We start from the raw sequence: 65013 nt of genomic DNA, 5'->3' as shown, positions 1-65013 counted from the left end.
GATCAGATATTAATTCATGTGCTTTGCAAATGTAGTTTGTAAACTAAACTAATATCAGCATTAAAGTAGTACATACATTTTTAGTCAAAATGTATAAAATTATATTTCATAATGTAGTAGTAATATAAAGAATTAGGTTTTATACACAACAATTCCCATTATAAAAATACCATACAAAAAAACCCCTAATAAAACTACCAATAAATATTACATAAAATATTATTTTAAAAAAATACTATAATTTGTGCTTTATCATGTCAATTTAATGCCAGCACACACACAAAAACATCACAACACAAAGATTCACTTCACCAAAACATTTTTAAGACACAAAATGAGGAAACATACAATGAAAAATAATACCTCAAAATTCACAGTGTTCATCACAAATATATGCAGTGCACAACAAGCTCTTTGCCTTTCATTATCATTTTCCATCTGAGGAGAGCCTATTTCAAGATTCAGCAACTGCTGGGTTGAAATAGAGGGCTCTTAACTAGCTTAACCACCAATGCTCTTAAATCAATCATCTTCAGCAGATATGGTTTACCAGCTTTATCAGAAAAACCAGCCTGGAACATCATGGAAACTGGTCTCTTGAGCATAATCTCCCAAAACTGACCTATAGTGTAATTCAGAATTCACAGCTTCAATATCCCCAAGTCAATCATAATCATTATGATCATTGCACACACTCATGATTTTTATCATTATTTTGCCATTAGCTCTAACGCTAGAACTCAAATCCCCAGGAAATCAGCTTCCTGTGGAGTCGGCTCAAATCAAACAGCTAATCAAGACCGTTCATCACTTGAAAATGACAGGCAGGTGAAGGTGGATGTTGAAAATACGGAATGAGCCCTCCGTTCATCAAGCTAATCACTCGAGTCATTATGCAGTCTGGGAAAGCCTGAGCGTTCCGGTACATCATGTTTGTACGGGTTACAGGGTTTGCATGGGCGTTTAGTCTCATGATTGCTCAGGCAACGAGAGGTCAAAGGTCAACCTACATGCAAACTGGGGAACAATAGGCCAGTTCAGTGGGAACCGAGAGCGCGGCTCGGCACGTACCCTTTCATTACTCTAATCGGTCCAACAGCACAATAGTAAATACAGGGTGGGGACATCATAACTACCCATCTCAGGCCGCCACATATCCACGCTGAACCAGAACGTCCTCGTTCCCTCGGGCAGGAGCTGCGTTTTCCCACCACATCTGCTTGGCACTGCGCAGAGAGATGTCACATGCCGGCGGACAGCAAAGGAAGGCCACCCTGGCATTGTATGATGGTTCCTGCTTCACAAAGCACCGGGTTTGATGTCGACTGAGGGGTTATACAAATGCGGTGAATTACATACTGTATGAAAACGACATATTTTTACTCTCCTCTCGTGTCATCATAGGTCTTTTCAGGTCCTGTTGGATTAGAATGTGGTTGAAGAAGAACAGACCTCAAATAGACAGAGTTCCTTGAACATTTTTGATCTAAATATTGCATGCAACCAGATGGTTTCTTAGCGACTAGGTCCATGAGTCAAAGACAGAAACGTGAATGATGGAAAAACGGATTGACTGCAAGTGTAATTTGCTTAGGTTTCATCAGATGTTGAGAGGTTATACTTTGGAGATGTTTTCTTCTTTCTCAGCCAGCTTGCACCCATTGGTTTTCTCTTTTTGTTCTTCGGTGTTAGATCTAGTGAACAGAATAGAAGACGAGCAGTTTAATGTGGAACAATAAAATAATTGTATTATTAATTTTTAACAATTAAGCGGTAATTTTATAATTCATTTATTATTATTTTGTGGAACAATAAAATTGGTAAACTTCCAATAAGGTGTGGCCATATCAACAAAATTTCACAGACAAAAATATTGTCAATAGTGTAGGAATTGACACTTAAAGGGATAGTTCACCCAAAAATGAAAATTTCCCCGTGATTTACTCACCCTCAAGCCATCCTAGGTGTATATGACTTCCTTTTTTCAGATGAATACAATCTGAGTTATATAAAAAAATATTATATTAAAAAAATAAAGAATTTGAAGTCCAAAAAACTGCATCCATCCATCATAAAAAGTGCTCCACACGGATCCAGGGGGTTAATAAAGGCATTCTGAAGTGAATCGATGCGTTTGTGTAAGAAAAATCGTCATCCGCTGGATCGCCACTCTCTCGTGAACGTGCATACGACAGTAAGTGGAAGCTAGAGATTAGGGCTATAAGGTGTTAAATATGGATATTTTTCTTACAAAAGTGCATCAATTCGTTTTAGAAGGCCTTTATTAACCCCTCGGAGCCGTGTGAAGCACTTTTATGATGGATGGATGGATGCACTTTTATAGGACTTCAACCCCTTTCACTGCCATTATAAAGCTTGGTAGAGCCGGAACATTTTTTAATATAACTCTGATTGCATTCGTTTGAAAGAAGAAAGTCATATACACCTAGGATGGCTTGAGGGTGAGTAAACCATGGGGTAATTTTCATTTTTGGGTGAACTATCCTTTTAACACAAGTCATTGTCGAACCAAGCAGCTTTCTCTTAGTCAGTGTGACCGACTTCAACACAAGCAAATTTTTGCTAGCAACTTTTTTGCCCTCACCTCAAAATCCTGATCATGCAGATTCTTCGCAGAGCAATGGTAAATGTGACCGCACCTTTAGCTTAATGAAGGATACTGTCAGTGAGTCCCAGTCACCTCAGTCACCGCAGTCATCAGCCACCACTTACCCACGATCACAATCACCTGTGTTCTGATCCCCTGCACCTGTCGATCCCCAATCAAGCCACCCATAAAGCCACGCTCCACTCACTCACTGATCGTCCGGTCTACCATTCACTACAGGAACAAAGCCAGACCCTCAAAACTTACCTGTGTGACTCTGTTACCTCAGATATCCCGAAGATTCTCCACCGCTCTCGATCTCCACCGCTCCCTGGATTCCTCCTCGTGCCCACCATTCCTTCCTGGGCACCGGCTAGCCTGCCTACCTGCACTCAGTTCCACGGATCAGCCTTCACGTAACTCCTTGCACATCTGACACTCAATAAAGTTCCCTGTTTGATTCACCTCTGTGTCTCCTAGTCTGTGTCCTGACAGAAGACCGGACCAGGACAGCAGCGTGTCATGGAACCCCGGCCTTAGGAGCTGGTCAACACCATTCGCGCCTCCCTCCTGCCTCTGCGAGTGCCTCTCTCCCTTCACTGTAATAACTGACCACAAGAACCTTCAATACTTACGAGATGCTAAACGCCTTAACCCCCGTCAAGCCCGCTGGGCTCTGTTCTTCACCCGTTTCTCCTTCACCATCACCTACCGCCCCGGAAGCCAGAATCCCTAGGCTGACGCACTCTCCCGCTTACATGCCCCTGACACACCTGTAGAACCCGAGCCCATTCTCCCTCCAGCCCTAGTCGTCAGTCCCATACAGTGGGACCTCACAGAACACCTTCATGACGCCACCCTCACCGAACCCGCTCCACAAGGAGGCCCAGAAGGGAAGACCTATGTCCCTCCTTCCCAACGTTTAACCCTTCTGGGCTCAGTTCATGAAGTGCCGGGCTCTGGACACCCAGGCAGCCAGCGAACCCTCTCGCTCCTGCAGACTCGGTACTGGTGGCCCAGTATGACCGAGGATGTCAGCAGGTATGTCCGAGGTTGCTCAGTCTGTGCCATGTCAAAGTCTCCTCATCATCTCCCCGCAGGCAAGCTAGTACCCCTACCAGTTCCCCAGAGACCCTGGTCACATATAGGAGTGGATTTTGTCACTGACCTCCCGGATTCCGAAGGGCACACATGTGTGCTTGTGGTTGTGGACCGGTGCTCCAAGGCCTGCAAATTCATCCCCCTCAAGGGTCTGCCCACGGCACTCGAGACTGCAGAAAGTCTCTTCCACCACGTGTTCCGAAATTACGGCCTACCTGAGGACATAGTGTCAGACCGGGGTCCTCAGTTCATCTCGCGGGTCTGAAAGGCCTTTTTCCGTCTACTTGGGGTAACTGTCAGCTTGTCCTCGGGGTACCATCCCCAGACCAACGGCCAGACTGAGCGAAAGATCCAGGAGCTCGGACGGTACCTCCGGTCATACTGCTCTTCCGATCAGCACAGCTGGAGCCGATTCCTCCCCTGGGCAGAGTATGCCCAGAATTCCCTCCGTCAATCCACCACCGCACTAACACCATTCCAGTGCATACTCGGCTTCCAGCCCCCGCTCTTCCCCTGGCCGGAAGAGCCCTCTGAGGTTCCAGCTGTGGACTACTGGTTCCGAGAGAGCGAGAGGGTGTGGGACTCGGCGCACATCCATCTCCAACGGGCAGTGCGGAGGCACAAACACTTCGCAGACGCTCGACGGTCAGACACCCCACTATATCGGCCAGGCGATCGGCTCTGGCTGTCCACCCGCAACCTCAGCCTCCGTCTGCCCTGCAAAAAGCTGAGTCCCCGCTACATAGGTCCCTTCGAAGTGCAGAGGCAGGTTAATGACGTTACCTACCAACTCCAGCTCCCCCCAAGGTACCGCATTCATCCCACTTTCCACGTCTCACTCCTCAAACCCTTCTCTCCTTCCACCACAGGACCCACCGCACCGGACGCGCCTCCCCCTCCGGAGATGATAGACGGGGCCAAAGTCTATCTGGTCCGTGAGATCCTGGACTCGCGGCGACAGGGCGCCCGGCCCGAGTACCTGGTGGATTGGGAAGGTTACGGACCAGAGGAAAGATCCTGGGTGGCCCGGGATGATATCCTGGATCCCTTACTTCTGGAGGAGTTCCATCGGAGTCACCCCAATCGTCCCGCACCCAGAGGCCGTGGCCGTCGTGTAAGGGCGTCAGGAGCTGCCCCTGGGGGGGGGGGTAATGTCAGTGAGTCCCAGTCACCTCAGTCACCGCAGTTATCAGCCACCACTTACCCACGATCACAATCACCTGTGTTTGGATCACCTGCACCTGCCAATCCCCAATCAAGCCACCCATAAAGCCACGCTCCACTCACTCACTGATCGTCCGGTCTACCGTTCACTACAGGAACAAAGCCAGACCCTCTAAACTTACCTGTGTGACTCTGTTACCTCAGATATCCTGATGATTCTCCACCGCTCCCGATCTCCACCGCTCCTGTGCTCCACCGCTCCCTGGATTCCTCCTCGTGCCCACCATTCCTTCCCTGGCACCGGCTAGCCTGCCTACCTGCACTCAATTCCACGGATCAGCCTTCACGTAACTCCTTGCACATCTGACACTCAATAAAGTTCCCTGTTTGATTCACCTCTGTGTCTCCTAGTCTGTGTCCTGACAAATACTAATAAATCAATGTGGGAATAAAACTGTCAGATTATGTACAGATCATGTTAAAACAATCACTGTGTAGTTGGATTTCAACCAACATTTTCAACCATCTTCCTATACTGAAGATGACTTATCCAACTGGTATGTTCCTGAAGCTCCCTAAATTAATGTTGGTTAATTCTGATGGGGTTTTTACAGTGCCGTTACATTACATTGTACTTTTTTATGGCATGCGATCTTCACAAATAGTGAATAAATTATTTACAATTCACTCAATTTGTATGGCTTCAAAAGAGATCGACATATAAATTCATAAAAGAGGCATGAATTTCATTAGACGTAGTTGACAATTTACTATAGTGGCAAGGAGTTCATGGCAATGGTTTCCAGAGTTCTTTGCTGAAATATTTAATAAAACTCCTTGTACTTTTGTTGTTACATCTGTGTTTTAAAATATCTAACAAGAGAAAGTTATGTGGTAGACAGACTTGTTTGCAAGGAAAATGAGTTCTTGGCTTTTGTGCAAAAGACAGTGTTTGGTCCAGTTGCATTATTACAAATGATTACAAATTTTTCAGGGGAAAAAGGTCTATTGTCAACAGTGCTGCAATGTATGAAGCACAGCTCACACAAAATTCACAGGAAATTTGCATGACTAAAATAAGGTGCTGTCATATATTTAAATTTTGTGGGCAAGAATGTCCATTGTCTATTGTCAACAGTGTAGCGATATATGAAGCACAGTCACTTTCAAACTAAGCAGTTTTTTGATGGTCAAAGCGGCAAAATCTAGTGACCAACTTTAACCTCTTATGAAATCTGCACGGGGACATCTTTTGCCCTCGAGTAAAAGTCCTCATTGCACTGATTCCTATTAAAATGAGTTTGATTTTTCTAATAAATTTGACCATTTTGATACGTGACCACATTTCTTTTTAATTTTGGGGTGAATTTAACACTTACCTTTTTCTCAAAAGACACCAAACCAGTGTAATGACCAGTAGCAGTCCTAGCATAGAGGCCACTATTATTGTTGCTAGAATACCTGAAAGGAGAATTAACCTCATAATTATCAGCATGTTTAAATAGTCTCAACTGTGTTTTTAATGCAGCATGCCTTGTATTTGTTTTGTATGACTTTGTACATTTAAGTTTACAAAGTGCCATTTTTCATGTAATATATAAAGAATATGATCACAACCTGGTTTAAAATATTTTTTTTGCATCAAATTAAAGTCAGTGACATTAAAGTCAACATGAAATGGCATTTGCAACCCATTTTTCCATAATGTGATGGATTTCAGAGTGAAACAAGATATTCAACAAGACAAAAATGCAAGACTTGATTGTATCAATTGGGAATGGCTGAATTATGAAAAGTGGATGAAAGTTTTTTTGCATTAATGTTCACTTATGAATCACGCATGTGAATGCATGAAGAAAGTTTTGGGGAAATTCTGATTTCATGTTGACTCAACAGAAGTTCAAAATAAATAGTAACTCCTCAAAAAAGCCCAGATTAGCTTCTTTGGTTAGCAGTTCTCAATATGATTAGCAGTAATCACACACTAATGTTGCATAAGTGACATAATGCACAAAAATACACAAATGTGGCAATGATTACACATGTTTTAACAAAAAAACAGTGGTGTCAAATGAGACACGCATGCACATGTATAGGGTATACTGCAACACTACAATTAGAACTAAACCATAGATACGTCAATGATAAGGTCCTAAAGTCATGCTAAGCGCACAAACATGCCCTCTCCATATGTTCAATCTTATGTCAACAGCAATTATGTTGTGGCCAAAGACAGTGGTGACGCAACACTGCAGCTGCACATCACCGCATGGCCACCAGCTCATCGCCTCGCATGAGTGTCATAACATAAGACGTCACGTCTGTTAGCCAGGGGTGAGAAAGTGCCTGACATCACAAACACACATGCACACACAACTGCTTGTTTTACTATAACATACCCCAGCTCATCCAAGTAAAGTCTCCTTGAAGGAAAGAGAAGAAAACTATGAATTGAGAGGAAAGTTTTGTGTATATATTGCACATACAAATGATGTGGGATTATTCAAGAAAAAAAAACACACACACACAAGATATATTAATAGATATATTAGTGTTTTAACAGTTTTTGTTCATATAATGAAAGTCAATGGGGTCCAAAACAAAATTGGACACCATTGACTTCCATTGTTGGGACAAAAAATATATATATTCTATGCTCGGCAGAAGAAAAAAGACAAACAGGTTTGGAATGACATGATGGTAAGTAAATGATGGCAGAATTTGTGGATAAAATCAGAAAATGTATTACTGCGGATCATACAAGCTCCAAAGATTCTGATATTCTTTTAACTCAATACAAATACAAATATAAACTTTCACCATTGCACTTTATAATATTCAGACATCACTTCTGTAAACAATTTAGAATATAAACAGGGACATGTTTGTCCTTTACAAGTGGAAAAAGTGATACATTTTTAATTAACGTTATGCTTTTATTTTACAATCCATGATCTAGACATTTCACAAAGAATTTTATAGACCAAAATCTGAGTCAGTGTCCAAAAAAAGGATCACGCTGTCTGCTGTCTCTCTGGGTTCAGATCATACCCAAAAAACAGTACCACACAGCATTCGAGAACTTGAGAATGTTAAAATACTTTAAGTGCTGATTTTGCCACTTTGTCCCTTTTAATTTGCGCTTGACTCTTTTCAACCACAGAATACAATTACTGCTCAACTTTTCCCAATAAAATGTAAAAATATGCCCTCACCATGATGGTCTTCTATCTTTTTGCGCATTGCATATCATAATTAAAAATTTTTGAGCAGTATTCGCCCACAAAAATGTCGTTAATGCTTAAAACAGACCAGTTTTTAGTCTAGACTAATCATTAGATAGTTAATCTGGATCTTGAAGGCTGGACATTTTGTGGTCCTGTCGACATCCATCTAGCAAAAGCCAGATGGAGAGTAACTACAAAGTTTTCATAACCAGCGGCGTAACATATCATGAACACTATTTGCTCAACAAGTCATTTCATCTACTGCAAAAGCAAAACTAGTTTGAGACTGTCTGAGTCTCAGAGACAGTGTTAGAGGGGTACCATCCAACTAAATAAATATTACTCAAATGACATGCTAGCCTTAGGAGCTGACTTGACTATATGAATATTGTGCGTGACAGCAAACTGCAGAAATTTAGGCCCTCGGGAGTTCCGTGGCCCTTGGTGGGTCTAATCTTCCCATTCAACACGTTGAGGTCTGTGGTGAGTCAAGGCTGAGTTGAAGTCCTTCGGGATTGTGGCTTGAGCATGCCCTATGGTGGTTTTCATGTTTAGGTTTCTATGCTGGTTGATTTGCCTCCTCATCTTCTTCAGCATGGCTTCAGCCAGTGATTGTTCGAGCTCGGCGGCTTCGTCCCGAGATCTTCCTTGTATGAGTTTTCTTATGGTCTGAAGGTCTAGATCAGACTGGCAGTGCAAGTAACTCCTGAGGTTCAACTCCGGGAAGACAACCTCCCTCAGAGCTTCAACCATCAGACCCTTTGCATGGTATCTCTCGAGTTTGTGCACAACATTCTCCTCCAGGGATACAAAGCAAATCCCTTTATCCGTATCAAATGCTCCCATATACCACGGTGTTGGTGTGTTCTTCCCAATGGAAGAGGAGTAGCCAGTATTGCTTTGCACCTTGTTCTTTGACCATTGCTCTTTCTGAGTTGCTTGGCTCCAGTGTCCCTGCTTCTTGGTCTTCTTCAACTTCTTATCCTTTCCCGGTTGGGAACTCAACTTTGGCAGAAGTTTGTATAGTCCCTCGTCAGCCAAATCCGCAAGGTCGCCCACCAGAAGCTTCTGGATGACTTGCTTCCTCTGAAAGGGAGACGCCGCTGAAAGAATACCATGCAGTCCTGCACCAGACACAATGTAGAGAGGTGTTCAAGCTTAGCATTGCAATGCAGGACTGCTAGGGTAAAACTTTACTAGTGCAGGGGCTGGAAGGAAAAATGAAAGACCGAGCTTTCTTCTCCATAATTTAGCTTCTTAAGAAACATTGCCATGCAGTAAAGAACGCAGCAAGTGGTATCGATGAATTTAGCCTTTATGCAAGGATGTTAGCAAACAGCAAGACTGAAGCAGATCACAAGCCTTCGGTAATGACAGCAAACCCAGACTTCTCTCATAGCAACAAAATGCCTGACATTTAGAAGTAAACTCTGTGGTGCACCAACTCTAAAACCAGGTTCAGAGGGAAAGATTTATGCCAGTTGAAGCATCTAATTTAAAACCCAGCATTTGTTTCGAAGGAGCCTGCAGCAGCAAAGGTCTTTCATTCAGGAAAAAAGGTAACAGTGCATAAATGGAGGCCTTGGGCAGATGTCGAAAGAGAGACAAAGCCAACTTGAAAGTTCATATTCATATCAATTCTTTGATAGGAAACCATGGCACTCATTATATAAAGTTTCTATTCAAGCATTGCAGCAGATATTTGAACACTTAGGTTTCCTGGCCATATCATGCAAAATCAAATTGCAATCTAGACACTACTTACCATCCTTGAAGGAAACCAGTACCACTCTGTTGTCTGCGAGTTGTGGTTTCCTGAAATTTGCGTGAAGTGGCACAGTAGTAGACTCTTGGGCATAAGAAGCATACAGAGCTGTGGCCAATGACAAAAACTGTAAAGACACAACAGTAACATTACTACACACAATATAGACAGCTGAGACTATTGCCTCATAGTTGCAAGTCACACACAAAGAATCAAGGTTTGGCTAGTAAGGTGTTTACATTTATGCCATAACCACATGGACTACAGCTACTGACAACCGTTCAAAAGTAGCTGTGTATTCTGACGAAATAAACTTTTTTCCAAGCAACATGTGAATCATGTCTGCTGCTAATAGATAGCTTTGCCCCAGGTATTATAGACCTACTTGATCATACTAACAAGCTGATTAGCTTGCAGTGCAGATGAAGTGTATATTTAATAACAGTTGCCTGATTTGATTTCTACTAAACCACCTTTTCTCGAAAGCAAAGCATAACTGTTGACACATCAAGTACCTATTTTTGTGAAATACCTGTTTTCTTGAAATGGTAACCGGTCTCCTAAACATGGTCCATAGTACACTGGGATAGCAAGGCGGTGTGGTCAGAGAACCATCATAGCGGTAATACTCATCCAAATGGGCTGGTAGCAGCGCATGGATGTTAAATGCTGGGACCTGTATTTTCTGATCTGTCAGTTCACAGGTTAGCAATAGGAGAGTGTTAGCATACTTGTGTTGTGCACATACCAATTATAGATATTTGAAACTATATGAAAGTAACGTACCTCTGTACTTTATCCCATTCATGTATTTGAAGAATTTGTCGAAAGCAGGGTTGAACTCTCCAATCTAAATAATATAAAACACTGATTCATTAGAAAATAAGAGTTATGCTGGAAAATTTGTTGATGTGACTTTTAAGCACTTATTACAAGAACTTATTACAGGGAAAATCACCCTAAATTATCGAGAGTTAAATGCCTTGTGGTGATGGCTCATTGCTCAGTTCTTGCGAGAATAAAACCAGCAAACTTCCAAGCATCAACCCTGAGCCTTAACCACTGCACCACATCAGTCGCAGTGGTTTGAGGTCTGGACTCACCTCAATGAAAACTCCCAGCACAGCCAGTCCATCATGCTTGTCCACTGCCATTGAGATGTTGGGGTATTTGTCAGAATTGAAGTGCACTACATGCATCTGGATACAACAGAAAAAACTTGGCTTTAAAGAACAATCTTAAGTAAATCAATCAATCAATCAATCAACCAACCAATCAATCAATCAATCAATCTATATTGCAATAGCAATTGTCGACATGCATGCGCCCTCTGGCCTCTGGAAGGAGGGGAAACAGGCAAATATAAAAGGGCAGAGGTCTGAACTACAAAGCCACAATGACTATAAATCCTATCTTTGGGAGAACATTTATGCATGTTCTATGAACACAAACTGTGCAGGCATTTTCCTTGTCCTAAAGTGATAAACCAAGATAGAGTGATTATTATTTGGGACACCTCCATACATGTTACTGAACATTGCATCATGCACTGTTGAGTCCTGACTTCAGGTTTCTTTTCAAATCCTCTATAATGGGCTTATGCAATCGAAAGCAGTTTGATCCTGCACTAAAGGTGTTCACAGTAATGGACGAGGTATCCTCTTCGGGGTGTGCGTGTACATATTTACTTCACCTCTCCAGCAAACCGTCTGCCATTAACAGTGTGTTCTGATCCAGTCAGCAGATTGGAAGAGCCCCAGTGGAAGTGGAGCTGAGCTGCTGAATATCTGTGAGGGAGGCTGGAGATGTACATGTGAGATGGCAAAGACAACTGCACTGTGGGTACAAAGGAAAGAAATCATGCATTTCACTTTTAAGGTCACTTGCGAGACAAAAAAGGTCTATTGTGTGAATGCATCGATGCAACCTGATGCAAAATCTGCACGAGGAAATGTTTTGCTGAGTCAAAAGAGACAATGCCCCAAGTCAATGTAAAACTATGTTTTTTTTCCTGGGTTTAGTTTGTCAGGCATACAAATCTTAAATCTGGCTACTGCTACAAGTAATATCACAAGCTTCCTCAACAAGCCATATGATTTCCAGTGTCCGCAGCAGAAAGTTAAATATTTCAAGGATTAGTTCACCTGACATCGTTCTTTTACCTTTTTTGTACAGGGTGTTTGACTTTCTTTGCACGTTTGCTTGTAAACACCGGATCGGTACTTCTGCCTACATCACGTGTGACCTTTCCAACATAACTGTGTAATGCATGAATCGAGCTAGCACAAGATGAGCATTTGTGGTTAAAAAGTATATACATTTTTACTGATCCGTTTCGCTAGATAAGATTCCTCAGCTGGGATCGTGTAGAGCCTTTTGAAGCTGCATTGAAAATGCAATTTGGACTTTCAACCCACTGGATCCCATTGAAGTCCACTATTTGGAAAACAATCTTAAAATGTGTCCTCAAAAACATTCATTTCTTTCGACTGAAGAAAGGTAGACATGAACATCTTGGATGACTTAGGGGTGATTTTGAGAGGCATATCGAGATTTCCATTTGACAAATTCTGCAAGCTTTTCAACTAATAATCCTGTCTAACTTTTTCCAGACTAAGTCTGAAATGGCTCTGAAACCCCAAACACAGTGGTACACTATCAGGAAACCTCATCAGTATTCATCCTCGTGGCAGGACCTCTGTGGTAGCAATGCACACTTGCTGTAGTTAACTATACATTTCTCTCTCTTTCGGACCAGACATGGCTCTTTGGAGTGAGAGTGGATAAATTAAAAGAGTGTCTTAAGTAAACAATCACAGTCGCGAAATGGTAGATGGAACAACTTCAGTCAGTTTAATGGTCTTTTGACCAAAAATATAGCCGAAAATACCTATTACCTAGAAAAGTAGCACTTGTGATGTTGTTTAAGACGTTCCCTTGAATCACAACTTTGCCATATTTTCCAGACTAAAATACAAACAGGTTTGTTTTATCATAATAAGCTGGTGATTATGGGAAATTGCTATGGCAGACATGCAAAATAGATCCTTCTATCATTTTCTCCACATTGACCTAGAAATTAAGCTTGAGAAGAAAGACTATTTTACCTTTATGTGTGACGCACGGTCTCATTAGTTTAACAACCACAAATCCTTTAATCTATTGTAGTGAAAGAAAGGTCTATGTTTTCGCTCAGACATTACAATATGAAATGTAATATCTAAAAATGTACGTTTAAAAGGTACGTAATGTGACAATAGTTATTAGTCGTCTTTAAAAAACAAAGTGCTCTATAATCATACTGCACCAACCAGAGTGTCCGTTGTTGCTGAGCGTAAGCTGTTCATTGGTCGACAGGTTGTAGTTTTGGACCTGGATGGGCGGCAAGTTTGGATCATATCTCAGCAGCTGTGTTTGGAAGTCGATGGGTGACTGGAATGCTCCTCCACAAAATGGGTAGTTGCTGGACCAATTATGTTCTCCATCAGGTCCTGAAAGCAAAAGTAAAAAAAAAAGCTGTGGTTAACGAAGTGACCATTTCTTATCTGGCGGTGTACGTTTCAACATTTGATGTGGCCAGAATTGGACTACATTAAAGTTTTGCTAAGACACAGGCTAAGGTCAGCGGTCACAGAACACTGCCTTACAAAATGAATGCCCTTCATGAATACCACACCCAACAATAAAAGATAATGTTTTGCTTTGGGGGAGGCTTCGAAGTCATTCCAACAGAGTATAAATTTGTCTAAGAGACATTTCTAGTGCATTGTAGAGAAGAGGGTACGGAAAAGGGTCATTTTTGAATAATATGGAGAAGTTTTGAATTAAAATAATAATTACTAGGCTTTTTAAAAGCAATTGACATTGTTTTCTGCTACTGAAACAGTGGCAGTAAAAGTGGTTTCCTGTTGCTGTGGGCTTAAAGCATCACATTAAGGGCTTGTGTATTCTTTGTCAATGATGATCATGATTTTGTGAGCAGCTTTTGTTTTCTGGACTGCCGTAACGGCGAGACTTCAACACAGTGTTTCTTTTAGTAACTTAACATGTTCCTCCCTTGCGGTTGTAATTACTCACTGCTCAGTTCATTTCTAATCTGGACTAGCCTCTCCATCATAATCACATCAGATGCCTGTAGCCAGCCCTAAGAGGTTCATAACCCTAAATCATAATTGCTATGCAGTCATAATGAGCAGACCACTAGAGTAAAAGATCTGCAGCTCTCTGGTCTGGATGTGTTGGACATTAACACAATGAACTGTTTGAAGCTGAGGTCATGTGGCTATTTGCAACAAAGGCCTTAATTTAAAGGGGTAATTCACTCAAAAATTTAAATTCTGTCATTAATTACTCACCCTCATGTTGTTCCAAACCTGTAAGACCTTCGTTCATCTTCGGAACACAAATTAAGATATTTTTGATGAAATCCGAGAGCTTTCTGACCCTGCATAGACAGCAACAGAACTGACATGTTCAAGGCCCAAAAAGGAAGTAAGGACATCGTTAAAATGGTCCATGTGACATCAGTGGTTCAACCGTAATGTTAAAGTAACAAGAATAAGTTTTGTGTCCAAAGAAAACAAAAATAACAACTTTATTCAACAATTTATTCTCTTCTGTGTCAGTCTTCGATGTGCGTTCACAAGAGTTTCACGACATAACTGTTGAATCACTGAAGTCACATGGACTATTTTAAGTCCTAACTACCTTTCTGAGCCTTGAATATGTCAGTTGCATTGCTGTCTATGCAGGGTCAAAAAGCTCCCAAATGTCATAAAAAAATATCATATTTTGTGTTTCAAAGATGAACAAAGGTCTTATGGGTTTGGAACCATGATAAATTAATGACAGAATTTTCCTTTTTGGGTGAACTATCCCTTAGTGGTATTGCCCTTTTATTAAAATAAGTTATTCATTAACAGTTTTTATGAGTTGGGAACATTTGATTCAATTTGCTGATTTGATACTTATTTTTAGATCTTAAACGGTTTTGCTCCACCTGTTTTTAAGGATTACATACATCAGATAACAGGAAGATATACACATGCCGGTATTAGAGGTGATTGTAATGTGCCATTAAGAAGAACTACCTTTGGTCAATTATCTTTTGCTTTTAGAAGAACACATGAGTGGAATAGACTCCCTGTGGAGCTGAAAGAATTTAACAGGACACTGTGGTTTCTCGAAAAAGCTGAGAATATGGCTATTGACCCATCAAAATCGTGATCATTTACAGTGATTTATGGATATGGTATGGTAGTCTGTAATTTTGTTTTAATATTCTTGGTTTATTCTTTTTTCTTCTCTCAAATTTTCTTCTTGTTCTTAATTTGGTGTATTAATATTTTGCTTATATTTTCTTCCTGTCCTTAACATCAACCTGCCAAAAGGGACTACGGATGAAAATTAGCCAGTGTTGGCTAAATCTGGTGCATTTTACATATTGTATGTGTTATTAATGTACATTGTCCCTGATTAAATAAATGAAATTAAATTATTTCCCTGTACATGATTGAAAACGGCCTTGACTCAGCGGAATTAATTCAGGCTCAGAATGTCAAAAGCTCTCAGTGTTAGCCGGCACAAAGGACAACACTCATCTGAGCTCTGTCTGATGGGCATGATAACATCTACACAGCAGCACAAGCACTGCAGTGTTTCTCGTTGAGCTATTCATCATGGTATTTCAAACAGCAGCCAGTTGGACACTTCACTCAATTGTCACATTGTCCGCATCTCAAAATATATACATTAACATTTTAATGGGCAAAACTTACATTTTGGGCCACTCAGACCAGTATTCAACTTCTTAGAACACTCAAAACACTTTAGGAAAGGAAAAGGAAAGGGAAGTGGTGTGTGGCCAAGTATGGTGACCCATACTCGGAATTTGTGCTCTGCATTTAACCCATCCAAGTGTACACACAGTAGTGAACATACACCCAGAGCAGTGGGCAGCTAATGCTACGGCACCCGGGGAGCAGTTGGGGGTTCGGTGCCTTGCTCAAGGGTCTCACCTCAGTCGTGGTTTTGAGGGTGGAGAGAGTGTTGGTTATTCACTCCCCCCACCTACAATCCCTGCCGGACCCGAGACTCGAACCTTCGGGTTACAAGTCCAACTCTCTATGCATTAGGCCACAACTGCCCCATTAGTGTCTGACTTCTGCATGAGTACCACTCATGTTTTCTTCAGAAAATACAAAGATCTAGTTTTAGTAGCAACTAAACTTAGCAATTTGCTTAATGAGGGTAGTTGGTTTGATAATCACATTGTCTAAAATTTTTAGTCTACGAGCCTAAATACAGCACATTACAAGGTAGTCAGACTTTGTAGGCACTGTAAATTTGCACGCAGAAGTGAAAATTATTTCACAAGTTTAACTGAAGGGACAGAAGAGATTCAGCTTGTAAATTGCAATGTGCCACACACAAAGACAGAATAATATTATGCATTGTTCTTTCCTAAGTATAGGGAGCTATGAAATTTCACAGCCAAGCAATTAGACGAACAATCTCCTCCCAAAATAAAGCCATTATAACAGCTCTGTTTTGAAGTCGAGGTCCCTTAAGTCGCCTTATATCTTCAAAGCAGCCATAAAATACATCAAAACAAGACATGTAATGTAATTACATAAAAGTGTGTAATTCAATTCTGTGTTACTCAATGATTCAACAAGTCTCCTTGCAAAGTCAGTGAGAACACATGAGTGACAGCGGCATGAGGAGAGAGCTGGGTGGGATGACATGAGAGCCGTGAGAGCCAATAGGGGTCAAAACGGGGTCATCTTTGCACCACGAGATCCCATTTTCCAGGAGCAACATGTTCTTTGATACCTCATTCATGGCTGCCAGGGGGTCTCCATGTGCACACTGGTATGGCAAACTGGGATTGTTAGAGATGACGGTGAAAAAGCCTAGGAATAGTCTTGACTCATGCGGATGGTAACCAGAAGCCTGTTTGATTCCCTAGGTGCAGGCAATAGAGCAGAACACTGCCACAGGCTTTTCTACTGTGGTGAAAACGACTCCATATGGTCATTGTAAGAGAATGCATTACAACTCAATTACTTACAGTTAAGTGATAACCTAAGCTAAAAGTTTCATGATTCCTGCATCTTGCATTTGATGGGATGAAATAAACATGATCAATATTTCATATACATTTTTAGTCAACTTTTTGATTTAAAGGAGTCTTTGATACAATCTCTCAGTAGTGAAAATGGCGTAAGATTTGGTTCGATTAATTTCAGGGTGTCAGTTTGAGTTTGAATGAATATCAAATAAAAAAACGATTCAATGATTCCTTTGCTTCATTAAAACAGAACGGTTCACAGAAGTCTATTTGTGGCATTTTTTATGCATTAAAAAGTTTTAGTAAAACTATTCAGAAGTTCAGTGATATTAAAACTTCTATTAAGCAAGGACACGTTGAATTGATCAAAAATTACAGTACGCAATTCATCTAATTTGACTAATTTAAAATCGAATTCAAAATGCAGTTGTCAAAAAATAATAATAATAAAAATTACATTGTTATTAGAACTATACAACTAAATTACATTTTGTAAATATAATAAAAGAAAACTTATTTAAATTGTAATGTTTCACAATATTACTGTTTTTACTGTATTTTTAAACAAATAAATGCAGCCTTAGCAAGCATGAGACTTACAGTAATTTAGTTATATAGTTACTGCTGTTTATATCTATATATTGATACATTGGTGCATATATTTAACTACCTATATATACATCCATTGATCCATCGATCCATCCATCCATCTATCTATCTATCTATCTATCTATCTATCTATCTATCTATCTATCTATCTATCTATCTATCTATCTATCTATCTATCTATCTATCTATCTATCTATCTATCTGTATGGAAAGCCATTCTTATATTAAATATTTTGAATTGCAACAATGGTTATTTTATTTAAATAAATAAATAAATAAGTGAAGGGTCTACTTACCATTATAGGTCCATTTTGCCCCTGAAAAAGAGACCGAAACAAATATTAAATGCTTTTAAAGTTTCACTCAGTTCAGTCATAAATCAGTCAGATAATGCATTCCACTGCAGCTGGACTTTATTCTGGCTGCAACCTGCTGCTCTGGTCATTGCTGGCTACTCTCAGTCAATCTGACTGGCAGGCTGAGCCAGACTCTTGCTGGTCTTTCCCAGAGATTTCTGGTTAACAATGAGATTCCCCCGGAGCATGTATAATCCGTCACTGCTTAAAATTCTAAAGGGAAAGTCATTGGAAATCAAGGCATTCCTCTGATTAAAGTTCATAAGTTTAATTTAAACTGATGTTGACACAGAGTCTATAATGAAACGCAAAGCATTTTTGCACAACTATTTTTAATGCACTATGCATTAACTGTACAGTAATGGAATTTTTTTTCCCAAATGACAGGAAATCATTATATTTTCTCAATATGAGATTTAGAGTCCAAACAGGAAGCCGCAAAAATGTACTGAGCAATTTGGTCATTGCTTTTATTCACAAAAGTTAATCTACCTTGCTACTGTAGGACCACAGTTTTTTCCTGAACTGACCTTTTGTGGAAGATCTACAGAAAAGATATTAACAGCGCGTTAAGTCAGCACCTAAGTGCTAATTTGGCGTGACAAATGTTTCACCTGTGGTTTTCAATACACCGAGGTCATCTGTCCGATCTGCACAGTCTTACTATTTCAAAGCATTTTGGGGTTCTGTAAATTTATAATTACACATTATGATTGTACATGTTCTTACTTTACTCCCAAGGTTGTTCATTTATGGAAACAGCATTCACCCACTCATTATGTTAACAACTTAAATTAACTTCCAGGAATCTATATTTAATGTTCAATTTTCTTCAACATGAGACCATATCGTCCATTTAAAGCGATGCAAAAGGTTTTTACAAAAGGTTTTTACTGAGTACTTTGAAAAATACAAACATTCACAAATATGCCTCAGAAATTAATTTTCTGAAAGTGTTTAAAAAGAAAGTATTTCTGCAGTATAAAATGCAAATGTCACATCTATAATCCATTATTCAACAAACAAAAACTATAAAGTAAGGTAGCCACATAACTTATTACCCAACATAATGTTGAACATATAACATTTTTCTATATTCTTTTAGATGTAGGCTACAATTTTGAATGCATATGTAGTAGAGACCTGTGAAGTGATATGTTACCATGTTTCTGACCAATCAACGGAAGTTAGGTTATTATAACGTGAGTTCTGCAAGACTTACCTGTGGACTCCAGGGGACACGCGATCAAGATGATGAATATGAGTGTAAGTGTCATTGCAGAGAGGTACCAGCTGTGCTCTCAAGTGCCCTCAGAAGTCGCCTCGGAAGAGAGTAGCGTTGACATAGCTGTCGGGACCGGCTCTTATATCAAGCATGCTGCGCGCGCGAGTTAAACAAACTGACGTCACGGCGATGACAGAGCAGCGCCTCAGAATATTTCTGTCTCGTGCACAAATCTGCGGCTGTGTCTCGAGCGAGTACACTGCCTACCCAGACAGCATCAGAGGAGCACAGCTTTGTCTTAACTCTGATAAATAGCTATTAGCCACACGCTCTGAAACCGGCAATTTTAAAACTTCGCAAACAAGGTAGGCTACAATAGAGAGTCATCTGATATGAGAAAAAAATTACAGCTTATATGACAGTGATTATATCTCCATATTGCAGCATTTGCTCGGTGTTTACTGTGCCCGCAAATAACATAGTGCGTTATTATAGGTGTCTAGCCTATGTATATTGTGCAACTGTATAGGCCTATACATTCTCTTTGACTGGTTTTGCTGCTATTGTACCATAATTTATCATCTACATATCTATCGGCTATTTATCTATCAGTCCATGCGCACGAAACGCCGCTCAGCCAATCAAATTCATTGTTACAGGCCTATATCTTCATCATCATCATTATTATTAGCATATTATTATTATTATTGCAAGCCTATGTATATATACTATTATACAGAAGCACAACTATAATTTGGTTTATACACGAACAGTAGGCTAATTTAAATGAATAGGCTACATCACAAAAACTTTTTTTTTTTTAACATATGCTTTATTATCAACAGGTAGCACGTACAGTTCCATATCTCAATCTATAACAACAAAAAACATTTCACATGCCTCAACAAGTAGGAACAAGGGAGAAAGAGAAAATAAAAAAAAGAAATAAAAAAAGAGAACGAGAGGGTACGTAAGCATCAGTTTACAGACAGATATATGTTATACATATATTAACAATTCCATAGAATATTACAATTCATTTAATTTTTTACATCACAAAAACTTGCAGTTCATAACTAGGTAAAAGTTGGACTGAACCAATGTTGGGTTAAAGCAAAGACTATAGAAGGGACTCTGGTTAAAGTCACTAAGGCAAATGTGTGTGTGTATGTATGTATGTATGTATATGTATATATATATATATATATAGACCAGGAAAAAAGTTTGTTATTTTGACACACATTGACCTTTTGTGACAACATGCCCCAATAGCCTGCACTTTGTACAGCCTATTGGGTAATTTGACACAAATCAATTCATAAAACACCAAAAAATGTAACTCATGATGACAGACTATCAAAATGTACAATAACGCCATTTCAAAACTTTTGGTTGATTCTGTAAAGCGTCATGCTGTCATCCCTCTAAAGATGTAATCGGCCTGCGGTGTTTTATTTTTCCAATAGGAACAGGAAAAGTGGATTTTGCCCATCTCCTTTTCCCCCTGCTGGTGACCTTTGACATTGATAAAACAACTTCAAATAAGATTTTTTTTTTTTTTCCGGTTTTCTATTTTTCTCTAACTTATTTTAGCTTTGAGAAGAAGAAACATTTTTTAAGATAGCAATATATTGGGCAAAGAACTAATAATAATAATAATAAAAAAAATAGAAAAATACATAATAATTCCTAAATTAAAGGTGTTTTATTCTTGTTTTCCTATTGTTTAAATTTAGTAGAAAAGTCATTTTAAATCATTGTAAAAACGCGCGTTGCAAATGACTGTAAATAAACAACAGGTTCTTATTTTAACAACTTAATATGTCCTGCTATAGAAGTATGTTAGCACAAATAAATATTCACTTGAGTGAAAAGTGTGATAAGTAGATTTTTGTCTTTTTAATTTGTTGTAATATTATGTCAAAAATCGTCTTAACCAATACCTGCTATAATTTGAAGGAAAAAATCCATGCTGTAAATAAGGTTCTTGAGATTTAGTTTTTTACACACACTGATATACTTTATAATGTCACTACGAGCTAAATCTATCAGATACGTGTGTCAAACACTATGTGAATCACCCACTGGAGACACATGGATGATCTTTCAGTGAACCGAAGGTTAAATGAGGAGAATCCCTCAGTAATTTACCATCTGAGCCACTCAATATAGCCAACATTTTTAAAAGCCTACTTATATACATGGTGGGACTGAAGAATAATAGAGTTAAATTATGTTTTAATTTATGTTATATAAGGGACAGCCAATGCTGAAACCTGAATCTCTACGCACATCATTTGTGGGGCCTCTTACTGGCACCGTGCTGGATACTATTTTCATCTGTAACCTGTGACGAATTCTCCCACAGTAAAGAGCACAAAAATGGTCATTATTATATAATATTCTATTATATATGTCTTCTGCTATATCTGTACACTTTGAACTTAACTTAATTTTTATTCTGCACTAGACCAATGCTAATTGTGTTTAAAGGAATAGTTCAACCAAAAAATTATCTTTTTTGAAAATGTACTCACCCTCAGGCCATGAAGATGTAGATGAGTTTGTTTCTTCATCAGAAAAAATGTGAAGAAATGTAGCATTAAATCACTTACTCAACAATGGATCCTCTGCAGTGCCGTCAGAATGAGAGTTCAAACAGCTGATAAAAACATCACAATAATCCACACCAGTCCAGTCCATTATTTAATCAATCATATAATGTCTGTTGAAATTAAAAAGCTGTCTCATCTGAATCAGGAGAGAAATATGCACAGATCAAGCAAACAAGAAAAATGTTGTTCTATATGGACCTGTATTTTAGCTGGAAGTGATGATTTAAAGTAAAATGTGACGTCTGACATCTTGGCAAATTTAAAAGTGCTGGCTAATGCTAAACATAAATTCAGTAAGATTGTTATCCACGTCGGCGCTAATGATGTTCGACTTCGCCAGATTCATATGAATGAATGAATAGTCATATGAATGATTGAGATTCATAGCAGAGTGCTGTCACTCAATGGCTGGATGTCTAAGTGGTGCCCGCAGAATAACATAGGTTTCATAGACAATTGGACGAGTTTTTGGGGCAGACCTGACCTGTTGAAAAGAGATGGTGTTCATCCCTCCTGGGGTGGTGCCGCTCTTCTCTCTAGAAATATGGCACATAGTCTTAGAGTTCGTACTTGACTAACTGGGGCCCAGGTCAGGAAACAGACAGACTGGCTAAACCGACCGTCTGCTAGCCGCCTCACATCACAGAAGTCAGTTAATTCTCAGCACATAGAGACTCCTTCACCTAGATATCACACTATAGAGACTGTGTCTGCTCCCCGAACTAGAAAATACAGAAAACGACCAAACCAAATTAGGAGTAACAATTTAATTGATGTTCAACAAATAAAAAATGTTTACAATACAGAGAAAAAATTGATAAAACTTGGCTTACTGAATATCAGGTCCCTTTCTACAAAAGCACTTTTTGTAAATGATTTGATCAATGATCATAGCCTAGATTTGCTCTGTTTGACAGAAACATAGCTAAAACCAGATGAATACATTACTTTAAATGAGTCCACCCCTCAAGATTACTGCTATAAAAATGAGTCACGTCCAAAAGGTAAAGGGGGAGGTGTTGCTACAATTTATAGCAATGTTCTCAGTATTTCTCAGAGGGCAGGCTTTAAGTATAACTCGTTTGATGTTATGGTGCTGTGTATAACATTATCTAGAGAAACACGCGTTAGTGATAAATCCCCTGTGATGTTTGTACTGGCTACTGTATACAGGCCACCAGGGCACCACACAGACTTTATTAAAGAATTTGCTGATTTTCTATCTGAGTTAGTACTGGCTGTGGATAAAGTCTTAATTGTTGGCGATTTTAATATTCATGTCGATAATGAAAAAGATGCATTAGGATCAGCATTCATAGACATTCTGAACTCTATTGGGGTTAGACAACACGTTTCAGGACCTACTCATTGTCGAAATCATACTCTAGATTTAATATTGTCACATGGAATTGATGTTAGTGGTGTTGAAATTCTGCAGCAAAGCGATGATATCTCATATCATTATCTAGTCTTGTGTAAACTCCATATAGCTAAAACTGTAAATTCTACTCCTTGTTACAAGTATGGTAGAACCATCACTTCTACCACAAAAGACTGCTTTGTAAGTAATCTTCCTGATTTATCTCAATTCCTCAGCATATCCAACAGCGCAGAAAAACTTGATGATGTAACAGAAACTATGGACGCTCTCTTTTCTAGCACTTTCCTTTACGCTTAAGGAAGATCAAAGAAAACGGTCTGATCTCAAATCTCCCTTTTCTGTCAAAGATACTAGAAAAGGTAGTATCCTCACAATTATATTCATTCTTGGAGAAAAATGGTATCTGTGAGGAATTCCAGTCAGGATTTAGACCCTATCATAGTACTGAGACTGCTCTCATTCGAGTTACAAATGACCTGCTTCTATCATCTGATCGTGGTTGTATATCTTTATTAGTTTTACTGGATCTTAGCGCTGCGTTCGACACTATCGACCACAACATTCTTTTAAATAGACTAGAACACTTTGTTGGCATTAGTGCAAGTGCCTTATGGTTCAAATCGTACTTATCTGAACGCCATCAGTTCGTAGCAGTGAAGGAAGAGGTATCATATCGATCACAAGTGCAGTATGGAGTACCTCAAGGCTCAGTACTAGGGCCGTTAATTTTCACGCTTTACATGTTACCCTTGGGAGATATTATCAGGAGACATGGTGTTAGCTTTCACTGTTATGCTGATGATACTCAGCTCTATATTTCTTCACGGCCTGGTGAAACACACCAAATTGAGAAACTAATGGAATGCATAGTCGATATAAAAAACTGGATGACGAGTAACTTCTTACGGCTAAATTCTGAAAAAACAGGTGTTAATTATCGGACCTAAAAACCCCACATGTAATAACCTAGAAAACTATCTAACACTTGACAGTTGCTCTGTCAATTCTTCTTCATCAGTTGGGAACCTAGGTGTGCTGTTTGATAGCAATCTTTCATTTGAAAGCCATGTTTCTAGCATCTGTAAAACTGCGTTTTTCCATCTCAAAAACATATCTAAATTGCGACCTATGCTCTCAACGTCAAATGCAGAAATGCTAATTCATGCATTTATGACCTCAAGATTAGACTATTGTAATGCTTTACTGGGTGGTTGTTCTGCACGCTTGATCAACAAACTACAGTTGGTCCAAAATGCAGCAGTGCAATGTCAACACTGCACTGGCTTCCTATCAAACATTGTATAGATTTTAAAATCTTGTTAATTACTCACAGTGTTACAACACTCCTCATAACACACGATGTACTTGTTACATCGTAAGAAGAATGGCATCTACGCTAATATTTGTCTGTTTCTTTCTTATTCTGTTTCTCAGTCTGTATCCGGATCAGATGGTGGATCGGCGCCGGGAGATGATGTCTGCGGCCTTGATCGTTGGTGGAGGCCGGACACCTGGATGAGCCCCGGGGACATATCCCCAGTGAAGACCTCGACTAAAAATACAATAAAACTAAAAATAAAACAAAATAACTAAAAAATATAATAAAATACCTAACTACATAATACTATTATTGTTAGAAATTGCAACAATATAAAAATAGAAATATAATACATTTATACATTTAAAATTTGAATTAAATCAATAAATAAACAATAATATCCTGGCCAGAGGAGAACTGGCCTCCCGACTGAGCCTGGTTTCTCCCAAGGTTTTTTTCTCCATTCTGTCACAGAGGGAGTTTTGGTTCCTTGCCACTGTCACCTCTGGCTTGCTCAGTTGGGGACACTTGATTTCTAGTGATTATCGTCAATTTGATTTCACAGATACTATTTAAACTAAACTGAGCTAGACAATGACATCACTGAATTCAATAATAAAAAAAAAAATGCCTTTAACTGAAAATTGAGTGTTTAATCTTATCATTATACATTACTGACACTCTATCCTCCAATTTGATACTGTTAAGTGCTTTGACAATCTGTATTGTTAAAAGCGCTATATAAATAAAGGTGACTTGACTTGACTATGTATAGATGGGCTTCACTTAATCTGTCTATAGCTGGGAAGTTCAATGTATTGAAAATGTAATAACTATATTTTGTGCAGACTCTATTTTTTGAAGTTCTTCTTCTCTATATGGAATTGTAAACAACCGCAGTTACATTTTCAGCTTTTCAGGAATTTACAGCTTTGGGATTTACTTAAGTGTCGATGAAAAATACTTAACAGCATTAATGAGAAAAAAAAGATCCCAACTTGATATTAGAAGATGACAAATGATATATAGAATTTAAAAAGTTTTAAACCTGTAAAATCCGGTTAGTTTTACAGTACAACACTACCAGCTGTGGTTGCCAGAATAATTCTGTAAAATACACACACAGCAACTTTACAAAATAAACTGAATTTTATTTTAAAATTTACAAAACCAATTTTAAACCAGTAAATCCAACGTCACTTTCTGCTGAATTAGCACAACCACACTGCTACCAAAATCTGTTTTGATCCTTTAACATATACTGACAACCACCATAATAACACAGGTGGTAAAGAGAAAGACACATGGAGAATCCAAGTTCATCATAAGCTTTTCCACAAGCTGAGGTAAATCCTAATATATAGAAGATGAACAGTGTCATACACACAACCACAAAACACCATGGTAACACACAACACTAAAATAATACAATAAACATTCATTTAACAACAAAAATATATAAACCATAATGAACTTATAACAAAACCTAAAACACAATTATTTACATGAAATTCCATCAAATGTGAAATGTTACACAGGGAATTTCAATTATAAGTTGACTTGTTCTTTGTATTCCCAAACCTGTAAAATTCAGTATTTTACTGTACAATTACATTTGATGTTCTGATAGGTCAGTTTTTAGTAAGTCAATACTGTTAAGCAAATAACAGGTTTTTACTGTCGCTTTTTTTTTTTTGTGTAGATTTTACTTGAGCACCATGTAATGCAGTATAAATCATTATCACGGTCACTGTATCCAGTTTTAATATTGCTACTAATGTATATTAATGGAATAGTGAATGGGTGCCGTCAGAATGAGAGTCTAAACAGCTGATAAAAAACATCACAATAATCCACAAAAAATCATCACGTCTGAACATCAAGCAATGTTTACAAACGAAAACTGTCCAAAACATTCCTTAACAAATATGTTGGTGGATTTTGATAAGAGAGGACAACAGGGGATGGAGTTTTTTACTGAAGGAAGTGTGATTAAGGATTATGGATTACAAACACACATCTTTTTTACAGTGTTTAAATGCCATTTATTAATTACCGCTTTTAAATAAAGAATGCCAAATAATAAAGATTAATTTTACTTGAAACAAATCTATTAATCCACAGTAACAGAAATGCGTTGTTCCCTCTTTAGACTTTATTACTCTTATCTTGAAAAAGTACAAAGTGCAAATCATCCTCCCCTTTGTGATCATAATTTGCAAACATTCATCTACATCAGTGTTCACATGACTATGTGGCTCACTATGAGGGAACTTGGCATAATTTTGTTAATTTTTGCTTTAAACCACAACATTCAGGCCCAAACAACAAAATCAGGTAAGATTTAAAAACTGTGTTATGAGTGATAAAGGGGTTTATATCTGGTTGTTAAATGTTGAATGTAGAAAATACTATTCTCAAGGTCAAATAAATCACCAAATCACATAAAACACAACCATATTTTATGCGATGAAATGTGGTAAAGTGAAAAAATATATAAGAATGAGCAAAGTTCCTTCTTTGAAGTTTCGATGGACAGTCACATCTTGGGAAGTCATTTCCACTGGCAGTGAATGGGAGGATATATATATATATATTATATATACAGTATATATCTAAAATGGCCATTTTTCTCTGGCTCCTATATTTATGTTCAGTTATTTCACTTAAATGGCAATGAAAAGAACCTATTCAATGCCATTCAAGTGGAATTACTGAACCTACACATGAGAGCCTGAGAAAAATGCTCATTACAGATGAATATTTCAGATGGCACTTATATATATATATATATATATATATATATATATATATTAGGACACAATTAGGACACATTGGCTGTCCGTCTAATACCCTAGAAATAATTAACATACTGTAAAAAAATTAAAAAACAATTACAATATTTACAATCATCATAAAAACTAGGTGTGCACTGTGCCAGATTAGTTACACATTACTCATTTAAGATACAAAGATCACTCCCATCTCCATGGTTGTTTCAATCATTGTTGCATAATGTAGCAAATGTAATGTTTTGTTTGTTTATTTTTAATTGTGATTCTCTAAATCTTGTACAAATCACTTTGTCTTTTTTTTCTCCAAAAATCTAGCGTCCTGCAGTCAAGCAGCAGATGCAGGGACGGAATCTGAGGCCGAGGTTAGGGTTTATATGTTCTATGATGCAGAAAAAGACAACTGTTATCCGTTCCGATACTCTGGGAGTGGTGGAAATGCAAACCGTTTCATAACAGAGAGGCAGTGCATGAGAAACTGTTCACAAAGAGCTGATGAACTCTTTCCTAGGGATGGTAATAACATAATTTATATATGAAATGCACATTATTATGGACTGATTCATTCATTTGTTAATTCAATCCTGTCCAAACAATGCTCAAGAAGCAAAGCTTGACTTAAGATAATACTGCCACCCTGTGGTAGACACAATTTTTTATATATATACATTTTTTTCACTGTTTTTAACAGAACGTCAAGCTTGCTATCTTCCAAAAAAGCCAGGGGAATGTATCGGTAACTATCTCCGTTATTACTACAGTCCTGAACATCACACATGCAAGTCTTTCTTCTGGACCGGCTGTGTGGGCAATGGAAACCGATTCCTCACAATGAACTGGTGCAATGCCACATGTTACAATGCAGCAGGTATGTGGCCATGATTTTACCCAGAGATATATATGCAAAAGTGCATGTTAATGTGTATTTGTTTGAATAGATGAAGGCCTTGAAGACCATTCTGGTGAATCGGATGTACCAGTCGGTAAGTAAAACTTAAATATGTTTCCAACTCATTTGAATTTTTTATTAAATTATATTAATGTGTCATTATCCCATCAGGAATTATCTTGGGCGTTGTGTTTGGTCTTATTGGTGGCGTTATTTTAATTGTGGTGATTGTCTTTGCTGTCAAGAATAAGTATGTAATTACAGTATATTTATTTTTGTGTTTGGCTTTATTGGTTTTTACTTGCATTTTTTTTTGTAGTAACATGTTAACATGGAATTTTCTAGGCCTAGCTCGAAGAAACGTGGTAAAAAAGATGGAAAGTCTGCAGAAAAACCGCTGAAGAAGCAGTCCATTGAGATGGCAGGAGGAGAAGCACAGCCAGCAACTCTCGAAGTCTCTACAATCCAATCCTAAATTTTAAACCACAAATGTACATTGAAACTTTTGTCCAATCATTGTTTGAATTTTTTTTTAAAGATGTACAGGGAAAAATGTATGACTGTAATCAAAAGGTACATACATAATATTCCTGTTGCTTATTTACTTGTACTTTATACTTGTGTCTATATATTTGGAAGTCCATTTCTAATTTGCATTGTTTTATATGTCCGCTAAACTGGTCATATCACAATAAAGTGAGGCACTGTTTGCCTGTTGGTGCTTGGAAAATGAATCATGGGCCATCTAACTGTATATATAATTTCATAGCGACACAACATCAGTACATGATGATAAAGCAGAGGTTTTTAAAGAAAATAATAGCATAAAATTGTGAAAATAATAAATATAAATAAGTCGATTAAAAGAATTAATGTTATTATATTGCTAGTTTTATGTTTCTCAATAAAATGGATAAATAATTGCGATAACATAAAATAAGTGAACAATTACAAAAATTATTATGCTGTTGTTAGTCATAGTTTTAGAGTTTCACTTCAGAAAAAATAAAATAATGAAACATTAAATAAAAGTAATCTGAATAATTATTATATTATGTATTTATTTTCTAATAAGTTAATATTTACATTTTGTTATTTTATTGCTATCCATAGTTTTATTCACAGCATCACAAAGTTTCAGAACACCTCCAATATAATATTGACTTGTAAAATAGTTACACTATGAAGCATCTCGTCCTGAGGCTCAACATTTGCTCATATTTCCACTTCCTCGCTCTCAGTGTTTATCACTGCTCTCCCTACAAAGGTTTACTCGCCTTATCCCTTGTTCTGAAGGACTTATGTATTTTTGTGATTAATACACACGCTTATGTAAACATCCCATTAAAGGAAAAGTTAAGCAAACTTCAGACAGACAATAATCTGTTTAGTACGCTCGCTAGGTAGGTCTTGCTGTCTAGGTAGGGCTCTCAGTAGGTTTTGAGCCAGCCCTAGTCTGCTCTCTTAAACCATAACAACTGACTTCACTTAGCAGAGCAACATCACTCCTCACGCATTTAAACGTTTAATATTCCACCAACTGGAAAGCGAAAACACACTTTGTGTCCATTAACACACACTTTTAGAGTTTAAACGATCACAGAAATCATCCAGAAGAGGACAGCCTGGGTTAGCTAGTGCTTTAGCTAGCACACAGACTCATGGAGTGCCCTCACCTCAACTCCAGTGTCTGTATAACGGTGGATCCGACCCGGTTCCCCAACGGTTCCCCTTCCTCATGGTGCTGCTCTGGTGAGTTACATGCGAATCATAATTCACTAATAACGAGTAATAATTCAGTCATTTTCCTGTGAGTGCTAACTCAGCTCGAGCTAGCCCAACCGGCTAAGTGCCTCATTGCTCTCAGCAGCTCGCTCGCGCTAGGAGACTTTTGTCTTTTTGTATTAATAAAACTGAAGAAATATAAACATCTAATATGACGAGAAATGATATTATTCAGTAATTGTGCTTTATTGAATATTAAACCGAGTAGTTTAGCTTCACACAGCAGTCAAACTTGCTAATTTGAGTGTGAAAGGCGGAAAGCTTATTGTTCTATGAAGGCATTTCAAGGAAATGTGTTGTTTTAAAATAATATTAAACGATTGTCACCGTTTTCCTTTCGCTTTCACCTGTTTATTTCACCCTTTCAGAGACTTGAGTGAGGTTTTCTTTTCTTAGTGACTTTTAATCTTATTGTGGTTGGCTCTAATTTGCTTTATATTGAACTGTTCATTTAAGATACAAACAGTAAATGATTAATATTGTTCTTCATATGCAATGCAGACAAAAGCAGTCTAAACAGGCAGACCTCAAAATAAACCGGAAATAATGTCTGCCAACGTTTTTACAACATTAGTGTAATCAATGTTAATACATTCATGGCTTTACGTGTGTAAGAAAGCACTGAAATACAAAGGATCTGAAAGCGTTTGCAGGTTTCTTCTCTCCTTTTTGGACATTTGCTGTTGGTAGGAAAGTATTAAGAGTGGTAATTTAAAAGCCAGCTATTGTAGATGGTAATTATTGGCTTAAGTGTTGGCCTGCTTTTACAGGGACTGGTTTGCTGGAAAAAATGTTCCCGAGAACATTCGAGGAAGCCATTAAAGGTTGGAGAGACCTTTAAAGTAACCCATTAGGTCTCATGGCAACAAACTTGTGGAAAGAAGAGCAGGATCTAGTGTTTGTTTGTATTGTCATCATCAGAATCTCCTTGAAATGCATAGATTTCATCTATAAATAAAAATAAAATGTAGGAAATACGTTTATTAGAGAGATTATTTATTAGGGTGCATGATATCGGATTTTATTTTTATATTATGGCCAATATTCCACATAGGGACAGACAAATATATAAGCCTACCACCACGCCAAACTTTTGAGGTCGACACAATATTTTACAAATGTTTTTGAAAAGAGATTCTTATGCTCACAAAGACTGTAAAACACAGTAAAAACAGCAATGTTATAAATTATTGTTACAATATATATGTTTTCTATTTTAATATATAAAAAAATAGAATTTATTCCTGTGATATCAAGCTGAATTTTCAGCATCATGCTGCTAAAGAAACATTTATTATCATTATAAACGAAAAGATTGAAAGAACAGCGTTTAAGTTTATTTTTAAATAAACTTTTGTAATATTGTAAATGTCTTTACTTTCACATTTGATCAACTGTGTGCGTCCTCACTGGATACATTTATTATTATTTTTTAATTAATTAATTTAGTTTATTATTTTTAATCTTTCGACGCCACATTTTTGAATGGTGGTGTATTTGGCTAAAATTTGGTTATTTAGAATTTTTAAATGTAACCATTTTGTGTACGTCTTATATTTCAGGCATTCCACTCTGTAGATATTGGCATTGATGATTAAAAAAAAAATTCAGACGACTGGTTAGAAATATTTATTGTTTTCATACTAACTGGCATACATCAAATGAATACAAAAAAATGATAGTTATACTTTTATACCAGTAGCATTAGCAACATATCATGCATCCATAAGTATTACATAACAGGTTATGAATATGTGGATTTTTGACCAGACCAGAGTGAAGATGAATTTACATATTAGATTACACTGAAAACCCATGAACATTTAGGGTGTGACACCCAGTGGCCCTTCAGCACACCCACAGGACATGAGAAATACCCTATATCTCTTGTTTAACACATTTTACACTTAGAAACATGTCAATCATTAGTACTGCTAAAAAAATTAATTAAATGACTGAATTAGTAAAACAGAACTATGACCCACATTCAGTACCATATAAATGAATACGACTTCAGTTTCACTGCACTTTATGGCAGATTCTTTGGGAAAATTGTACACGGCATACCTGTTTAGGTGGCTTTGTTCCTCATAACAGCTTGATTTTGTTAGACCGTCGCTTCTTTTGTGTGAAGCGCATTATATAAAGCATGTTACAATAGCACAGCATAGGCGCTTTCTTAATCACCGCACAGGCGGTCAGCAGGTACGAGGAGACGGATGGGGTCTATTGACTTTTTCCACATTTGTTGGGTCGTGCACAGACCAGCATTCACGAGTATCGACCGTTCCTTAGCAACGGCTAATTCAGATGCTTGTTGTGTGCTCAGAGAGAAGGTGATCAAGGCAATTAGAACAAAGCGCTCTCTTCCAGCAGGCCACAGCCAGAGATTACATTCGCATGAGGTTAACATGCCACCTTATCTCTGCACATTACAGAGGTTTTTATTACACACTCTCCATCCATCCATCCATCCATCCATCCATCCATCCATCCATCCATCCATCCATCCATCCATCCATCCATCCATCCATCCATCCATCCATCCATCCATCCATCCATCCATCCATCCATCCATCCATCCATCCATCCATCCATCCATCCATCCATCCATCCATCCATCCATCCATCCATCCATCTCTCTCTCTCTCTCTCTCTCTCTCTCTCTCTCTCTCCCCATTTTTAATTAAAAGAGTAGCTGACTAATTTACATGTGTAGGGAAAATAATTAATAATGTATTAAAATGGTATTGTTTTATACATTTGTAAAATGCCAAATCATACCATGGATGTTACTCATATGCTGTATATTTTGATATTTTGTAGTTTGCAGGTCAAACAAAAGCCCGTGGGTTTGCTTGACGTGTTTGAACGTGCATTGTGGAAGGTGAGTGCTTAAATTCATGTTTTTAGTCTGAGTGGTTTTGCTTCTTTGTATATGACTTGCAGTAAATATTACATGTAAATTCATAGTTCCTTGATTGTTTAGAATTATATTTAAGCTGTATTAAAATATTAAAACGAACAAAATATACAAATTATTTTAGTAGATAAAAGTTAATTAAAATTAAATACATTCTAATTATTAAAATATTAAATTTCACACATTAAATGACCTTGGATCTGTTTCCTGTGGCAGGTATGTAAACGGCCATGCAAAAAAGCATTTTGAGGAGATTCAAGCACCAGGAGGCGGTCAAAGGAAGCCAGAGCGAGAAAAGTTGAGTGAGAAGAGTCAGCAGCACTCTGTGTGTATGGACTGTAACAGTTATAGCACATTCTGGTTAGTTTCTTCCACTATTTTTCTTCTCAGAAATATTTTTAAATGGACCGCAGTAAGATGAGAGTGTCTTAAAGGGACAGTACATACAGTATTTTTCTGTGAACAGTGTTATGTGTTAATCTTTCGTGTTTTTTTTCATGCCATTTTCTTTCCTGTAGTTACAGATGTGATGAATTTGTGGTGAATGACACAAAACTAGGGCATGTGCAGAGGGTCAGAGAACATCTGCAGAGTTTGGAAAAGTACGTCTGGTGTTTGTCAATGTGTATCTATCCATTATAAATCATCATCACTTAAATACATTAATTATATTATTGTTTTTGAACTGATTTATTCTCTTTTTTCCAGTTCTGTGTCTAATACCGACAGACAGAGGAAGAGAAAACTGTCAGACAGTTCCTCTCCTGACAGCAAGCTGAAGAAAGACAGCGTGAGTTTAATTGGATTTTAGATAAGTGTGTAAAAGACCCTGGTGTGCTAAGATATGGTTCAGAAAAACTTGATATGTCCATCCACATATCTCACCACATATTTAATTGTTAATAATTACAGGAATTTAAAAACTTCCCCATGCAGTGCAGATGACCCGTTTCAAGTTTCATAATTCTTAAAATTGCTGTCACATTGTCATTAAGCCCAAGAGAAGCTGCAGGTTTTACTTGTTTGTTCATTTGTAAATTATTTTTTTATATAAACGTGTATATATATATATTATTAATTTTTTTTGTATTTTGTATTTTACGCCCAAGTAAATCAGTTTATATGTGTAGGGAAAATAGTTAATGTAGTTAAAATAGTCAATTAAAATAGTATATATTTTTTTAAAATATATAAATATAGAAAGAATTAAAAAAAACAACAATCATATATATATACAGTGCTCTCCAAAAGTATTGGAACAGTAAACACAAAATTGCTCTGTTGGCTGTGGAGTCAAGACATTTACAAATATGATTAAAACCTGAATATGAGGCATAACTACAGAATGTCACATTTTATTATTGGGTGATTGAACGCAGATGTTTTACCAGATAAGAAGTTCAGCACTTTTAGAGTTTCATCCCTCTATCTGATGTGAGCATAAGTATTGGGACAGTTGCCTCACAGGTCTTTCTAAGTGATCAACTGTGTCCTGTTGCATTAATTCTTCAGATATTAAAAGCAGGGAATGTGTAATATCAATTATTTCCATTACTTCTGTATTCTGAATCTGGCATTCGATGATGACACACACAAACCAGGATGAAGATGAGGGAGCTGACTTTGAGAGAAAAGCAAGCAGTTTGGATGCTAAAAGAAAAGAAGTCAATTAGAGCTCTAGCAAAAACAAAGGGCATGGAGAAATCAAGAGTTTGGAAACCACCAGCGACACCAGCACCCAACAACTACCTGATCAGCTGAGAAAACAACAATAGTTGATGGCAGACAAATCATAAAAGCTGTGAAAATGAACCATAAAAGATTCCACTTCCAGAAAGCTGGGGTGATGCTCTGACAATCTACTGTCCTCAGGAGACTTTGGCACAGAATTACAGATGCTACACAGCAAGATGCAAACCTCTGACCAGCACCAAAAATAGAAAGGTAAGATTAGAGTTTGCAAAAAAGAACAAAGGTGAGCCAGAAGAGTTTTGGAACTGTGTTTATGGACCGATGAGACAAAGATGAACCTTTATCTAAGTGATGGGAAAGCAAAAATGTGGAGAAAAAAACGGAACTGCAAATGATCCCAAGCATACGGCCTCATCTGTAAAGCATGGTGGAGGTGGTGTCATGGCATGAGCATGCATGGCTGCCTCTGGAACAGGCCCTCTCAACTTTACTGATGACTTAATGTATGATGACAGTAGCAGAATGCATTTGGAAGGGTACAAAACCATCTTGCCTACCAATATTCAAGAAAATGCCACCAGATTAATTGGGAAGTGCTTCATATTGCATCAGGACAATGACCCAAAACACCCTGCCAGTTCAGTCAAGGAACTTATAAGGGCAAAGAAATGGAAAGTCTTAGATTGCCCAAGTCAATCTCCAGATTTAAATCCGATTGAACATGAATTTCACCAGCTGAAGAGGAGAGTATAGGCAGAAACTCCCCAAAACAAGCAACAATTGGGATTGGCTGCATTAAAGGCTGGGAAAAGTATTTCAAAGGATGAGACCAAGAGTCTGGTGATGTCTATGGGTCACAGACTCACTGCTGTGATTGTGCGCAAGGGATCTGCAAATAAATAATAGCTTTTAATCTTTTATATCTGCCTTATGTTCAACTGTCCCAATACTTATGCTCACATCAATGAGTGGGATGAACTCTAAAAGTGCTGTTCTTTTTATTTGGTAAAACATGTATGTGTTGAAACGGCTAATAATAAAACGTGACATTCTGTAGTTTTGTCTCATATTCATCTTTTAATCATATTTGCAAATGTCTCGACTCCACAGCCAACAGAGCAATTTTGTATTTACTGTTCCAATACTTATGGAGGGAACTGCATATATATATATATTAATTTTTTATTTATTATTTTGTTTGGTAACATTTTAAGCCCAAAAAATTATGCTTTTGAGGGAATAATAATTGTTAAAACTATACAATTATTACTCTAGCTATCTATCTAGCTATCTATCTAAAGATAGAGAGTATAAAATGTTAGTATTAAATATTGACATTCAGTATGTTACAGTTGCAGTATAAGGTGACACTAACACTGTTAAGAAGACTCTGGAATTTTGCTTTGTAAATTTAATTAGCGAAAAGTGCATACTTTTTAATTACAATTTTGTATGCATCATTTGTCAAATGTGTTCTGGATCCATAATTTTACTTTAATGTAACTACACAGGATGGCACCATAGCACAGTGTGCCACGGGCCTCCGAAACCTGGGCAACACCTGTTTCATGAACGCCATTCTCCAGTCCCTGAGGTAAGAGCAAGCCTCACGACCCCGAGCCAAGGGCAGCCGGCGATGCGTAGCCTGGCAGGGTGTGGGTGGCCTGGCTGGTGGAGGCTGAAAGTCTCCCTGCGCTCTGCTGGAGCCTCTAGTATGTGCTGGCAGGTAACGGTGCCTCTGTGGCCTGTGAGCTGGCTGGAGGAGAGCTTGGTGGGGAGCCAGGGGACGGATTAGGCAGCCAACCTTACGTTGGCCGGGCTGATGGTTAAACTGCAGCGAGCAGCTCGTGCCAAATATCACACAAACCGTTCAGCCTACATTATCACGAACTACTGAGGGAAACATTCATTTCAATGAAGTTACACTACCATTCTAACGTTTGTCGGCAGTAGGATTAAACTAAATAATATATTTATTTAGCAAAGAAGAATTCAATTGATTTGACTTCTACAAGTTTCAAACAAATGCTGTCATTCTGGACTTTACATTTAACAAAAAATCCTGAAGAAAATGTACGCTTTCCACAAAAAATATTACAGTAGCACAACTGTAATAGCAAGTAAAAAGTAATAGTAAGAAATGTTTATTGTGCTAAGTCATGCTATTGCTAATTCATCTTAGAATATGCTAGCAATGCATTAAATCATGCTAGCACCATGTTTAAACATACTAGCAATGTTGGAAATAATGCCAGAAACATGCTAGCAAATATATAATGCTATATATATAAAAAATAATGCTATCAACATGACAAATATGTTAGCAGTGTGCTAAATCATGTTAGAAACAATCTAGCAATGTATTAAGTCATGTTAACAATATATTTGTTTTTAATTAGTTTTGTACGCGTAATGATTTAACATGCTCGCAACATGTTAATGTGTTAAATCATCCTAGCAATGTGCTAAATCATGCTATCAACATTCTAGTAATGTGTTAATCTTATTAGTAACATGTTAAAATGTTAGAAATGTGTTAAATCACATTAGTATGTTAACAAAATGCTAAATCATGCTAGCAATGTGAGAAATCATGCTAGTAACATGTTAGCAATATGCTAAATCATGCTATCAACATTCTTAAACATTCTAGTAACATGTTATCATGTTAACAACGTTAGCATATTAGTATGTTGTTAACATGTTAGCAACATGCTAAATCATGTTAAAAAGGCTAGAAACATGTTAATCAAGCTAGTTATGTTACCAACATACTAAAACATGCTAGCAGTATGTTAGTAACATGTTAAATCATGCTAGCAAGATGCTAAAAAGTGTTTGCAACATTTTATTGACTTTGTCTGACTAATAAAAACCTTCAAACTTTAAGCTTTTCTAAGTTATTTAAAACTTTCCGACAAGGCTTTGACAAGTCTATATCAAAGTTTGTCATCAAACTGCATTATAAGTTTAATGACAATTTTATTTCTTTTTAATCTTTCATGGGTCTTTTATTGCTGAGCTGTTATCGGTTTTTTAAGGCCTGGATAAAACACTAGCCCCTGGTTTCACAGACAAGGCTTAAACCTAGTCCCAGACTAAAATGTAAGTCTGAGCTGTTTCAAATTAAAGAAACTTGCACTGATTGATCTTAAAATATATCAGTGCCTTTGTTTTGTCTCAAGATGCACACCAGTAATGTTTTTTCTAAGACATGTTTATAAAAATGACTTAAATGTCCTAATTTAACTATGGCCTAATCCTGGTTTAGGCTAAGCCCTGTCTATGAAACCAGGCCTTAATTTACCTAAAAAAAAAAATCCATTTGCGCACTTTCGCTGGCCATGATCCATGGAAAAGGAAGCCTTGGCAAGGTTACCATAGTATTCTGGCATACTGTCGATTGTTTAATTTACGTTTGGAAAGATATACCAAATGGTCGTAACTCAGAAGGATCTTGAGTCATGTTAAGACATCTTTGTTTGGTTAACACTGGTTTTTGTTTCCTGTCTCCAGTAACATCCAGGTGTTCAGCTGTTATTTTAAGGAGCTGCCCTCGGTGGCCTTAAGAAGCGGGAAAACAGCAGGAAAGAGAATGTACCACACCAGAAGTCAGGGGGACAGCAGTGTGTAAGGTCCTCTCCACTGAATGGGAAAAGGGGGGGTTCAAATGCTGTCCTTTATTTTAAAGAAATGGTCAGAACATACTTTTCATAATGTAAGCCCTTATAATATATCATATGCCATATCATATACGATACCATACTAGTCTAAATATTTATGGAATGGTTATAGTTTTTTTTTCCTTAAATCATTTCTTAAATAATAATTTTTTTTTTTTTATAAATTAATAACATATCAAACTATATATATATATATATATATATATATATATATATATATATATATATATATATATATATATATATATATATATATATATATATATATATATATATATATATATATAACATACATACACACACACACACAGTGGTGTGAAAATTGATTTTTAATTTTTTTGCATGTTTGTCACACTTTAATGTTTCAGATCATCAAACAAATTTAAATATGAATCAAAGATAACACAAGTAAACACAACATGCAGTTTTTAAATGAAGGGTTTTTTTATGAAGGGAAAACAAAATCCAAACCCACATGGCCTTGTGTGGAAAAGTGTTTCGTCCCCAGACCATGACACTCCCAGCACCATGCTTGACTGTAGGCAAGACACACTTGTCTTTGTACTTCTCACCTGGTTGCTGTCACACACGCTTGACACCATCTGAACCAAATAAGTTTATCTTGGTCTCATCAGACCACAGCACATGGTTCCAGTAATCCATGGCCTTAATTTGCTTGTCTTCAGCAAACTGAAGGCTTTCTTGTGCATCATCTTTAGAAGAGGCTTCCTTCTGGGATGACAGCCATGCAGACCAATTTGATGCAGTGTGCGGCGTATGGTCTGAGCACTGACAGGCTGACCCCCCCACCCCTTCAACCTCTGCAGCAATGCTGGCAGCATTCATATGTCTATTTCCCAAACACAACCTCTGGATATGACGCTGAGCACGTGTACTCAACTTCTTTGGTCGACCATGGCGAGGCCTGTTCTGAGTGAACCCTGTCCTGTTAAACCGCTGTATGGTCTTGGCCACCGTGCTGCAGCTCAGTTTCAGGGTCTTGGCAATCTTCTTATAGCCTACGCCATCTTTATGTAGAGCAGCAATTCTTTTTTTCAAATCCTTATAGAGTTCTTTGCCATGAGGTGCCATGTTGAACTTCCAGTGACCAGTATGAGAGAGTGAGAGCGATGACACCAAATTTAACACACCTGCTCCCCATTCACACCTGAGACCTTGTAACACTAATGAGTCACATGACACCGGGGAGAGAAAATGGCTAATTGGGCGGAATTTGGACATTTTCACTTAGGGTTGTACTCACTTTTGTGGCCAGCGGTTTAGACATTAATGGCTGTGTGTTGAGTTATTTTGAGGGGACAGCAAATTTACACTGTTATACAAGCTGTACACTCACTACTTTACATTGTAGAAAAGAATAATTTCTTCAGTGTTGTCACATGAAAAGATATAATAGAATATTTACAAAAATGTGAGGGGTGCACTCACTTCTGTGAGATACTGAGATTTTATATATATATATATATGTATGTATATGTTAAAATTCTGATATTTTCTATGTATTTTTAATTTTAAATTGAAAGTATACTTTTATACTTTATTAACTTTAAAAAAAATTTTTAATTAACTTTTTTTATTTGAGTTATATGTAATTATTTGGTAAATTATTAACATGATAAAGTCTTAAAAGCGATTTTTTTTTTTTATGTTGAATTTTATGGTTTCTAGTTTTCTCCGGCCTAAAATTCAGCTCTCAAAACACACTGTGGTTGACCGTTGACGCAATCCATGTTTATCCTTACCACAACCCGTATTTAATAGTCTGAGTGTTTTTGTTGTTACCTTGTTTTGTAGTTTGTTTATGGTTTTTGAGGATGAGGGAAGCCTATTTATTTTATCTAAACACAAAATTCTAAGATGAGTTACATTGTGTTATTTGGTTTAAGCATAGTTTTTTCTCTGCAATCTGTCACCCTAAGAACAGGCCTGATCTATCAGTTTATAAGCACTGTCCTGGTGTCTCTGATATACTAGACTCCCTGTGATGTCCATTAACATACAGCTATTTCTGTGCTCTGTTGTGCAGGTCTCTGGTTGAGGAGTTCAGGAAAACACTCTGTTCACTTTGGCAGGGGAGTCAGACTGCCTTCAGCCCAGACGCTCTCTTTTATGTCATCTGGAAAATCATGCCAAGTTTCAGGTATAAAAATCACACAGTTAAACAATGTGTTGCAGTTTTTCCTTGGATTTGTCATCCTGAGCTTTTAAAAGATGTACTCCATATTTCACCAAAATTCAGTTGAATTTGTTTCGTTATTCAAGCACTTAGAAAAATATTTTGTCTGTTTTGTTTAAATACATGAATTATGTTTCTATCTTTGTTGCCACAGTTTTGGAAGTTCTAAAGAAGGGGGTGTCCCAATACTTTTGTCCATAAAGTGTAAAGAGATAGATCAAACAATTTAAATATCAATCAAACAATAGATAGATCTATCAAAAAAAAATTTTTTTTAAAGTAACGTGCTGACGAATCATTCAAAATATTACCAGCCATCTCTTTAAGAAGTACATTTTGAGTTGGTTGTCTGGTGTATTTTGCAGGGGTTACCAGCAACAGGATGCTCACGAGTTCCTGCGTTACCTTCTGGATCATCTCCACCGAGAGATGCAGGGGAGCAAGAACGGGTCGCCCAGTCCCACCCTGTCCCCGGACCCAGCCAAACACGCCTCTGAGAGCAAATGCTGCATGTACGATCACATATATTCGTCATTTGTGTCCCCAATCCACCTTTGTTTGAACAAACAGGTCATCCTTTCCAAAACTTATGCCACTCGATGAGCAAGCAACCCTTCAAACACAAACCAGATGCCACAATATTTTAATATGGAAAAAACTTGTCTTCAGTGAACAACACAGATGGTTCGGGGTAAATTTCTAATTCGAGGTAGGTCTATCTCAGCAGGCCGCCCCTCGTTCCATATCTTTCCTGCTAGTTTAGTGAGTACGTGGGCAGCAGTGATAAAGAAAACTCTTTACGCCACACAGAGGGAAGTCTTTTTCGTACACAGACACGGCTGTTCCCACATTTTTGCCTGCTGCTAGAGCCAGAGCCACCCTGTTGTGTTTGTATTAATAGCTGCAGACAAGTGAGGAAGCCCTCGGCCAAGAGCTGCGAGGGTGACCTGAGTGGATTTGCCAGGGTTATTGAAAAGGAAGTGCAGTGTTGTGGCGTGCTCAGTGGATTGTGCTGAACAAAATGGCAGGTTAATCCTGCTGCGAATAGATGGACTAGATGTGCTTTCACAAAGTCCTGATTCCGTCAAACGCTCTCAGGATCGGACTTGTGTGGGTTTATTTAATAATGTAGAGTGCTTTTTTTCAGAAATGGGACGTCCACTATCGTTACATCTGTGTTTGGTGGCATCCTGCAGAACGAGGTGTACTGCTTGATATGTGGCACGGAGTCTCGAAAATTTGATCCATTCCTAGGTGAGCCGTCAGTTCGGTCTATAAAAGCTTTGAAGGACTCTGTCGCTATGTCGCTATGGTTACACTAAATCTCGCTCTCTTCCAGATCTCTCATTGGACATTCCCAGCCAATTTCGAATTAAGACCACAAAAGACCAAGAGCCAGGGCCGACATGTACTTTAAATGGTAAGAGATGTTATTAGATACTATTACGTGGCTGCATTTTGGTTGATTTTGTTGACTAAGTCGGTATGTTCTGTCTCTCAGATTGCCTTCGGAGTTTCACAGACCTCGAGGAACTGGATGAAACGGAGCTCTACATGTGTCACAAGTGCAAAAAGCGACAAAAGTCCACCAAGAAATTTTGGATCCAGAAACTGCCCAAGGTGATGGAAGTGTAGAAATATCAGATTTTCAAATAAATGGTGTTTTATGTCATTTGTAATAGTTATACATTGTCTAATCCATGCGTAGGTGCTTTGTTTGCACCTGAAGAGGTTTCACTGGACAGCGTTTCTGAGGAATAAGATTGACACCTATGTAGAGTTTCCAATGCATGGCCTTGACATGAAAAGCTACTTGCTAGAGGTGAGTGAACCATTTGTTTTTTAATTATAGTTTTGTAATAAGTTGTTTTTAATACTTAAATAAGTAACTATAATATTTAATTATTTTATATAAAAAGATCTAATATAATATTAAAATTACCAATAATTATATACTAATTTAATATTTAATAATAAAAATTTTTTAAGATAATATTAAATAATAATATGGTAATAATGTAATGCGTGTTTATTTATATATCATTTTTAATATTAAATTAATAATTAATTAATAATATAATACTGAAAAATTTGTAAGATTTTTATATTTAAATAAATAGATGTAAATTTTGATTATTTTATATGAAGTAGTGAAATATTAACATTAATTGAATAACTACATATTAATTTAATACATTTTATTTTTAAAGATCATATTAAGTACTAATACAGCAATAATGTAATGTGTTTATTTATGTCACTTTTAAATATTAAATAAAATATAATTACACATAAAATAAATTAATAAATTGCAGAAACTCTTATAAATGAATTATAAATATTGTTATATTTAAATAAATGACAAATATAATATAATAAATTACAATATATAAAGTATAATTAAATGCAATATATAATATAATAGTTATTTTACTTCAATATAGTAATTATTTTATAACTATCACAAAATTTGATTTACAATTAATTGTATAATTTAATGTAAATATTATGTAATTATATACCTTTATATAAAGCATATAATAAAAATAAATATTACAATATTATAAAAATATAATTTAGTTATATTTTATGGTATCTTGTTTTATGTAATATTGATTTCATAACAATTATGTAATTCTGCTCAGCCTGAAAACAGCTTGCCAGAGAGATGCCTGTATGATCTTACTGCAGTGGTGGTGCATCATGGATCTGGGTAAGTAAACGTTTGCCTTGTTCTGGTAATAACAGTATAACACTGTTTTTCACTTCCTACAACTGTAAAAGAGAAATGTTTCATTTGTAGCACACATCTCATTTACTGCACCAGCCTGAAGTTGGGGTTCTTTGTCCTCCACTAGGGGGCGATGTTATATCAGTAGTTCTGCTGATCTTCCCTGTTTAATCAATTCACACTCTGCTCAGATAATCAGATCTCTATCCTCTCCCACAGCATCGGCTCAGGACATTACACAGCATACGGGCTTCACGAGGGCCAATGGTACCACTTCAACGACAGCACGGTCACTCTGGTCAGTGAGGAGGCTGTGCTGAAAGCCAAGGCCTACATTCTGTTCTACACAGAGCACACAGAGCAAGAGAGTCCAGCCAAGCTTTAAGACTTCCTCCAGATCAGTTATCGGACCGTCATGTCTCTTGTCTTATGCTATCCAGTTATGATTTTTTGCGTCACGAAACCTCAATACAAACCGAATTGCTGCTTGCGTTTCGACTTGATGACTTTCCGTTTAATAGACTGTCCCAGTTTTTTGTCTTCATACGCCACCAGTGTGAAATGAGATTCCAAAGGCAATTCTTCAGGGGGATTTTTGTCTACCGAATGAACTCAAATTGACTGTAGAAACAAAATGCTTTACAACTGATTTTTTTCCTCTCCTCACTGAGTGTTTTTCCGTCGTCTGAAATGATGACAGCTGTCACGTTTTTGTGTCAGACGCTGATGTCTCCTACTCACGCCAACGATCTGCTCGCTGCTCCAGGAAAAACTGTTTCTGTTCGGCTCGGAAATTCATTCTTGTCTCCTGAGCCTGCTGTTCATTGATCTAGGTTGATGTGGAGGTATTTCCAAACTAAAACTTGAAATGTTAGATTTTATGTGACAAAACAAGATGTCGTCTGTATCACAAAGCAGTAGTTGACTACGATCACCTCACTAATGTGAAAATGACTTTTGAAGGGTCCAGTAGCTCACGTGTCTCGTTTCAATTAAGGCATGAAAGTGTTAAAAAATTAAAGGGATGCAGATTGTGCAAAAGTTGGTTTGTGTGTTTATTATATTATTCTCAAAATTTAAACGTATGCAATAAATTATTGTATTTGCAGCTTATGTTGGCCAAGACCTCACTTCACAATTTCTGACCAGTATTATTTTAGTATTTTTTTTAATGAATATTTGTTGAATTATTTTGTTCTTTGACATTTTCTGTTTTAGTTTTTTATTTTAATACATCAAGTTAAATGAGAAATGTTGCCTGCACAAATAGCTGAATTAAAATAAGATTAAAGGTTTTATTTCAGTTAAATATTATTTCAAGTAACAAAAGTTCTGGTTCTGAGTGACACAGGACCAACCATGGTTCACTTTTTACATAACATTTAGGAGCAGTTACAGCTAAAATCCAGTGATTCGTTCTTCCTCACAATTGTTAATACTTGCAACCTTGTACATTTTAAACTTGATTTTGTTTCCAAAAATTGTGCAAAATGAGCCAATCAGATTATAGCTTGCCAAATAGAGGAAGTGCATGCCGTGTGTGTGTGTGTGTGTGTACACAAATATGCATCAGAGACTAGCTGTGCCCCACTTCTGTATCACACAGGTTCGGTGTCTTGTATTGCCAATATCATACCTTTTCTGTTATCAATTCTATGACAAAAAATCAAGACAATTAGATTTATGTGTATATTACATTTGCATTCATATTTTATTTGTGTGTGTGTGTATATATATATATATATATATATATATACATACACACACATACATATAAATAGTAATCTACCCAGCTCTGTATGTATGTGTATATAGATTGTGGATATATATACACACACAGAGCTGGGTAGATTACTTACAAATTGTAATCCGTTACTGATTCCAGATTACATGACAAAAATTGTAGTCAGTAACGTAATCCGTTACATTACACATTTTAGGTAATATAATCAGATTACTTTTAGATTACTTTTGATTTAACTCGTTAATCACGTTGATTTAAATAGCATTATCTTGTACCATAATGATGTAAAAAATGCAAAGAGTAAGAAAACTTGTTCCATTCATTGCAATTTACAACATAAAGTGCATGAAACATATTACATCAAGGTTTCCCAAACTAGGGTTCATAAAGGAACTGCTAATGAAAATCTGAATATTAATTAAATCATTAAAAAAATAATCATTTTAAAACAAACTCCCTTTCGAGGAAAGTCTCTTCACTTGGTGGCCATATTTGCCATGCCTTCTTAATCTTAATGAATGGGGGAATTCTGAAATCTCAAAAACTGCTTACTGAACTCACAATTATTACATATGTAAATTACATATATCAAATCAGCAACAAAAATCTGAAATTAATGGCCCAATGAATGTTGTTTCTTATGCTCAAATAGCATTTAAAAAGCTTATTTTTCAGGCTAGACCAGGCAATACGCATGCGGAATCATAACCTGCTTATACTGTGCATGTGCATTAGCTGGTCTAGTCAGGTTTCTATGGGAAATTTGGCCAGTTTCATTCAGAAGGTGGCACTATTCCTACATATTGTGCATTGCAGTTTCTCCCATTCATACATAGGCCTATAGGAGTGAACCATCTTTGTATTTCTGTAGTCTTTGTTTTAAATAAAACACTTACTAAAAAAGATGAAATATTTTTATTTACCTGCATGCCATATGATCATTAATCAACATCAAAGAAACCGTGAACATGCAAATGTAATACTTATTGAAATATTTAATTTTAAAATCAGGGGTACTTAAAGCAAATATATTTGGTGAATAAGGTTTAGATGACAAAAAGTTTTGGAATGCCTGCATTACATGTATCTAAGAAATAATGTGAATATGTGCATTTTAATTAATTAATAATACATGGTTAAAAAAAACTACAGAGTAATAATTCAAATAAAAATGAATGTGTTCATCAGTAGTTGATGCAATGTTGAAACCCTTCTTAAACCTGAAATGATTTTTGTAAAACCAGTGGTCAAATGCTGTCTCTGTGTGAATGTCCACAAAACTGGACTATATATACATATATAATATGTATATAATCGCTAGGCTATGAAAGAAAAATGCAAAAGTTACTACCCAGTTACTATCAGTTACTACCCAGCTCTGTGTATATATATAATATATATATATGTATGTATGTATGCTATATGTATATATATATTAAATACCCTGGATTTTGCACAATGTTCAGTGATCTCTGTGCTAACTTGGGTGTATTTTGTATACGAAAGAACACGCTGTTGCTCAATTTGAAGTGCTGACATGAATGTTTCTGTACGCGCTGTTCTCAAACACGGGTGTGGGTTCAGTCAGTGTGTCACAACGCACACGACTGCATGCATTTCCTCTGTTCTGCCCGTGTAATTGCTGCAGGTGGAGTAGTGTTCTCTTCCACCTCGCTTGAAACAGTGGCAAGTACGCGCGTTCTCTAATCTTTTTCAACGTGTCACCCACTGTGAAATGTAAACGCTGAATGGTTTTTAATGACGTAAACCTCTCCAAAACAAGAGCGTAAGAGGGCGTGCTTCGTTCCCATTGTGAGTTCTTCTTTTCCTTCCCCCTCGCTCTTTCTATCAATTGCTGCCACCCACACGCTCACTCTTGCATGAGCTCCCAGGGGCAAAACAAACACCAGGGCTCCCCACACGCCACGTGCCAGAGGTATGGTCCCTGACAGGCAGGAAGAAGAAGAGGAGAGGAGGAACAGCTGCTCGACTCGCTCACAGGTGTCTGTCTGAAGCCGCCATACTTTAGAAAGGACAACAAAGTTCATTCTCTCTCTTTCTCGATAGGTCACAGCTGCCAGTAAGATCACGTTGCTTGTGTTATCAAGTGCCACTGCGTCAATCGCGGTTATGACTCAATGAGTGTGACTCAAACAGTACAAGCTGCGATCGCACTTGACCCGAGAAAGATTCGCCGGGTCCGCTGTGTTATCAGGTGCTATATCAACAGTAGATATTGTGTAGAATAATTCCAATTAAGGTGGCAGGAATGCTAGCCTAGCTAATTTAGAAGTACACTTTGTTCGGTGAGCACAAGTCGTGCAAAACTGCAGCTCACCCTGTTCCTTCAAAATTTAACAGGCTGCCAGAAATGAATGTTTTCCTTAATTGCCAAAAAATTGCGCTGTTTGTTTGAGGGTCCTCCTGACTTGCTTGACACAGCAATGTTAGCTCAACCAATGGTGTGAGAGTGGGGCGTGGCTATATGTTTGACTGACCAATGGCAGATGAGGGAATGTGTCAATTTTTGTAATTCTGTTTGGCGCTGCTAATGGCACAACATTACTTTACCTGTAATCAGGGTTGGGGGAAGATACTTTTAAAAGTAATGCATTACAATATTGTGTTGTACTAATTGTGGTAATTACTTTTTATGAGAAGTAATGCATTACTTTTGCATTACTTTTTGTCCCCTGGGTTGGGCTTGCTTATTAGTTTTTAAATAACAAAAAAAAAAAAAAAAGATGTTTTTATATTTTTTGCCAATTGTAAAGGCTCCTTTACACCAAAAGTGAAATCAATAAGCCTTCGTCTGAATCAAGTGCCTCTGTGCTTACTCCAAGTTTTTCCTCAACATGGGACAGGAGAGCTGTCAGTGAATAAATGGGAAAACAAAGTAAGTTACTCATTTGAAAAAGTCAGATATTTTGTTGTAAATTTAGTAGCAATGCATTACTTTACTAGTTACTTGAAAAAAGTACTCCGATTACGCAACTCGCGTAATTTGTAATGCCCCAACACTGCCTGTAATACTGCAAGAAATGTATTCATTTAATCAGGTAAGTTCAAACTTTAAACTGCAAAAATTGTAAGCAAGGCAACTTAAGGCATACATTACTCAACTTTTAAAACCTGAACAGATTTTAAAACACGAGGCATCATACACTTGTCAACTTTGTTAATGGTTACAGAGAAGATCACTGAATGACTGAGGATCAAGTCATTCCCAACAGAAACTCATGCAGAAATGCTATTTTAAAGACATTCTAAAATCTAAAACATGTTTGATATCCTCCGACTGGAATGAATCATAAACTGCACCATAGAAAAATAAGATCAAAAAAGGCTTTAGAGATTGTATTTGTCTGTTACATACATAATCAAGGATGCATTATGTACAACCAAACTAAAAACTGACCCCTATTCCTTGTGAGGTTTAAATTAATGTAATTATTATGCATGTTCTGGAGGGCACGGTCTTCGAAATGAAACACGGCAATAGTCCGAAGCTAAAAAAAAATGGAATCTGCGTCAATCATACACTACACTATTTTCCATGAAACCCCAACTCACCAAAATCTGACAATGGATTTGATTGTGGAAAACTTCTGGCAAATAGTCAGAGAGCCTTTTGTGTAAATGCAAGTTGGAAACATAAGGCTGGAAAACTGGATCGCATATGGAGCCATAATCTTGTGGGCTGCACTCCGACATTAGTTGCAACAAGATCCCATTCCCCTCTCCTATCACTTCTTGTCTCTACTTAGCCAAGGCAAAGAAGTCCCCAAAAAGTATATATAAAAAATGATCCCAGCATCAGACCATAGTAACATTACCGGGATTAGTACTATCCCAGCAGGCACAGGACGTCAATATAAAGTCAGGTTGATGCTGGTCATGACGTCGGACAGACAGACGACAGTATTTGATAGCAATTTGACATTGATATTTGTTGTTTTAGGTTGTGTAACCAAAATCCATCTCTAAGTCAATGTCAGCTGACGTTGGTATTGGACATCAAATTAACATTGACATTAGACATTGAATTGACATTGAATTTTGGTCACCTGCCGTCGCAGCCGAAATGTAATCAAATATCAACATCTTACAACGTTGTGTGCCTGCTGGGATAAGATCCGATGCTGTGAAACGTATGCCGTAACAAAATGCTCCCCTCGAGAAGCCCCGCTCTTTATTTATTGTGTTATCCTCTTATAAACATTTGCATATGGTACCGCTAAACTGATGGATAATTTGGTTTGCATGGATGGCGAGTAGCTTAATATCATTCCAATTAGAAGCCAGTGTTATCATTGTTTTTGCATTTTTATCTGTATACAAATCTTCTTCTTTGCTAGTTAGCTATGTTGACCTTTATGTCAATCTCCATTAAATGTGTGTCTGTGAATTCAGGTAAGCTCTGGCAGTCCAAACAAGCAAAATCCAACTATTTTGAGTCTCAATTGAAAAATCTGAATATCTGGCCCATTCATACCTGGTATTAAGATGCATTTTGGTTGATCCAATCACAAGTCAGAAACAGGCTAAATACAGGGGTAAACCAAGTCCAAACTTATTTGCGCTTGTCCACTTTCAAGTGCATTTGAAGGTAGTTGAAAATCCATGTCCACATTGCATTTGTAGTGCCACATTTGATCTGAGAACAACCACTAAAATAAGAGTTTAAACTTTACCCGTTATGTGCAGTTTAAATAAGTATCTGATCGAATGAACTGTATTTTTTCTCTCATTTTTGTTTTTCTTGTAAGCTTTACCAACACACAGTAACACAGTGAGATAAAATCAGAGACCCTGCCCTCAACATCCAAACACAAGTGGTTTTGTCAAGTTGGCTAAACGTCTGAGGCATATGGCACACTTATCTGGAAACACTTCAGGAGTTTCAAAGTCATCATCGGATTGGTTGAATTATACAGGATTTCCGGGAGACGTGTGTGCCGCGTTCTTTAACGTTCCGCCTGGAAACAAAAATGGCATGGCGCCAAACCCCCTCATGAAAGAAGAAAGCAATCGTGTTTACGATGACTGACGATGAGCGCTTGTCAGGATCAACTAAACGCTGAATTTTCAGAAGTATGTGAAAATTTTAAAGTTCGTGGCATAGAATCTTTAAAATATGTCCAAGAGTTTTACACACCGGTCTGTTATTGTGGCGACATTTCTACGCCCCTAAACATGACGTGGAACAAAATGAAATGTGATTGGTTGCTTTACCTGTCAGTCATATGGCCTCTTGGGCAGGCCTTGGCCATCTAAAGCAGCCAAAGTTCCCAGACCTTCAGCCGTCTGAGACTACAACCCAGACAGCAAGCAGTGTCGGCCCACATCTGGTCCGCATGGATTTCACACTATGCCAACACTATGTTGCTGTCTGGGAAGTGGTCAGAAGAGACGCATTTGAGAAGCATTTACTACCAGGTGTAAATGGAGATGTGTCTCCCTTGACCACTTGTGATCGGATCAACCAAAACGCAAGCAAAACCATTTGTAAAGGGGCCTCAGTGTGGAAGACTGTCTTGCTATTCCCCATCCCACAAGATGCAGGACGCTGAGTGTAGCCTCTTGTGAATGATAAACAGAAGTCGCTACTCTCTAAACATCCCTCACACTGCCTCCTGTCCAGGCGTCGGAGACAGATGGCCCGGGAGAGCCCATGTGCCTCACACATTTCCATTTTTGACCGTGCCTGCAGCAGTCCTCCCAAAATAGCCCCCATTCCTCACGACCTTATATGTGCAAGGCCTCAGCGAGGCTACATTCTGGGGGAGAATCACGAATCCAGGCCACAGGAGACACGCTGTTGTCCCATCATTGCTTTGTGGTCATTGTGGTTGTCTCCTGTCTTGCTATGCATCTCACAGGACTAGATCAGGAGTGCTTGCTACACCTTTTTTCGTACCTAGACAAGGACAGTCGCCGCAGCCTGTCCCTGACCTGCGTACGACTAAGACAGGTCTTCCTGGACCCACAGCTGTGGACGCTACTTCACTTCAGGTCTCTGTGCGAGCTGAGGAGGGACAACTATGTTCTGGGCTCTTCGTTAAGGTACCTGGCTGTATGCTGGCACTCGAGCAGAGTCAAAGTGTGCAACATTGAGGACTGGATGAAGACCACATTCCAGAAGGACCTCTGCAGGAAGCACGAGAGCCTCGTCAGTGACTTCCTGGAGCGTGTTTGCCACATGTGAGTGTTTCTGTTTGTCTTGGGCTCAACATTCATTTTGTCATTGGTTTGATCTTGGACAAGCAGATGTTGCTACCCTGATATATTTAGACAGATGAAGAAATCTTAATGAATCCCATCTCCACTTTTATTTTTAAAAGTATAGTAATGGCACCAATATTATACAAGTTTCCGTGATCGTTTACTGACTCTTGCGTTTCCAAACGGTCAAAGAAGAATGTTTGCACAGATCTGTCCCATTGTAAACAACAGCATTCAATGGCTTTCAAATGGTATAAAATACAAACTATTATTAGTATAAACTTTGTCCGAAATCAATGTGTGTAATTTGTGACAAATTCAAATTTGAGTAGTTTTTGCCATAGTGCTTGAATCTCATTTGCACTTGCATATTTTCAAACTTAGTGCATAAAGCTGTGTTGACCCTAGGTTTTATATCAGTGACACCAAATCACATTCGATTTTTGTTTCATAACTGATCATGACCTGTCAAGTTTGATATGCACAAGAGCAAATGAGATTTGAAAGCTATGATGGAGGGAATGATTGTCAGTAAACAATAACTTGAAGTCACCATGAAATCAAAATGGACATTGCATATATTTCGGGTAATGCTGTGTGATGTGTTTATTATAGATGTGCACATCATTTTTTTTTTATCTCTTTAAATCAAAAACATGCTTATCCTTTCCCCACTGCAACAATGTCTCTTCTCTGATGACTTGTAAACTGGCATGTTTTTCCGACAGCCTGACGTGTTTCAATCTATAACCTCCAGCAACCTGTTACTCACATGAGATCGTAGCGATTTGCAAATAAATAAATTCCCGATGGATGAAATCAAGTCTCGTTTTTTTTCTCATTCGAGAAAAGACTTACATTTTCATCTTCATGCTGACTTTTTTGTACTGTTCCTACAGACTTCATACTGACTATTGTTTTGATGCTCTTATAGGTTTTTTTTCTATTTTGGACCTTGAAAACATCTAGTAACTGCTTTTGTTGTAGGCTATGGAAAAGAGCAGCTTGAACATTCTTTGAAATATCAGCTTTTGTGTTCCCCATTTGAAATAAGTCAAACAGGTTTGGAACAACATGAGGGTGAGTAAATAATGACATTTTTGTAATAACTAACTCTTCAAGTCACAAAATCATCAAAATATTTATCATAACTCATGCTAAAGTCGCAATTTAATGTTTATGAACTTTATCTGGCTTAGGAAGGAAATAAATGAATTAAATCCCTATATGAAAGACTGTAAATGGAAGCAAAGGCACTTAAATTTTAAACATTTTCGGCAACAACTGACTCATCAGACCACAGCTGCAGGCACACCACAGAACCGTCAGTCAACAGGAAGCTGTGGGACCGTCACTCAAAGTATGGACTCAAAGTATGTTTTACCACAATTATTTAAAGAACAGAGCAATACGCCGACCATTCAGCCGCTTTTGTTTTTGTGTGTTAACTTGCAGCATTACTCATTTACCAGTTTCTGTTATGAGTTGAGAAGGTTTACATGAGTTCAGAATGTTCAGCAATTAGAAACGTCTGTTTTCAAGGAACACGGATACTTTAGGACGTAGCATGATATTTTTTTAAGGAACAGACGTCAGTGGTGGGAAGCTTAAACGTATTTCAGCATGAGCGTTCCTCACGTAGCCATTTAACTCCACCAGTTTTAGACTAATTGGGGATCTGCTGAAACCTCCATTCCTTAAATGTTCATCAGAAACACATTTTAGCTTCAAGCAAGCACGTCATCACAGTCTTCCACCGATAGATGCGGCTTGTGTTCGAAGCGTGCTGAGGCTGGGAATGCAGTTTGCCTCAAGTTTTGAGTGACACGAGGTCTGTAGAGTAGCACGCAGTGCACAGCTGAATTTCCCTCTGGAGTTTTAAAGGAAGATCTGTACAGCCTCTTCCAGGCAGCCAATAATAGTAGGAGACATGATGGAGCTCTGCGGTCTCTCCTGCTGCTGTTTTGCACAGTAAACTCACTTATGAGGAAAAAAGAAACACTGTGATTTGGCAAAACACTCTTAAAATAATAATAAGAGGTTCTTTGCATCACCCTCAGATAAGAGACAAACATTAGAGTTATTGATCTGAAGTACATAGTATGAAACATTAAGAACTTTTTAATCTCTAAAGAACTATTTAGATTAGAAGGTTTGGATTTTTTTTTTATGCTATATTATAGGCTCCTCAGGTCAGTGTTGTGATTGGTTCTTTAAGGTTTCCTCAAGAACAAGATGATAAATGTTTATAGAACACAAAACATGTTTGGCAATTGGTACCAATTGAAACCTTTAATTTTAAGTATGAAGGATGAGTGTGAAGACGGATGTTTTTTAGACCAGAAATCTGGAACAACTCATGATGAAATCAGTAAACTCTTAAAAATTATGGTTCCAAAAGGGGTTTTCACAGTAATGATATATAAGACCCACTTTGGTTCCCTTACAATCTTTCAGTGAACAGTTCTTAAAAGACACATTTTTTCCCTTTCTGTGAAGATTATTTGATTAATCTGAAGAACCTTTTGTGTAACTGAAAGGTTCCATGGATGTTAAAAGTTCTTAATGGAACCACAGAACCTTTATTTTAAAGACTATATGGTTGTTTTTGAAGAATAAAGTTCTTTATGTTCATTAGAGGCTCTTCAGATCAGCATGCCAGTTTCTGATCTGTCTTCAGAATCAGTAGACAAAATCTGAAGTTCAAAGATCTTTGAAGAGGTTCTCACACCAGGGTGCAAAATTCTCCAAAGAACCAAAGCCAACTCAAGATGTTTATTGAGGGTTCTTAAAAGGGTTCTTTTGAGGTTAAGAAGTTTTTGATGTTACATTGTGGGTTCATCGTGGGTTACATTGTGGGTGCAGTGCCAGTTGTTCTTTGACCAGAGAAAATTGGTGCCACACATGATGAAATTGGAGAGAAGCAGAAATACGTCCCTCCCTTGTGAGCTCTCCTCTCGTGATTTTCATTGGCAGGTGGAGCCTACAATCAGTTCTTTGTTGATGAGGGTGGAATGCACATGTGCGTCGCAGTCACTGTGCGCTGTGTGTGTGTGTCGCACTTTCCTACAAAGACACACACACACACACTTGCTGACGCCATTGTGGCAATACATTTCAGCTGCAGGAAAATGTATAAAACACTAAGCGCCTGGGGAAGAGACAGTCTCAGATGGTGTCATTAAGTTCAAGTAGGGATCTAGTTTTATTCTTCAAATAAAACTTTTATTTTCTTTCTCTTTCTTGAACACCTTTTGCCAACTTATTCTTGGCATCGATTAAAATTCAGAACCAAATTCAGATGAAATTGTCACGGCCAAAAATTAACACACACACACACACACACACACACACACAAAAAGTAATGGTTTCCTAAATATTTAGTAACACTTTAGTAAAGGGACCAGTTATCACTATCAACTAGTTGCTTATATCCATGACCATTGTTAACATATTGGCTGTTTATTAGTACTTATAAAACACATATTCTACATGACCATATACTACATCCCTAATCCTACCCAATACCTGAACTTAACAACTATACTACCTATTAATAAGCAGCAAATTAGGAATCTGAGGCAAAATTTGTGGTTAACAGGTAACAGTTTTGTTAATAGCAAAAATTGGACCTTAAAATAAAGTGTGATGAATATTTTTCAGAATTTCTAATATCTAAACATCCTTAAAATTGTAAATTTAAAATAAGTAGTAAAATAGTAAAATAGTAAAAGTTAAAATAACCTGTATTGAATTGGTAGGAAATGCTGATGATCACAATATGCCATCACTTTAAATGGACTGTAACTCGCAAAAAGACAACAATTTGACTGCTTTGATCTCCTGTAGACCATTGGCTCCAAAAAAAGAAACTGAATGCATTTGTTACGGATATTGCGCATGACGAATAACACCATTTCTCAAAACAGGCTATTAGAAACCAAAAAAAATAGAAAATAAAGAACGCAACTACATTTGACCACATCAATCTGCTGTGTGGGACTTTTCTGTTGAAGTTCTTGGCATAGACGGTCAGTAGGGCCACTTCAGGGAAAATAAGTCTCTAGCCTCAGTCCTACAGCCCTAAACACACCTCTCTTGAAAGACTACTGTCACTGTGATGACTCTATGAGTTCAAAGAAAAATCGCTCAATTGAATTCCTGGTAAATTATCGCTGTGCCACGTGTGGGATGTCTACAGAGTCGGTATTCATATGGGGAAAGTTCACGGTTTGTGAAAATACTAGTAGGGTTTTGGCGCCCCACACCCAGCCTCATTCTCAGAAGCTAAGTAAAATAAGACTTAGTTAAGTCTTTGTTAGTTTTTCATTAAGCCTGTTTTGATGGAAATGTCTTTAAGAAACCAAAGCAAACAAAACATCTGCATAAGAGAAGGGCGGAGCTACCAGAGGAGGGCATGCTTATGTAACCGGGGATGATGCGACGCATATATCTGGTGTGTTTACTTCATCTGTCCAGCTCTGAAAGCTCCTCCCGCTCAAACACAATGGCTGAAAGCTGCTCCAACAGAAACTAACCAACCAATCCCAGAGGCTTTGAATTCTTGCGAGCCTCTCTCATCCTTCCTCTCCTGCTGATCCCTTTATCAGACCGTCTGTGTCACCGATGGCCGTCTGCGATAATAAAAGCAATGGCACGTGTAGTGTGAGATCCACCCCATGGCCAGGGTTATTGGGACAGTGCTCATAACACTTACAGGAGGCTGGAATGTGCCGGTCTCACATGTGGTTAAGGGGTAAGATTATGTAAGAGTTTATATAATCTGCATCAGTAAACGTGAATGACATCTCAAAGCTACAGCCATTAGCTCACTCCGTGTGAGCGTGTGTGACCCTGTGTAAGTCCACCAGCAGGCTGCAGCAGAGGAGACTCACGGACACGCAGAAGGGCGACTCGCCAGTAGCCGGTGCAGAAGTTTCCTGCTGCCCAAGCTCGCTGGTGTGGGCATGTGAAACTGCTCGGCTTTCAGCTGGTGCTATTTAGCAAGAGCACCAGCTGTGTTTATGTGGCAAAAACAGCTAATACAGCAAACACTGACTTAGGGAATGGTTTTTGTTATGCTATGCTTAGTATAATAGCATGCAAATGCATGATGGGGCTAGATAAATTACTGCCTAAAGTTTTGGGTTACAGTTACTATGTTGCAATATGTGTCAATTACCGTCTATTGACATTGACGTTTATTATACAGTCTACCATTTTATGTGTCCACCCGAGTAAGCTAGTGTGTTTTCCAACCAGTTCATTTCTGGCATCCGTTTTTCTTACAAGCAATCATTACATATGTGAAATTCATATCCTATTTTTCCACTGTCTAATCACTTAAAGGTGTCTTTCTTGATGAAAATACTTTCTTTGTTACTAGATTAATATGATGAGACAAGTATAGCTAAACTGTTTGAGAATGATTTTCCAAAAAAGAAATTAAAAACAAAGTCTAAACATTGCATTCTATGGTATTTTCAGCACGTTTTTGTTGTTTGATAATTGACCGTTCACAAAGAGCTTGATTGACAGGCAATCTGACCAATCATAACGCCGAATCCGCCATCTTGCCCTGACAAACAAATCAGACAATAGATTAACTCTGGTGGATTTAAACTTGAAAAATTGTGTTTATTGACGTCTTTCCACAGTTGAAATAAAAGACGTTTTGATGTTTATTCATGTTTATTTTGTGCTATAACTAGTAAATATGAAAAGCCGATCCGTTCACGTGTGCCGCTTGAACAGAGGCTACAACGATCTGTCATAACACATTAAAGAGCCACAAAACGGTATTTCTTAAAAAAACGACAAAATCTGAAAGCTGAGACCATGTTTCATACCTAAAGTAACCTGATCTGTCTTGCCTGTCATCGCGTTGTCAGTTTACTCTTTGCTCCGCAATGTATTTTTCACTGCATGAGAACATGACTGCATTAGTGTAGTGTGAGAGCAGCATTGTTTGTCGGACATAGCACAAACAGCAACTAAGGAGGGCGGGTTTTTGTAAAGGGTCAATTCCGACCAACCTGACCCAGCAACATGGGCTTAACCACTGGGGTGAGTTTGGGGTGGAGCTATGTGTTTGTTTGACCAATAGCAGATGGCTGAGCTTGAATGTTGTTGACTCTATTAGTGTGTTTAATACAATATTGAATTATTTAATAATTTTCTTAAGTTTGTAAGTGTGTGTTTTTGGTTAAAGTACTTAAGAAGAATTACTAAAGATTTGTCTTCGATACAAATGTAATATACAGAGATATATGATCTTTACCAATTAAATGAAAAATTCAATGAAGTTCTATGTCACTTAATATAGTTTTGAATGTGTGTATTTTTTTTAAATTACATTATTCTATTCAAGTCTAAAATGCGAAGACAATGGTAAAGTATGTGCTTGTTAATGGAATCCCACAACGTGTAAACACCGTCTTTCAAAACATTGTTCTTTGTTTGAAAATCCTGACCAGCCTGCATAGCAACACTGACTCAACCAATGGCATGGGTTTGGGGGTGTGGCTATCAGTATAATCGACCAGTGACATACATGGGGCGTGTTCAAGGAAACCTGTTTGAAAACAATCAGCACTGAAATGACTAATTTCAGCTTTAACATACTGTTGTTTGTTATTAATTCACTTGTCCGATCTACACAAATAGTAAACCAACATGTATGCACTGCATATTTCAATTATTATTCCTGTCTATCAGCATGACAAAATTCCTTTTTTTATTGTTGTCTTAGGTGTCCGAATCTACTCTCGCTGACTCTGTCTGGATGTGGGCACATTACGGACTGTGATGTTATTAATGTGCTAAAAAGCTGCAGGAGGCTACGCAGCCTTAGTCTAGAAAACTGCGCTCGGATGACTGACTCTGTCCTCCAGGCTGTTGTGGACCACGGCCACAGTCTCACAGACGTGAGCGTGGACTTCTGTCGCAACGTGACCCAGGCAGAGCTGCAGGAGGTCAGGGACAAGAGACCAGAAGTGCACCTGAGCGCATTACACAGTGCCGATATGATTCCAGACAGCAAGCCTGAGGAGAAAACACAGATCAGGAGAGCTCTGCAGAAGTTCTTGATCTTCTCCTGACAGCTAGAGGCTACCTAGAGACCCCATGTCAAATTGAGGTTCACAGCACTGTCCAGTGCAATTATGGTCCAGTTTAATTTTTTCACTGTTTCTTTTGTCATTTCAAAAGGTTGCATGAGAGTCAGTCTTCATCTCTGAAGTTTTCATTCCAATTTAATTTTCCTTGTTTACATTCAGTCTTCCAACCTTTCTACTATTTTATTTTATCAGCAAATTCATTCTCCATTCAAACTCATTCTTTGTTTCTGCTCTGAGTTGTTTTTTCATTTGTTTGTTTGTCCGTCCATTTGACTCCCTAAAATGACTCAGCGGTCAAGTACATAGTACAAAGACTAAGTATTCAATATGCAGGGCAATGGCCCAATCCAAAAGTTTCAACCAAATATTAGTTTTTGATAATAAAACATTTGTGAACTCTGTGAAAGTCAGTATTTATTAAAAGCACAGCACGTTTTGGTTGCATAATCTAGGTTAGTTCTGGAACAACTCATAGCTGGTTATCCTCATTGCGGGTTTTGGACTTCCTCCTAGTTATGCAAGAACAATATTTGACAGAGCACAGGTTTACATACAGCCTTTCTGCATGACATTTATTAAGCAATAAGGTACAAGAGGTCATACTACATTGTGAATATAATATATTTGCAGTATATAGGAATAACACACCAGAGGTACAATATTCAAAATACACCATGGCATTGAGTGCCTTATTGCATTTATGCATTTAGCGGATGCTTTTATACAAAAGAGGAACAAAGCATTGTTATCACTTCTGTAAAACCATATTTCATTAAGCAAATTCATTCATTCATCTTATATTATAAAATCGTGGTTTGCTGATTGGTCAAAGCAGCATTTCATCCATACAAAAACGCACAGTATAAGAAAACCTATTAGAGACCAAATATTAACCTCAGTTATACCAAGGAATATATTTTCTAGCAGAATGATGAGAACTTAATGTATTTGCAATGTGCACGTCTTTTTAAGATATGCAATATAAATACATTTTAATATATGCAATATAAATATATTTCAGTGTAAATACATTCCATATTTTACATGGCATATTAGCATTGACATTTGCCCATATATTCAACTCTGTGAATGCACAAGGCAATTTGGGGATTTGTCTGCTATCATGCATTTTTAGACATCCTACTTCAGTTGAAATACTTTGGATGAAATGGGTTTCAAGGAAATACATATTTTTGGACACAGAATATTTCTTCACCAATTTGCTAAATTGCTTGGCAACAAAAAAAGCTACATTTAGACATTAACTGTATTACTTGAAGGTTATTCCAGCTATTAATAAATTAAACATGGGTGCCTTTTATCATATTGCTGTTTTATAACAGAAATAATCTTTTATAGCTTTTATCACAGCATCAGGACCGGAACTATTTTATATCTATTTAGATCTATTTTATAATATTATTTGCAGGCTTTGTGCAGAGGTTTGGATATCAATTAAAGAGCTAATGTCATTTTCATTTTAGAGGACGCAAGGAGACGAGCTATAGCTATCTTGTCTTAACGGAGAGTTATGACCTAAAGCCTGCACAGAGTTATTTGAGGCCATGTTGGACGTCTGCCAGCGTTGTGATTAGAAACATATTATGTAAGAGCTGTGGAGTGTGGAAGTAGGTTGGCCAGTGTCTGTGTTGTCCACGTGACCACGCTATTTTGCGTCGTAATTGCAGTGAAAATAGATGTTCTTGCCTCTTGGAGTCACAGAATTTGTTCTTCTTCTATTATGCCTGTTTGACCTTTTTCAAGTGTATGTAATCCAGTCAAACACACAAATACAATTTCCTCAACCCCTCAGGGCATCATCAAGGCTGCATGAAGAACAATCGCACATTCTGTCCCTAAATAGTCCGTAATGTTATTGGAGATAAATATAGAAAAACAAAATAATTTGTAATGAGTCTTAACAGAAAGTCCCTTGTTTTAAAGCCAACATTCTCCACAGGATGTTCCTCACGATGGATTGAAGGCTGGAGGGTGAAATAATATTGGGATCATTTTTCTTTCTCTCTCATTCCTGTTATCTGTATCTCTTTCCAACTCTCACTCTCTTTCTTTTGCTCAAGGTTTTGCACTTGTCAAGTTACATAAGGAAGGAAAAAACTCAAGCGATGCCTTTAATTATGTAATGTCAGTTATTTTTGTACAAAAGCCTGTTATTGTGTACTTGAAATGAAGACGGTTAGATAACAGCCATCTAATCAATGCTTTATAAAAATTCCCATGACCAGGACAAAAAGGAGGGCCTGTGATTCGTGGTCCACCTATAAAACATCTCAGTCCTGTGAAGTCAAGAAATGGTACTGGCCGTGACATTTTGTAAGACTTCGAGAGGTCAAATGAGTTGCAAAACACGATCAGCATGCTGTGATTGCCTAAATCTACTCAATCAGGTATTTCTTTGTTGTGGATGTCAATCCATTCCAAGTGGTTATGTAATCTGGTTAATGTTTCACAAGCATTTGATAATGTCACGGGTCCAGCAAACAGATTTAGAAAGGTGGAAAACTTTAGACACTATTTATGTGCATGATCACGTGTAAGCAATTAGGCAATGGAGCCAAGAAACTGCAGTGTATTTTCAAAGAAAAAAGTTTTTTACGCTACTAATGGCAGAGCCCTTGTATTTTCTCAAAACAGAGAACTAGTTAACACCCAAGGACAACAGTAAGGTTTGTGTTGATTGGCTGTAGACAGCATTGGGCCTCTAATGTGTGTGATCAGCCTGAAGCTACACTGGCTGCTGTTGTAAACTGTCGGATCTGTGTAGTCTACTATGGGCAAACACAGTCTCTGAGGAGGTCATAAAGCACATTGCAATGTCTATTTCATCTGTTTTGTTTTTTAAAAGCTTTCAGCCAATGATCAGTTTCAAAAACATTTAAAAAGCTATTTTAATTTGACAGAAAACAATCAAACACCTATCACCCATGTTGTATAGGTAGTAATGGCAGACAAACTACCTATAAAATGTTGTATAGGTAGTAATGGCAGACAAACAGTTGCTAGGTCTTGCAAAATATTCATTGTTTAAACTTACTTAAAGGAACACTCAACTTTTTTTGGAAATAGGCTAATTTTACAACTTCCCTATAGTTAAACAGTTGAGTTTTACTGTTTTTGAATCCATTCAGCCGATCTCCGGGTCTGGCGGTAGCACTTTTAGCGTAGCTTAGCATAGATCATTGAATAATTAATTAATTAATTTGTTACATTTATATAGCGCTTTTCTGGGTACTCAAAGCGCTTTACATAGAAGGGGGGAATCTCCTCAACCACCACCAATGTGCAGCATCCACCTGGATGATGCGACAGCAGCCATATTGCGCCAGAACGCCCACCACACACCAGCTTATTGGTGGAGAGGAGACAGAGTGAGGAAGCCAATCAGTGTATGGGGATGATTAGGAAGCCATGATGGTCAGAGGCCAATGGGGAAATTTGGCCAGGATGCCGGGGTTACACCCCTAATCTTTTTCGAAGGACATCCTGGGATTTTTAATGATCACAGAGAGTCAGGACCTCGGTTTAACGTCTCATCTGAAGGATACTCTCATTCTGGTGTAATAAACAAAGGAAATTTACTGCCGTACCATGGGTGCAGCAGGCGCAGTGATATTACGCAGCGCCTGAAAGTAGTCCCCAGCTATATCATAACTAGTTACCTAGCTGAGGACTACTTTCAGGCAGTAGCCGTGCTGCGTAATATCACTGCGCCTGCTGCACCCATGGTACAGCAGCAAAGTTCCTTGATTATTACGCCGGAATGAGAGTATAGTTCCTAGCCATATCGGTCTAGAAAATCGCAACTTTTTATTTTCGGTTGGCCTTAGTACACAATGTAACTACAGGAGAGTAAAGCTTTAAATAGGAAGATTATCGAAACATTTTTTGGATGATCAAATGCTAATGGTCTAATCTGATTCAATGATCTATGCTAAGCTAAGATAAAAGTGCTACCGCCAGACACGGAGATCGGCTGAATGGATTCAAAAACGGTAAAACTCAACTGTTTAACTCTTGGGGAGTTGTAAAATGAGCCTATTGCCAAAAAAAGTGGAGTGTTCCTTTAACAACAGCAAATTCTTGAGCAACCAATGTTTTGGCCTGTTTTTGTAAACTTTGTCAGGTATTCATAAAGTTGTATGAGATGGCAGCATATTGTGATGGCAATGTTTGGTTCTTACACACTTTCTCAGGTATTTTTTAGAAGGTCGTAAAAGCCAACGTTTAAATACAGCAATGTTACAAACTTACGAACCTCTGGCATTTGTAAAAAAAAGTAATGATAGATGGCAACTTATTGAGACATCAACCTTTCGCCTTTGCAAACTTTGTCAGGCATTTTCTAGAAGGCTGTAAAAGGAGGCAACACATAAATACAGCAACGTTACAATCTTTCGAACTTAAGGTATTTGTAAAAATATGGCGACGTATTAAAATTAAAATATATTTGCCTTACCGACTTCATCAGGCATTCACACAAAGGGCCTTAGATGCAGCCTTCCAGTATTGAGAAAGCAAGATTTTGGTATTTTACAGTTCATCAGGCATTCATACAATAATTATGGTGTAAGAGACAGCAATATATTGAGACAGAAACTTTCAGGCTCACAATCTTCACCAGGCATTCGCAAGAATGTCACAAAAGACAGCAACATATTGAGACAGCTACATTTTGAAGGTCTTAAAAATGTGTGACAAAGCTCAAGAGACCATAACACTTTTTTATTTTTTTGCAACCTTTGTCAGGCATTTGTAACAGTAAGGAAGGTTCATTTAAATGCATTTTATAAGAGGGTAATCTAAATATTATACATTGTCAACCTTTTTACAACTGTAAGACCGAAATGTTACCATTTCTATTCAACTTCCTTATAAATTCTTTAGAAATGCTCAAAAAATCTTAATCATTTTAGGACTTCTTAGCTGTATGCAGGGCTTTCTCTTGTTTCTTTGAACTTGTTCATTCTTATGATGAAATAAATTGCAAAAATTACTTTAAGTTGTTAAAGAATATACTTTATTTTGGTTGTGATATCTAACGCACCTTTTTTCCCCAAGTATGTCAAAATAGATAGGAGTTTCATCAAACAAAAGTCCAAACCCAAATTTGTTATCAGATCAAGAACTTCAATGCCTTACAGCAATTTAGATAAACTTCAAAGCAAATTGCTTGAAATGCATCTCAGCCGTTTTTTCCAGGTGCAGTCGTTCATGTGGGATTATGAGGACACGCCAGATGCTTATAAGACCATATAAGAGCCAGTTTCCTCCAGGCGGCCTATAGAAATTAATTATCAGCCTGCATCAACCTGTAAGGGTCTCCACGTGTGGGTTCTCAATATCTAATCCAGTTCTTGACCAACAGCTGTGTATATGTAATCCAGAAACATAGGCATAGGAAACCAGAAAGAATGGTTGCTGCAAATAGTGGCATTGATGTATATGCAAAGTCTCGAGTGACTTCCGTTCCCTCACATTTTTAGTCTGTAATGTATGCTTGCGTTTAAACCCATGGAACTTCTCCTCATTGCTAGGAGAACATCACATGTTGTGCATATGCCTGTCCTCACATGCTATATAAACCAAACAGAAGGTTATAAGGAAAGCTATAAAACAAGCTGCAGAAGGTAATAAATTACATTGAGGATGTTTATTGGTCAGACTGAAGCACATGGGCAAGTTGTGACATAAGATCTGCACATACATGTACAACATACAGACTCTTTCTCCTTCTCTTTCTCTCCCTCTGGGTGGAGGAATGCAAAGGCAGCTCAGGCCACGAGCTGTTTCGTAAAAACTGTGGGAGGGAAGTCACGTTGTAGTGAAATTCACAGGCTGAGCGGAAAAGAAGGGGAGGGGGAGTTGATTTATGTCATCCAGGAATGGTTGCTGGTGCGCTGGCTTCTCTTTTAGACCCCTGCACACATCCATAGCCATTCAGAGTGCATCTCTCATGTGCTGCAATGGATTTTTGCAGGTCTTTTGGGATTCATAAAATGTAAAATGCATTTTCAACTGCTATGCCTATAGAGAATCTTCAGTGAAGTATTCATATTGTACTTTTTTTTTTATTTATTTTATTTAATTTTATTAGTTTTAAAGTTTTTGTCACTGTCGTTCACCTTTGTTAAGCTGCAGTCACATCTACCATTGTTTGCTGAATTCTTGAGGTAAAAATTGAGTAATTTCAATACTTATTTCTCATACATTGCTGCACTATGGACAACATTTTTGGACTTCATTTTCAGTAAAGCTTAATGGCGCTCAGAATATTTTGTTGTATGAATATCTGAATATGCAATATGTCAAAACAAAAAACAGAGCCTCAGCTTTTAAACAAAAATCCTGTTTTATTCTAGCATCATGCAGTCTTTTCGCATTTTTTAAAAGACTATAGCTGGATTAGATTCAGAACGAAGATTCAGAAAACATAGATGGCATAGATCGTTTATATCAACGCATCCAAAGCTTGCACAGTCCTAAAACACTTCCTGGATCTACATTTTATTTGATAACATTAGACAGTTTTGATTTATATAATCACTGTTGGGGAAAGTTACTTTTAAAACTAATGCATTACAATATTGCGTTACTCCATTAAAAAAGTAACTAATTGCATTATTTAGTTCCTTTTTATGGAAATTAATGCACTTTTGCGTCACATTTTGTCACCTGAGCTGGGCTCTCTTCTTTATTTCTTAATAACAAAAAAACAAAAAGGAAGTGCCTCTGCACCTCACTCAAGATTTCACTCAACACAGGACAGGAGACG

At 37.7% G+C, this 65013-nt stretch overlaps 4 protein-coding genes across 5 annotated transcripts; 3 read left to right on the top strand and 1 right to left on the bottom strand.

The window, feature by feature from the left end:
• Positions 1-8550: 8550 nt before the first annotated feature.
• ca12 (carbonic anhydrase XII) lies at positions 8551-18090 on the bottom strand (the record flags this gene model as incomplete). The annotated part of the gene is made up of 8 exons (XM_079414440.1): positions 8551-9224; positions 9866-9992; positions 10398-10555; positions 10652-10715; positions 10969-11064; positions 11559-11701; positions 13177-13356; positions 18018-18090. 8 exons carry the CDS (start codon positions 18088-18090, stop codon positions 8551-8553), a joined length of 1515 nt encoding a protein of 504 aa, XP_079270566.1.
• A 975-nt stretch (positions 18091-19065) lies between these two features.
• LOC306868333 (kunitz-type U19-barytoxin-Tl1a) lies at positions 19066-28597 on the top strand (the record flags this gene model as incomplete). Its single annotated transcript, XM_079414437.1, has 6 exons — positions 19066-19168; positions 27552-27749; positions 27925-28101; positions 28172-28216; positions 28294-28372; positions 28468-28597. The coding sequence occupies 6 exons, from the start codon at positions 19066-19068 to the stop codon at positions 28595-28597; spliced, it is 732 nt and encodes a 243-aa protein (XP_079270563.1).
• A 764-nt stretch (positions 28598-29361) lies between these two features.
• usp3 (ubiquitin specific peptidase 3) lies at positions 29362-44246 on the top strand. Of its 2 annotated transcripts, none has more exons than XM_079414220.1 (15): positions 29362-29874; positions 32734-32794; positions 33047-33190; positions 33349-33432; positions 33539-33620; positions 36034-36116; positions 38039-38152; positions 40253-40366; positions 40768-40914; positions 41550-41656; positions 41742-41822; positions 41904-42022; positions 42111-42224; positions 43048-43115; positions 43353-44246. In XM_079414220.1, the coding sequence occupies exons 1-15, from the start codon at positions 29784-29786 to the stop codon at positions 43516-43518; spliced, it is 1575 nt and encodes a 524-aa protein (XP_079270346.1). In that variant the 5' UTR covers positions 29362-29783; the 3' UTR covers positions 43519-44246. The 2 variants fall into 2 exon arrangements, with proteins under 2 accessions (XP_079270346.1, XP_079270347.1); XM_079414221.1 differs by having other exon boundaries at positions 29528-29874; positions 33047-33127.
• Positions 44247-50660: 6414 nt separating this feature from the next.
• On the top strand, positions 50661-58621 carry fbxl22 (F-box and leucine-rich repeat protein 22). Its single transcript, XM_079413956.1, has 2 exons — positions 50661-51081; positions 57854-58621. Exons 1-2 carry the CDS (start codon positions 50747-50749, stop codon positions 58200-58202), a joined length of 684 nt encoding a protein of 227 aa, XP_079270082.1. The 5' UTR covers positions 50661-50746; the 3' UTR covers positions 58203-58621.
• The last annotated feature ends 6392 nt before the right edge of the window (positions 58622-65013 follow it).

This window comes from Barbus barbus (genome assembly GCF_936440315.1).
Source record: "Barbus barbus genome assembly, chromosome: 50".
Classification (NCBI taxonomy): domain Eukaryota; kingdom Metazoa; phylum Chordata; class Actinopteri; order Cypriniformes; family Cyprinidae; genus Barbus; species Barbus barbus.
This window is presented reverse-complemented; position numbering and strand designations above follow the sequence as displayed.

What these genes read in the sequence shown, in the direction of transcription:
- usp3 (XM_079414220.1), top strand. Translation starts at nt 29,784, where the DNA reads ATGGAGTGCCCTCACCTCAACTCCAGTGTCTGTATAACGGTGGATCCG. An exon ending in GCAAGCTGAAGAAAGACAGC is followed by an intron (nt 33,621 to 36,033) that starts GTGAGTTTAATT and finishes GTAACTACACAG; the next exon opens with GATGGCACCATAGCACAGTG. An exon ending in AGTCAGGGGGACAGCAGTGT is followed by an intron (nt 38,153 to 40,252) that starts GTAAGGTCCTCT and finishes TCTGTTGTGCAG; the next exon opens with GTCTCTGGTTGAGGAGTTCA.
- fbxl22 (XM_079413956.1), top strand. Translation starts at nt 50,747, where the DNA reads ATGCATCTCACAGGACTAGATCAGGAGTGCTTGCTACACCTTTTTTCG. An exon ending in CTGGAGCGTGTTTGCCACAT is followed by an intron (nt 51,082 to 57,853) that starts GTGAGTGTTTCT and finishes TTGTTGTCTTAG; the next exon opens with GTGTCCGAATCTACTCTCGC.